This window comes from Neoarius graeffei, chromosome 18 (genome assembly GCF_027579695.1).
Source record: "Neoarius graeffei isolate fNeoGra1 chromosome 18, fNeoGra1.pri, whole genome shotgun sequence".
NCBI classification, from domain to species: Eukaryota; Metazoa; Chordata; class Actinopteri; order Siluriformes; family Ariidae; genus Neoarius; species Neoarius graeffei.
Window position 1 is genome coordinate 65,861,721 of NC_083586.1, and position 53,168 is coordinate 65,914,888.

The window sequence follows — 53,168 nt, forward strand, 5'->3', positions numbered from 1 at the left end:
CACACAACAATGGCATGTTAATATGGTAAAAAATATATCATGACCTGCTCTGGCTGTATGCTTGATTGGGTGATGGGAGCACACTCCTCAGCAATGATGAGATGCAGATGGGACCCTTAGGGCTGGCCAAGACAATTCAGTTACATTTCACCGGGTCTGGGACATGCGACAGAAAGTCTGACGGCTGATTCCCTGCAGGCGACGATAGCCAGTCGAGGTCTCCACCCTCTCCACCAAAAGATTTCCTGTTGACTCCAGACAGATTTGGGGTGGGAGGGGGAGGGAAAGAAAACACAGGTTGTTAGGTATGCCCAATGTCCCCTGAATAAGTAGGAGCAGTATACATGTTGCACCAAGTACAAGCAGGGACTCAGGCAACTAACTATGACAGCATAACTAAAAGGAGAGAGCCAGAAGGCAACACAGGCATGAGGGAGCCCCGGGACATAAAGCAGCCAGCCACTACACCGTCAACAAACTCGAGTGAGCAAGCGAGTGGGGACTGACAGCATCCATACATCCCAGTTTACCAAAACACTCTGTCTGAGGACCCTCCAGATCTACACCTTTACCTCATAAACACCATTAACAAAAGGCTTGACTAAACAGATATGTTTTCAGCCTAGACTTAAATGCTGAGACTGTGTCTGATTCCCGAACATTACTTGGAAGGCTGTTCCATAACAGTGGGGCTTTGTAAGAAAAGGCTCTGCCCCCTGATGTAGCCTTCACTATACGAGGTACCAGCAGATAGCCTGCACCTTTTGATCTAAGTAGGCGTGGCGGGTCATAGAGGAGCAGAAGTTCACTCAGGTACTGTGGTGCGAGACCATTTAGTGCTTTAAAGGTCAATAGTAGTATTTTATAATCAATACAAAATTTGATTGGGAGCCAATGCAGTGTGGATAAGACAGGCGTGATGTGGCCATATTTTCTAGTTCTAGTAAGGACTCTTGCTGCTGCATTTTGAACTAACTGGAGCTTATTTATGCACTTATTGGAACATCCAGACAGTAAGGCATTACAATAATCCAACCTGGAGGGAACGAAAGCATGGACTAGTTTTTCTGCGTCACGCAATGACATTAAATTTCTTATCTTTGCAATATTTCTGAGATGAAAGAAAGCTATCTGGGTGATGTTATCAATGTGAGTTTCGAATGAAAGACTGGGGTCAATAATCACTCTGAGGTCTTTTACTGCTGGACGTGAAAGGCCATCCAGAGTCACTGTGTAATCAGAAAACTTACTTCTAGCTGTATGTGGTCCTAGTACAAGTACTCCAGTCTTGTCAGAGTTAAGCAGAAGGAAATTAATAAGCATCCAGTGTCTAATGTCCTTTACACATTCCTCAATTCTATTAAGCTGGTGTCTCTCATCAGGTTTTGCAGAGACATACAACTGTGTGTCATCAGCATAACAGTGGAAACTAATACAATGTTTACGAATAATATCACCCAGAGGTAACATATATAGAGAAAAAAGCAGTGGACCCAAGACAGAACCTTGTGGAACACCAAACTTTACCTCGGTACGTCTAGAAATATCACCATTTATATCAACATACTGATAACGATCAGTTAGATAAGACCTGAGCCAGGAGAGGGCCATTCCCTTAACTCCCACAACATTTTCTAGTCTATCCAGAAGAATGGAATGATCAATGGTATCAAATGCTGCACTAAGGTCAAGCAACACAAGTCGCGAGACACAACCCTGATCAGACGCCAACAGTAGGTCGTTTACTACTTTAACCAGTGCTGTCTCTGTGCTATGATGAGGTCTAAATCCTGACTGATACATTTCATGGATGTTATTCCTATGTAAATATGAGCATAACTGCTGTGCCACAGCTTTTTCAAGGATCTTGGAGATAAAGGGGAGGTTTGATATCGGCCGATAATTGGACAGCTGACAGGGATCAAGGTCAGGTTTTTTAATCAGGGGTTTGATAACTGCTAGTTTAAAGGATTTGGGTACATAGCCAATCGTAAGAGAAGAATTTATTATTTTTAGAAGCGGTTCAATTACTCCAGGCATTATCTGTTTGAATAGATGTGTAGGTAAGGGATCTAGTACGCAAGTTGAGGCTTTTGATGTAGAGATTAATGAAAGTAATTCAGTTTCTTTAAGGGGAGTAAAACATTCTAACTGATGATCTGATACAGTTATATAGTTAACTACAAGGTCACTTTCATTGTCTGACCTTAAATTAGTAGTTTGAATTTTTTGTCGGATATTCTCAATTTTGTCATTAAAAAAATTCATGAAGTCGTTGCTACTCCATACTGCAGGTGTGCATGTGTCGATAGTGGACTTATTCCTGGTTAATTTTGCTACAGTATTAAATAGGAATCTAGGATTATTTTTGTTACCTTCTATTAGGGAGGAGAGATATGTTGATCTCGCAGCACTAAGAGCTTTTCTATACTTCAGGAAGCTCTCCTTCCACGCTAATTTGAACACTACCAATTTTGTTTGACGCCATTTACGTTCCAATTTTCGAGTGGTCTGTTTTAATGTGCGAGTGTCATCATTATACCAGGGTGCTAATTTTTTGTCTCTGACCATTTTCCTTTTTAGAGGAGCTACATTATCTAAAGTATGGCGGAATGTTGACTCTAAGCATTCAGTTGCCTGATGAAGTTCTGCAGGGGCTGACAGTGACCCAATCAAAGTTGACAACTCTGGGAGATCATTTATAAAGCTCTGTGCAATAGTTGACATGAAAGTACGTTTAATACAGTAGCGTGGTGAGGTGCATATATTATTACTCAGACATAGTTTGAATGAGATGAGATAATGATCTGAGATAACTTCAGACTGTGGAAGTATGACTATATTGTCTACGTTTAATCTGAATGTTAGTATTAGATCAAGGGTGTGACCACCATTATGGGTCGGTCCTATGACATTCTGCTTAATCCCAACTGAATCTAAGATGGACACAAACGCTGTTTTTAAAGGGTCTTCTGGGTTATCGAAGTGAATATTAAAATCTCCGACAACTAAAGCTTTGTCTAAGGAAATAACCAGATCTGAGATAAAATCTGCAAATTCAGAAAGAAACTCAGAATATGGCCCCGGGGGCCTGTAAATAATAAGCAATGGAATTAACTGGGTAGACTTATTTTTCGAGGCTACATATATTATATGAGTATGAAGAACTTAAAATGTATTAAATTTATAACCAGGTTTTTGTGTTACACCTAGATAATTGTTATAAATAACCGCAACGCCTCCTCCTCTGCCAGTTAGACGAGGCTGGTGTATATAACTGTATCCAGGAGGACTCGCTTCATTTAATGCTATATATACTCATCTCATTATCTGTAGCCGCTTTATCCTGTTCTACAGGGTCGCAGGCAAGCTGGAGCCTATCCCAGCTGACTACGGGCAAAAGGCCGGGTACACCCTGGACAAGTCGCCAGGTCATCACAGGGCTGACACATAGACACAGACAACCATTCACACTCACATTCACACCTATGGTCAATTTAGAGTCACCAGTTAACCTAACCTGCATGTCTTTGGACTGTGGGGGAAACCGGAGCACCCGGAGGAAACCCACACGGACACGGAGAGAACATGCAAACTCCACACAGACAGGCCCTCGCCGGCCACGGGGCTCGAACCCAGACCTTCTTGCTATGAGGCGACAGCGCTAACCACTACACCACCGTGCCGCCTGCTATATATTCATTTGGCTTAATCCATGTTTCAGTTAAACAAAGTACATTAAACTCCTGATCAGTAATGAGTTCATTAACCATTAGCGATTTAGATGTAAGAGATCTAATATTTAATAGCCCCACCTTTAGATCAAAGGTGCTGGCAGCAGCTGTACAGTCAGTATGATATAATTTTATATTGATTAGGTTACTGGAACAAACTCTCTGAAAATTTCTACCTTTTTGTTGAGCTCGGGGAACAGACACAGTCTCGATGTAGTGGACCCTGAGTGTCGACTCTGTGCAGCTAGCAGACAGTCAGTTTAGCCTGTTCGTCTGCTCCCTGGCCTTGGCTCTGGATTGTCAGAAATTAACTAGATCTGTTCTGAGACTATGACCTATGCTGCAGGAAATGAGAGCAGCACCTTCCCGAGTGGGATGGATACCGTCCCGCCCTAACAGGCCAGCAGTGCCCTCAAAATTAGCCCCATTATCTATAAAGCCCACACTGTTTTCAGAGCACCATCTGGACAGCCAGCAGTTCAGCGACCATAACCTGCTGTAAGCTACATCGCCACGCTGCATTGGGATGGGGCCAGAGCATACTACAGCATCGGACATCGCCTTCGCTAATTTAAACACCTCTACAAAGTTACTCTTAGTAACCTCAGACTGACGAAGGCGTATATCATTAGCTCCTGCATGGATAACTATCTTTGAGAACCTGTGCTTGCCTAGGACCCTAAGATTACCTGCTATGTCCGGCGCCCTGGCTCCCGGTATACACCTGACTAAAGCTGCTGGTGCCCCTAAAGGCTGAGCTAATTTCACATGCCGTATGATAGAGTCCCCTATAACCAGAGCTCTTTCAGGTTTCTCAGCGGGTGCATCACTAAGGAGAGCAAACCTGTTCGGCACGTGACGCGGAGAGGAGTGGTGCTCCCGTGGGCGAGCCTCAGCGGTAGCTTTGGCTCTACGCTTATGCTGCCGAGCCGTCACCCATTTGCCCCGCTGTAAGGGCTCTAATGCCGGAGTTGGGGGATTACTAACTCCACCTAGGGCATCCAGACTTTCCCCTACAGAAACTACACTGTTCTCATGCTCACTAACCTGCTCTAAAGCCTGGACACGCACTTCTAGCACTGTAATCTTCTCCATCAGAGAGCTAACTAATCTGCACTTATCACAAATAAAGCTAATAAAGCTATTGCTAGCGATGGAGGAAGAATGACTAAACATCCTGCACTCAGCACACTGAACAGGCAGAAGGTGTGCCATGATGAAAAGATTCACGTACCTTAAACGAAGATCTGTTGATATTAAAGCAGATCCGATGTGGATGGCCTCCACTTGTGGTCTTTACACAGGAGGAGAGAAAAAAAAAGCACTAATCACCAAATCATCAGCACTAATCACCAAATACCTACAGAATCCCAACAGTACATTACAGGTAAAATATGTCTGGAATTATGTCACCACTATCTGATATTATACTGCCATTGGTGTCTGATAATGATGATAAACAACTTTTTTTTTTTTGCAACACATTCATCTCTTCCATTCCAGATTTTAAATACATCTTTATTTACTGATGGATCACATGCAGTACAGTTGAAACTCATCAAACTCTGTACAGCAGCTTGACCAGAAATGAGTGCCTGTGTGTTCAATAGTTTTCTTGTAACTGAAAACCCTTTCTGGGCGCCACGGTGGTGTAGTGGTTAGTGCTGTCGCCTCACAGCAAGAAGGTCCGGGTTCGAGCCCCGTGGCCGGCGAGGGCCTTTCTGTGTGGAGTTTGCATGTTCTCCCCGTGTCCGTGTGGGTTTCCTCCGGGTGCTCCGGTTTCCCCCACAGTCCAAAGACATGCAGGTTAGGTTAACTGGTGACTCTAAATTGAGTGTAGGTGTGAATGTGAGTGTGAATGGTTGTCTGTGTCTATGTGTCAGCCCTGTGATGACCTGGCGACTTGTCCAGGGTGTACCCCGCCTTTCGCCCGTAGTCAGCTGGGATAGGCTCCAGCTTGCCTGCGACCCTGTAGAACAGGATAAAGCGGCTAGAGATAATGAGATGAGATGAGATGAGATGAGATGAAAACCCTTTCTCTCAAGAATTATCACATGATCAAGTATATTAAACTTTCCCCCCCCTCCCATGGACACACACACAAACCCCACTTCCACTCCTCGTGTGATAAAAATGTTCATGTATTCTGTATGTACAGTACACATATCCCTGCACAGATGAAAAGCACAAATTAATACAGGTTATACATGTAAAAAAAAAAAAAAATAATAAATAAATAAATAAATAAATAAAAAAAAGCATGGACATTGCACAAGCCATGGGTCAGATTCTGACAAACACAATTGTCAGTTAAATTATTAATGATTTTGTAGGAAGATGTAAATTGATTCTTGAGTTCATTGATGGTTTTGTTTGTTACTGCAGGACTTTCAGTATCTGGCGAACAAATTACTGAACAAAAGCTGAAAAAAAAGTCAAGTTACATGCAGTGGCACGCTTACCCAGTGAGACAAACCCATTGCTGTGATATCTGCTGAAATGTGAAGGTGAAGAGATGTACAGTCTTTGTGAGAGGGTCACGCATCCAGACAAACGGTTCTACAGTTAGAAGGAAAAGCGTTTATTTTTGTCACATACATTCAAGCACAGTGGAACTCCTCCTCTGCATTTAACCTATCTGAAGCCATGAACACACACATGCACATACAAGTGAGCAATGAGCACACACACATCCCCAGGGCAGTGGGCAGCTCTGCTACAGTGCCCAGGGAGCAGTTGGGGGTTTGGCGCCTTGCTCAAGCTGTGAAAGTGCTTTTCATTCACTCAACTCCCGTCACATTTTTCCTGCTGGTCCCAGGAATCAAACTGGTGACGCTTTGGACGCAAGGCTGCTTCTCTAACCTTCAGGCCATGGCTGACTTCTTGGCTGACCTCCTGGTTGCCTTCTACATTTGCTTAAGTCCCTGATACAAATGTTTGCATTATGTCATAACGTTCCTTTGGCTAATTAATTTAAAGGTCCCCTTGCATCATTTTTTCATTAATTGTGCAGTGGTCTCTAGTATGAATGAATGCCCTGTGAGCCGTTTTTGGTGAAAAAAATGCTGTGGTTCTCCTGTTTCAGGCTGTTCTAGTTTGCCGGAGGAGTGGGTTTCAGCTCTTGCTCATTAATATTCATGACATGTAAACGTGTTACCTCTGATTGGCTAACAGCAATCAGTAAACGTGTTACCTCTGATTGGCTAACAGCACTGTGACGCTACCTCCAGTGGGTAAGAACAAGTGGATGTGGGTGTCTTTGTAAAAACTGTTTCGATTGGCTATTATGGTCTCGACATCGATGTTTTGACCAAAAACAATGTAGATGTGGCAGCGGGGGCGTGGCCAAGCATCGGTCTGTGAATGCATACATGTCAACCCCTTTGGGCGTCCACCTGTAGTATCGGAGGAAGAAATCCGTAAAATCAAAATAAAATCCTTATAGCCTTCGAATTGCACCAAACTTTTATTTTGATGTACATTTGTACAATACACATTTACTGCTATCCTATTGTTCATAGGGTAGGCTGCTCCCACTCCAAAGGAAAATACTTTTTATAGACTCGGGGAAAACACTCAAACTCCACTGTCTGTGCACTGTCAGTCAAAGTGTAGGCTGCTCCCATTTCAGTGGGATACTTTCACAGAGACCATTTTTGTCCACAGTCAACTTTTCATATAGCCAGAGAAAGCACTCAAACTTCACCATTTTTGTCCCCAGTCAGTCATGTTTGCATATGATCTTGATTATAATCACTGGCAGCCTTCTTTGCCAGCTGTAACTGCCTTTCTGTGGGGGTGATGTCACAACAGAAGTCTGTGTTCAGTTTGCATTGCAGTAGTGCAGTAAGGGTGTCTGTGCCCAGGTTCTTTCTGCAGTCAGTGTGGATTTTCCTGACCTGTGAGAATACCCTCTCACAGTCAGCATTGCTGTGAGGTAGACACAGCAATGCCGCCATAGTTTTTCTCAGGTTTGGAAATCTCTCCTGTCCCATGGGTGTAACCATCTTCAGGATGGAGCTCCACACCACATCAATCCTGATGGGCTTCTCATCTGCATCCAGGAGCTTTATATCTGTATCCTCCAGGAGCTGGTATTCCTCAAACTCCTCTTTGAGTTCCTCCTGGTTCACCAAGGGAGTGAACTTGTTGGCAAGGGAGACAACTGCAAAAGTAAATGAAACATGTTATTGGGTATGTGCAAATCTGTACAAAAAAAGCATAAAACTTGTATGTTTAATGTTAGCCTGCTCATATCAAAATACCACTGTAGAAGGTGTAACATGCTATTCTAACAGCAAATTTTCTAATTAATCAGCAATAAAAATGTACTCAAAATTGTATCATGTGGTTTCCTCTTTTTTGTACTTCAGTTAAAAAGATGGACAGTGCTTACTCTTGGTGTAATCCAGGTCTGCTCTTTTTGCAGGGTCAATGTCTCCTTCCATTCAGGAAGATACCGCCCGCTGTATCTCATTTTCTTTCTCGGTGTTCCCATTCTTTCACTCAGCAGACGCTATTCAAAATCTCTCAGGTGTAAACAATGTCGCTCTGCACAATGAGAAAATCGTTCGAACAATGACCGTTTGGCGTGTTTAAATGCAGATAGTGCGCATGACCGGAACGAGCGAAGTCTCGCAGTCGCGATACTGCATGAGGCTTGAGGAATAAACATCCGGTTTCACATAGTCTGGGTTATCTGCCCCTGCATACACGCTGTTCTTTGTCTATAAATAGAGCTTTTGTATGTTTTTGCGACGATCAGCTGACGATGTTCAAGTAAGATACACAAAATAAATTTAGGTCAGAAAATACTGAAAATCCATAAGACTTTGTTTATATGCCCGTACGCCCTTGAAATGAGCTAAAATCCGTATAATTTCCGGACAATCCGTATAGGTTGACATGTATGTGAATGGAGGGCGGAGTCAGGGAAGGTAAGTTGCAGAATCACTGCACCTGATGGGAATTAACGTGTGTTTGTGTGTCTTCCTCAGTGACCGCGCCCTATAAGAGGAGAGGGAGAGCAGAGGAAGGGAGCTCTCTCCCCAACCAGAACGCTTGTGTGTGTGTGTGTGTGTGTGTGTGTGTGTGTGTGTGTGTGTGTGTGTGCGCGCGCGCGCACGTGTGTGACTGGGAGCGTGTTAAGTAAAAACTGAAAAGCTAAAATAAAAAGAGTTTTTGAGAACTCAGTTCTGGCCTGCCGTGCTTCTGTGCTCCACCCACCCCAGAGTCTTCCTACAGTAGATAACACGAATTTTACATCACATTCAACGAGATTTAAACGAGACTAAAGATGGTGACTTACAAATAATGTGTAAACATCGTTGGAGTTAATAAAGTTTGAACAGCATGAAGGAACATACCCCAACCCCCCAAAATTAATAAAAAAAATTCTCAACGGATTTGGCATAATATAAAAAGGTCGGTTTTTTACTCAGAAAAAGCGGAAAACTCTCATCCCTGCCGAGCTTGTGACCATGTCATGCATGCTAACGTGGAGAATATGAACATGCTATTTTGTAACAAAAACCTTCGAACAAAAAAATCATGTTTTACTTACAGCTTGTGAGCTGGTGGTCGACAGATCCAGGGATTAAAAACAGCCTCGAAGCAAAACCACTACTGAAGGCACCAAAGTTTGAAAAGTCATTGTGGTTGAAATGATCAGAACACAGTACTAACGCTGCATTATACTTCCCTGGTGGTGTCTCATCTCATTATCTCTAGCCGCTTTACCCTTCTACAGGGTCGCAGGCAAGCTGGAGCCTATCCCAGCTGACTACGGGTGAAAGGCGGGGTTCACCCTGGACAAGTCGCCAGGTCATCACAGGGCTGACACATAGACACAGACAACCATTCACACTCACATTCACACCTACGGTCAATTTAGAGTCACCAGTTAACCTAACCTGCATGTCTTTGGACTGTGGGGGAAACCGGAGCACCCGGAGGAAACCCACGCAGACACGGGGAGAACATGCAAACTCCACACAGAAAGGCCCTCGCCGGCCCCGGGGCTCGAACCCAGGACCTTCTTGCTGTGAGGCGACAGCGCTAACCACTACACCACCGTGCCGCCCGCTGGTGGTGTTCCAAAGATAAATTTCAACCATGTTCAGACATGTTTTCAGCTTGCTGTTAGGTGCTCTTCATTAAATAACACAGGCACGAACTTGTTCAGACATGTTTTCAACTTGCTGTTACGTACCATCTCAGTCTCATCTCTCTTAGCTTAATTCCCAAGCTCTCCACATGTGCTGTCCCTCTGATGTGCTCATTCCTTATCCTGTCCAACCTCGTCACTCCCATTGCAAACCTTAACATCCTCAACTCCGCCACCTCCAACTTTGCCTCCTGTCTCTTCGTTAAGGGTACGGTCTCCAATCCATACATCACAGCTGGTCTCACTACTGTCTTATACATCTTACCTTTCACTTTTGCTGGGACTTTCCTATCACAAATGACTCCCAAAATCCTTTTCCAACTGCTCCACCCTGCCTGCACTCGCTTTCTCACCTCACTATCACTGCCCCCATTTTCCTGCACAGTTGACCCCAGGTACTTGAATTCACCAACTTTCTTTACGTCTACTCCTTGCATCTTCACTACACTCTCATCCCCATTCTCATTGATGCACATGTATTCTGTTTTGCTCCTGCTCGCCTTCATTCCTCTTCGTTCCAATGCATCCCTCCATCACTCCAAACCCAGCTCAACCTCCTTTCTACTTTCACCACATATCACAATATCATCCACAAACATCATGTTCCATGGTGACTCTTGCCTCACTTCGTCCGTCAAGCTGTCCATCACTATGGCAAACAAGAACGGACTCAAAGCAGATCCTTGATGGAGTCCCACCTTCACCTTGAACCATTCAGTCGTTCCAACTGCACACCTCACTGCTGTTTCACTGTTCTCATACATGTCTTGCACCACTCTAATATACTTCTCATTCACTCCACACTTTCTCATACAATACCATAACTCATCTCTCAGCACTCTATCATATGCCTTCTCCAGGTCTACAAACACACAATGTAGCTTTCTCTGGCCTTCCCTGTACTTCTCCATTAACATTCTTAAAGCAAAATTGCATCCGACGTGTTCTTCCTTGGCATAAACCTGTACTGCTGTTCACAGATTGCTACCTCTCTTCTTAATCTCGCCTCCAATACCCTTTCCCATAGCTTCATGGTGTGGCTCATCAATTTTATTCCTCCGTAATTACTGCAGCTCTGTACATCTCCCTTATTCTTGTATACTGAGACTAGCACACTCTTTCTCCATTCATTTGGCATTTTCTCATTCTCTAGGATCTTATTAAACAATCTTGTTAGGAACTCCACAGCCGTCTCACCCAAACATCTCCAAGCCTCAATCAGAATACCAATTTAAAGAGTTAAAAATAATCTAATTATAATTATCTGAATACGATAAATGATTAACCCACAACTTTGCTAATGAGAAGGTGATTGCTCATTCAAACTAGTCAGAGAAACACAGATTTGGGCTGTGAGATGATGATTAATAACCACTTTTATCTTCAGTATTTGTGAACTTTATTGCCTGCTGATTGGGTTCTGAAATGATATTTGAAATGGGGTCTGAAATGGATATTTTCATTGTGGCCCCAGGTCAGGAATTTTAAGGCTAATCATGTAGCAGTTCATTAAACTGAAGAAGGTGATTTCCTGCAGTGCCCAAATAGAAAAGAACAGATTAAGATCTAAATTCAGATGTGAATTATGAATTAGGCTGGCCTGTAAAAAAGGTAAGGGATTTATTTATCTATCAATCAGTCAATCAATCAATTTTGTTTGCAATGGTGCCCTACCTATTCAAGTTGTACTGCCATGAAATCAGTAGGAAATAGCAGGACTGTGCACATAGTAAGAAAAAGGCATGATTTACATGAACCCAGTCAACAGCGCAACAACAACTAATAATAATAATAATAATAATAATAACACCAGCCAACATATTATAAGAACACCAACAAACAATTCCAAACCATCAGTCAACTTTAAGATTAAAGCATGTTCCCAACTTTTGAACATGGTGGAGAGACATCCTTGACATGGATTACAGAGATGCCAACATACACGATTTGGGCGTAGCAGCTACGGATTTGAAGCACAGTTGTGTTGCTACATATAGACCTAAAAATAATGCGTTTTTCAACCAGTTTTGCCCGTGTATCGATTGAATCAACATATTTTCGGTGTTCAGACTATTCACGTCATTGTTTACGTTGATTCAGATAATTCTAGGAATTTCCGTATCCTTATGTTAGCTGTGTTGTGATTGGCCAAGAGGTGACCTGATTCATGCTCTTGGCCAGTCACAGTGTGTGTTAAAGACAGTGCTCAGAAATGTGCAGCATTGATGCGTAGTCATCTTACTGGAAGCAAATGGTCTTCATCAATCATGTTCCAGAACTGAAACTTTCGATTTCTCTCACAAACTAGTGTCAGGTGCGAAGTGATGACAGCCATACAACAGAAGTATGCTGGAGAAAGTAAAGTCAGCTACATATAACAAATTATCTAAGTAACTTCAGCATGCTCAGTTTAATCAAATGTTGTATGGATGGGCAGCTTTCAGTATTGATTTCATTAAGTTAAGTCGAGTATTAGACTGGTGCACAGTTCAGGAAGTAAATACAGTATTAGTTTTGTTGTTCTTGAAAGACCTATACATTTTTTTTTGTCTTTTATGATGGCTTTTGTTGATCATGATGAAACTACTGAAACACTGTATTATAGTACAAGCTCAGTTATCTGAACCCCTTTTATCTGAACATCCTCTGAGTTAGCCAAACGTTTTCCCCAGAGAGTTTGGATAATTGAGCTTATGCTGTACAGTAAACCCTGCATTTATTTTCCTCAAAAAGTAGCTCAAAATGGCCTCAATCGCGTTTCTGAGCTTCCCTGAAATTTGGTTTCGAGGGGCCTTGGTGACCCCCAGACCCCCAGCCTAATAGGAAGCCTCACTTCACTTGGGTTCACCTCGCTGCACTCAGAGATGCTACTCTTTCATTTGTTAATGTTGGCATCTCTGGGATTATCAACAGTGACTCCAGTAGCAGCAGCTGATTTCTTTTTGTTCAAACCAGTTCCCTGCAATTTGTTCCAAGCCAAACAATTTTTTTAATCCTTTAAAATAACACTACCTGTAAACATTTGCTTTATTTTGTCATAACTTATTATTTAGTAAGGCTATGTTTACTCACACTACAGCTTGTGATGCTTTGCGATGGGTTATTGATGAAAATGAGGCTTTTTGGTGGCGATGTGTACTTCAGACAGGTGAGGTAAAAGCTGTGGTCACACAGCAGGCAAACACTTGGCCCTTTTCTTTTGAGGAGACCTGACATTTTTTTTCGAAGAGGCATGCTTGAGGGTTTTGCATGTATTGGGATCTGGCAGGAGAATGATCGCTGATGCCTTGCTCAATAGATTTCAACAATGTGTGACATCAGCGCCAACCAATCAGTGATGATCAAAAATGTGTCACCTGACTATTGCCAAACATTTGCTGAATATTCAATAACCCTTTCGCCCAACCAATTACGGACCTCGGTGAAGGATCAGAAAATGTAAATGCAGTTTTCAAGTCTCGCCGACGGTTAGGCTATGCTGAGCTGCTGTGTCACTGAGGCCCCTGCGAGCATTAGGGATATAGATTCGAGACAAATACATCAGAAGAGGATTGGCAAAGGTTCCCTGAGCTTCAGTATTCTTAAAGACATCTCCAAGTATTCGCTGCTTCGTTTGCCAACAAAAACTTCGCCACTAAATTTTAATGCATGCATTGAAAATTTTGCGATGTTTTTGGACACACACAAGGTGGAAACACACCAAAAAACAACTCGCGAAGCTCGGAGAACATTCACCATGCATCGCACGATTGGTGGCGATGCTACCAATTTTTCATCGCCAAGTATTCGCAAACCCATTGCGAGCTGTAGTGTGACCAGGGCCTAAAATATCACACGGGTCTAAATGGGCTTATTCACATGTGACTGAGAAGAAATTAGATTTAATGGTGTTTGTTGAATATATGGTATATACTGTACGCCCAAAAGACACAGAAACAGCATCACTCTAGTCAGTGACCGTTACAATTATTGACATGGAAGATCACTTTTAGGACACGTTTTTCATTTTGTTATTTGACAATTTGCATAAATGTAGGTTGTGACAGGCTAAATATAGAAAATGAGGTGTTAAATACTGCAGTGTGAATTTTACTTTCATAACTGCACAAAACTTCCACACTTCTCTCTCCACACAGAAAAGATGCTTCTGCGTTAGAAACATACAGGAAATTAAAGGTTGGATTTAATGACGTGTGTAAGAGTTAATGCAAAAAGAGAATGCTCTTCAAGTAATTTACAGTGGATACAATTTAGTTTTAATTGACTGAGTTCAAAAAGAAGCTAAATCCATTTTAAAAAACAGAGTGCAGTAGACTATTGAAAGATGATGAAAATAAATCTGCAAAAAATACTACTACATGGTTCTAAAATGCACATTTTTTAAGAGGAGCATAAAAGATTCATTATGTATGTTAAAAAAGCAAAAAAAGTTCATACAGATGCTACACATGAATAGTCGGCTTTATATCCAAACACATTTCACAATTAAAATGCACAATATCGCTCAGCAGGAAACTTGTTACAAAATGTGTTATCAAGCGATCTCCTATCTAATTCATGTTGCTGCCACAGCCATCGGTGGCCAGACTTTCAGGAGAACAGAACTGGCTGTGCTGTGTGAGTGGGAGGGATGGTGTTACTCCCTTCTCTGACAGGTTGACTCTGACCAGTTGTGTGTATCTTTGTGTTCAGGGATATATGAGCTGTTCAGCTGCTCTGTGATGGAGCATGAGCAGGGGCTGGAAAAGGTGCAGTGGCTTCACATGTCCTGGAGGAAGCACAAGGTCACCTTCACCATTCAGAGTTGGTCGCTGTTGTGTGATGGGGAAGAGCTAGCTAGTGGGGGAGTTGGTAAATGACCAGTGGGAGGAAATCTACAATAAAATATGTAATTGGTTTCGTGTTCTATGAAAGTGCGTCAGTGATGGGCCTGAAAACCATAACACTGATCTATTCTTGGTTAAGGAAACGATGAGTCGAATATAAAAATCCACTTCAAGATTTTCCCATAAACTGCATTAGTAAAGCAGATATATTGCTTTGACTCATTTCCTGTCTTCTCATGTCTTAGTACAGTATATTATACAGACTGTGTACTCACTACCCAGTTTCGAAAAAAAAAGTGAATAAATGCACAAGAAATATGCTTTGAAAATGAGTTATCTTTGGACAGCTAGTATCTGGGCTGAATGGCTGGTGAATACAAAATTCAGAGCCAACCGAGTTGAATTCACGTCCTTGGATCTGTGCTGAACATGTGCACAGATTTTGATTGTAACTGGATACCAAGGTTTACGTAGCTGCCATTTTCTGTCTTAATTGTTAAAAGTTTTTGTGAATGTGAATTATTTTTACTGAGTTCTCATTCAGATTATCAGCATATGAAGCTTTGCAGAAAGAGGGCTACAATTAGAGTGGACTGAATCTAATGAACTGGAAATCAGTTTCAGTTGCAATAAACTGAGTCCAGTTGTCTGGGCTCTACTAAACTTGATCATATTTGTTGGTTTTGGAAGTTAGGCACTGGGAGATTGAATATGTTGAGTTGGTGTTGGGGCCTACACTCTGGTAGATTGAATCTGACTGATGGTGGGATTTAGGGTCTGGTAGACTGAATTTGATTGCTTGGTGTTAGGGTCTAGGGTCTGGTAGACTGAATCTGATTGATTGGTGTTGGGGTTTAGGGTCTGATATACTGAATCTGATTGGTTGGTGTTGGGGTCGAGGGTCTGATAGACTGAATCTGATTGGTTGGGGTCTAGGTTCAGGTAGACTGAATCTGCCTGGTTGGTGTTGGGGTTTAGGGTCTGATAGACTGAATCTGATTGGTTGGTGTTGGGGTCGAGGGTCTGGTAGACTGAATCTGATTGATTGGTGTTGGGGTTTAGGTTTTGGTAGTCCAGATGCATTATGCTGTTCTGACTCTGAGGTGGATCATTTTCACAATCAGCAGTCTGAAATAGAGATGAGCAGATCATAAAACAATCATTCCAACATAAAAATTAAAGCAGTCAATGATACACTGCAACCAAGCTATAACAAACTCCTTGGGGGACGTCCAAGTAGTTGGTTATACCAAAAAGTCTGTAATACTGAAATGGACCGACTTGTCACACCAAACACTCACTCTTACATAAAACAAGACCATGTTTAATTTATATATGTGCTGAATTTATTTACAAAGTAAAGGAAATAAGTCACTCTTTACAACATCATAAAAAACAATGTGAAGATTGTAAACTTTCAGACAATAAAAGAATGTGTGGCAGCGAGGGCGTGGTTGAGCATCAGCTATGAATGATGAGGAATCGGGTTTAACCAGCAGGTAATGTGACGAGTTACGCTTGTGTCTATTTACTGGCTGTCTATTAATATGTCTCTGTGTGTCTTTCAGATAGCCAATAACAAGAGAGACCTGTGTTCTCCTGTGTGTGTGTGTGTGTGTGTGTGTGTGTGTGTGTGTGTGTGTGTGTGTGTGTGTGTGTGAAACCTAAAGTCACTGAAAAGTGAAAGTAAAGTTTTTTTTAAAAAATGCACTTTCACCTGTTGCACCTGTCTCCCAGTTGCTCATTGCCCCAGCATACAAGCTGTTGCAGTATGATCCTACAACCCCAATTCCAAAAAAGTTGGGACAAAGTACAAATTGTAAATAAAAACGGAATGCAATAATGTACAAATCTCAAAAACTGATATTGTATTCACAGTAGAACATAGACAACATATCAAATGTCGAAAGTGAGACATTTTGAAATTTCATGCCAAATATTGGCTCATTTGAAATTTCATGACAGCAACACATCTCAAAAAAGTTGGGACAGGGGCAATAAGAGGCTGGAAAAGTTAAAGGTACAAAAAAGGAACAGCTGGAGGAACAAATTGCAACTCATTAGGTCAATTGGCAATAGGTCATTAACATGACTGGGTATAAAAAGAGCATCTTGGAGTGGCAGCGGCTCTCAGAAGTAAAGATGGGTAGAGGATCACCAATCCCCCTAATTCTGCGCCGACAAATAGTGGAGCAATATCAGAAAGGAGTTCGACAGTGTAAAATTGCAAAGAGTTTGAACATATCATCATCTACAGTGCATAATATCATCAAAAGATTCAGAGAATCTGGAAGAATCTCTGTGCGTAAGGGTCAAGGCCGAAAAACCATACTGGGTGCCCGTGATCTTCGGGCCCTTAGACGGCACTGCATCACATACAGGCATGCTTCTGTATTGGAAATCACAAAATGGGCTCAGGAATATTTCCAGAGAACATTATCTGTGAACACAATTCACCGTGCCATCTGCCGTTGCCAGCTAAAACTCTATAGTTCAAAGAAGAAGCAGTATCTAAACATGATCCAGAAGCGCAGACGTCTTCTCTGGGCCAAGGCTCATTTAAAATGGACTGTGGCAAAGTGGAAAACTGTTCTGTGGTCAGACGAATCAAAATTTGAAGTTCTTTATGGAAATCAGGGATGCCGTGTCATCCAGATTAAAGAGGAGAAGGACGACCCAAGTTGTTATCAGCGCTCAGTTCAGAAGCCTGCATCTCTGATGGTATGGGGTTGCATTAGTGCGTGTGGCATGGGCAGCTTACACATCTGGAAAGACACCATCAATGCTGAAAGGTATATCCAGGTTCTAGGGCAACATATGCTCCCATCCAGACGATGTCTCTTTCAGGGAAGACCTTGCATTTTCCAACATGACAATGCCAAACCACATACTGCATCAATTACAGCATCATGGCTGTGTAGAAGAAGGGTCCGGGTACTGAACTGGCCAGCCTGCAGTCCAGATCTTTCACCCATAGAAAACATTTGGCGCATCATAAAACGGAAGATACGACAAAAAAGACCTAAGACAGTTGAGCAACTAGAATCCTACATTAGACAAGAATGGGTTAACATTCCTATCCCTAAACTTGAGCAACTTGTCTCCTCAGTCCCCAGACGTTTACAGACTGTTGTAAAGAGAAAAGGGGATGTCTCACAGTGGGAAACATGGCCTTGTCCCAACTTTTTTGAGATGTGTTGTTGTCATGAAATTTAAAATCACCTAATTTTTCTCTTTAAATGATACATTTTCTCAGTTTAAACATTTGATATGTCATCTATGTTCTATTCTGAATAAAATATGGAATTTTGAAACTTCCACATCATTGCATTCCGTTTTTATTTACAATTTGTACTTTGTCCCAACTTTTTTGGAATCGTGGTTGTACAATAATGTCCCATCAGGTTTATGTGCCGAAGAAACTTGTAATCCTGGACTGCTTTTTCTTTGATGACTGAAATGTCCAAGTCATTTTCGCAGCTCATGGATCAAGTTAAAGGATCACAGACAGAGGTGCTGATTTCTTCGTCTGTTATGGAAATGACAGAGGTTACCGGTGTATCATTGTCAATGTCCACCCACTGACTCACTGTGTTTTCTGAATCTTCATCATTCAATTCATTCATCTGTTGCAAATGTGATGTCAATAGTCATTTTGTCTTTTTATCAATCTTTGATTACTGTTCTTGATAATTGTTAGTGATTGACACCTAAGCGAGGCTCATTAGGCCTTTGTTTTATGGCATTAATGCGTGTTAACTTGACTGTGGACTTGATTACTCTGTTTGTCTTTTGGGGAAGAGGAGTGTATGGCTCAGGGTTTTTTTAAAGACTGACTCATTGTCAATAGAGGTGGGGTACACGAACTTGGATTGTTATATGCAAAAGTTCAGTCAAAGAGTTTGTTATAGCAGGGTTGCAGTGTATTTTGAAGTAAAACTGACACACATCTAATAATGGATAAATGACATATTGTCTGTGATCATGGTGCAACCCCAAAAATATGGCATACATTTTTGAGTATGTTTGTGGCTCTCAGCACAGGCGGTAATCTAATGAAATGCAGCATAGTTATAAAAATATTGAGTCTGAACAAGTACATTATCAGTGTCATGACTAGGAGGGTACAAGTGCAAATAAGACCCAAAGAGCAGATATGAAAGGCACAGATTAGACTGAGGTGCACCTGATGAGTAGAGCAGTGTGGTGCACAGGCAGGAAGCAGATGCAGCAGCACAGTCAGAAATATCCTGGCTAAATCCAAGGACAGCATCACAGACACAGTGAACAGTCACAGTAATCCCAGGAGAAATCCGAGAACTGCCAGCAATCAATAGCCAGGGAGAAACAGTGTCCAGAGTCAGTCACGTTCAGAAAGTCCCAAAAACAGCAGGCAAAAATGGTATACCAAAAAATGCAATCCAAGTCAGAAAACCAGGGAAAGGCAGCAGAGAAAAACCAAACATGAGCGTGAACTTGACATAGTGTAATGGCAAGTATTTTTCCATATCTTAATTCTTCCCATCATGTTTATATACAGTGACTGAAAGCAAATGCATAGCAGGTGTGCTAGCACAGCGTGGGGAGAATGGGGGGAAATGCAGATAGAACATAAAGGTGCAGATGAGGACTTGGAATTTCCAGGTTGGATCACGGCAGTAAACTCCCCCCACCCCTACCTTACCAGACGCCTCTGTGCATCCCAGACAGAGCTTCCAGATTCTTATGGTGGAAGTCCCTGATGAGTGTAGGGTCAAGAATGAAATGCGCTGGCACCCAACACCTCTCATCTGGGTTGTAACCCTTCCAGGTGACCAGATACTGTTACCTCTGACCTTGGTGACGGACCTTTAGTAGTTTCCTGACTGTCTAGGCCTCACCCCCATCGATGATCCTGGGAGGGGGAGGCACTTTGGAAAAGGAGGAGAAGGTGCTGGATACCAGGGGTCTCAGTTGGGAAACATGAAAGCATGGGTGGATGCATAGCATAGGCATGGGAAATGCCAATCTCTCAATTGTGGGCTGAATGACTTTAGAAATGCGATAGGACCAGCAAACCTGGGAGCCAGCTTACGAGAGGGGACCTTGCAGGGGTGGACCACATGACCCTTTGTCCCACCCAGTAAACAGCAGCCAGCCTGTGGTGTCGATCTGCCATCCTCATGTCTGTGTGATTGGAGCTTAAAAGGTGATGTCTGGTACACACCCAAACTCTGCGACAGTGTCAGATAAAGGTTTGGGCCAGAGGGACAGATGCCTCCTCCTCATGTTTGTGGAAAAAGAGGGGCCTAGTAACCAATGCAACACTGGAAAAGGGTCAGCTCATTGGATGATGAAGGAAGGCTGTTATGGGCATATTCAATCCAAGGAAGCACCTGGCTCCAGGAGGAAGAATCACCTAATGTCAGGCATCATAAGGTGACCTCTAACTTCTGATTGGTACATTTTGTCTGCCCATTAGTCTGTGAGTGGTAACTTGAGGAGAGGCTGAGAGTGGCCCTAATGATTTTGCAGAATTCCTTCCCAAAGTGAGCAGAGAACTGAGGGCCTCTGTCAGATACAGTGTCTGTAAGCAGACCGTGAACACAGAACACATGGTTGATAAACTGTTCTGCCATCTCCTTAGCTGAAGACAGCTTAGGGAGGGGAATTAAGTGAGCAGCCAGGTCCTAACATCCTGCCGCATGGTAGGCCACCAGAAGTATTGCCTGAGGACAGCAAGGGTCCGGGCTGCCCCAGGGTGACTGACGGGGGGGAGCTGTGTCCCCATTGAAGCACTTGGGAGCGCACACAAGGAGGCACATAAAGGCAGTTGGGTGAGCCATTACCTAGTCCTGGATCACTGGACAGGGCATTTTGGACAGCAGTTGTTGAGCCAGGTGGCAGCCATGAGAAAATGAGTAGGGAGAATGGGCTCGACAGTGCTTTGCTGAGAGTCTGGAGAAAATTGCCTGGAGAGAGCATCTGGCTTGACATTTTTAAACCCTGGTCTAAAGGAGAGCACAAAGTTAAAGCGGGATAAAAATAATGACCATCTGGCTTGATACGCATTGAGGCATTTAGCAGACCTGAGATACTCGAGATTCGTATGATCTGTCCATATGACAAATGGAATCTCAGTCCCTTCCAACCAATGCCTCCACTCTTCTAGGGCCAGATTTATAGCTAGTAGTTCTTGATTCCCAGTGCCATAGTTGCATTCAGCTGGTGTCAAGCAATGAGAAAAGAATGTGCAGGGGTGTACCTTATTTTCCTTGGCTGACCTCTGGGACAAGACAGCCCCAGCACCTGTGTCGGCGGCGTCTACTTCAAGAATGAGCTGAACAGCAGGGTCAGGAATGATGACAGAGGGCACCATGGAGAATCTCCTCTTAAGAGAAGAGGCAGTTTCAACATGGTTGGTCCATGAGAAGGGGTGCTTGGAAGACTGGAGTTCAGTCAGGGGAACAGCAATGTTGCTATAGTTCCTGATAAACCTCTGTTAGAAGTTGGTAAACCCCAAAAAGCACTGCAGTTTCTTACAGGAAACTTACAGGCCACTCGGACACCACCTTGACCTTGTCTGTGTCGATTTGGACCACCCCAGGGGATATTACAAAGCCCAAGAAGGACACGGTGTGCTTGTAAAACTGGCACCTCTCTGCTTTGGTGAAAAGTAGGAGCCATTGCAGGACTCTAGGAGCCATTGCAGGACCAGTCTGATGTGGAACCGATGGGCCTCCAATGTGAAGGAGAAGATGAGAATATCGTTGAGATATACAAAGGTGAACTGGTTAATAAAAATCTCATAAGACGTCACTGATCAGGGCTTGGCAGACAGATGCGGTGTTTGTGAGCTCAAACAGAAGACCAAAGTATTCGTAGTGGCCATTCGGAGTGTTGAATTCTGTCTTCCACTCATCTCTTCCTCTTATTCGTACCAGGTGGTAGGCATTGTGGAAGTCCAGTGTAACGGTTCTAACGAAGGGTGGAGCACAGAGAACAGCAGGACAGAGATCAGGTTCGTAAACTGGGGTTTTTATTGCCACACTTTTCAGTGAACAACTAGTAACTAACACAGACACACACAACCCGGCGTCTGGTTCGGGGATGAGCTCCTCTGCTCTCGCTCTCCCTCCTTAAGTAGGGCACGGTCACTGGGAAGACACACAAACACAGGTTAATTGACATCAGGTGTAGTGATTCTGCCACTTACCTTCCCTGACTCCGCCCTCCTGTCACAGACCGGCGCTTGACCACGCCCCCGCTGCCACATACCCCCACCGCCCGACTCAGGCCGGGCGGCCATCCGGCCTGCAGCCGACTCCCCCCCCCCTTGACGGGAGAGGAAGTCCGCCACGACCATCTGCGCCCCTGGCCTGTGGACCACCTTGAAATTAAAGGGTTGGAGTGCCAGATACCAACGGGTGATCTGCGCGTTGGCATCCTTCATGCGGTGGAGCCACTGGAGGGGTGCGTGGTCTGAACAGAGGGTGAAAGGGCGCCCCAGCAGGTAGTAACGGAGGGCAAGGACCACCAACTTGATTGCCAAGCACTCTTTTTTGATTGTGCTGTAGCGCCCCTCACGCACCGACAGCTTCCTACTGACGTACAAGACTGGGCGGTCCTCCCCTTCCACCTCCTGGGACAAAACAGCCCCCAGCCCTCTGTCCGACGCATCCGTCTGTAACATAAAGGGGAGAGAAAAGTCAGGGGAGTGTAAAAGTGGCCCCCCCACACAGTGCGGCCTTTACTTCAGAGAAAGCCCGCTGGCATTGCTCCATCCACTGGACCGGGTCTGGTGCCCCCTTTTTAGTGAGATCAGTCAGCGGGCTGATGATGTCCGAATAATTAGGTATAAACCTACGATAATAGCCAGCCAGCCCCAGGAACTGTCTCACCCCCTTTTTGGTCTTGGGCCTCGGGCAGGCCGCAATTGCTGTGGTCTTGTTAATTTGGGGACGCACCTGCCCGTTGCCCAAGTGGAAGCCCAGATACCGTGCTTCCACCCGCCCAATTGCACACTTCTTCGGGTTGGCTGTGAGACCCGCTCGCCTCAGCGACCTAAGGATGGCCCTCAGATGTTCGAGGTGCCTCGGCCAGTCATTACTATAGATGATAATGTCATCGAGGTAGGCGGCCGCATAGGTGGCCTGGGGGCGGAGGACCCTGTCCATCAGCCGCTGAAACGTAGTGGGCGCCCCAAACAGCCCAAAAGGGAGTGTGACGAATTGGTGTAAACCGAACGGTGTGGAAATTGCTGGTTTTTTTGGGATAGTGGTGTCAAGGGGATCTGCCAATATCCCTTCGTTAAATCCAGTATCGAATAAAAGCGAGCAGTGCCTAGTCGATCGAGCAACTCATCAATATGAGGCATTGGGTACGCGTCGAATTTAGACACCGCGTTGACTTTTCTATAGTCCACACAGAACTGGACCGACCCGTCGGCCTTGGGTACCAAGACCACCAGGCTGCTCCAGCCACTGTGGGACTCCTCGACGACGCCCATTTCGAGCATGGCCTCGAGTTCTTCCCGAACCACTTTTTTCTTGTGTTCGGGTAGCCTGTAAGGGCGGCTGCGCACTACCACCCCCGGGGGTGTCTCAATGTGATGCTCTATGAGGTTGGTGCGGCCGGGCAGGGGCGAGAACACGTACGAAAACTCAGTCTGCAACTGGGCAACCTCCGCGAGTTGGGTCAGGGAGAGGTGGTCTCCACAGGGGACTGGAGAGGTATGCGATGCCAATGCGCCCTTTTGAACCTCCAGCCCCAGCTCCGCCTTCTCCGGAACCACCGACACCAATGCTACGGGGACCTCGTTCCAGAGTTTGAGTAGATTGAGGTGGTAAATCTGTAGCGCCCCACCCCTGTCCGTTTGCCTCACCTCATAGTCGACGTCCCCGACTCGCCGTGTGACCTCAAAGGGTCCTTGCCACTTGGCGATCAATTTGGAGCTCGATGTGGGCAACAGTATGAGTACTTTATCTCCCGGTGCGAACTCCCTAAGGTGCGTACCCTTGTTGTACAGGCGGGTTTGTCGTTCTTGGGCCTGCCGCAAATTCTCCTGGGTTAGGTGGGTGAGTGTGTGGAGTTTTGCGCACAGGTCCATAACGTATTGAATTTCATTTTTACTTTGTGAAGGTCCCTCCTCCCAATTTTCTCGCAGCACATCTAGGATGCCACGCGGTTTACGCCCATATAATAATTCGAATGGGGAGAACCCCATGGAGGCTTGGGGGACATCTCACACTGAAAACAACAAGGGCTTGAGCCACTTATCCCAATTACGTGCGTCCTCACTTACGAATTTTTTAATTATATTCTTGAGGGTGTGATTGAACCATTCAACTAAACCGTCCGTTTGTGGGTGATACACACTGGTGCGGATCGGCTTAATCCCTAATAACCTATACAGTTCGTTCAGTGTCCGTGACATAAATGTGGTGCCTTGATCAGTCAGAATCTCTTTCTGGATTCCAACTCGGGAGATGACGCGGAACAGCGCCTCCGCAATACTGCGTGCTGAGATATTGCGGAGAGGCACTGCTTCCGGGTATCACATTGCATAGTCTACCAGAACTAATATAAAGCGGTACCCTCGTGTTGACCGATCTAATGGCCCAACAAGATCCATCCCAATTCTTTCGAACAGGGTCTTGATTAATGGTAGAGGGCACAAAGGCGCTTTTGGAATGGCTGCTGGATTTACTAACTGGCATTTGCGGCACGCCGTACACCACCTACGGACATCGCCGTGAATCCCCGGCCAATAGAATCGGGCCATTATTCGGGCTAGTGTCTTATCCTGCCCTAAGTGTACAGCCATGGGATTAAAATGAGCCGCCTGGAATACCAATTCCCGGCGGCTTTTTGGAATCAAAAGCTGTGTGATTTGCTCTTTCGTTTGAGTGTCCTGCGTCACTCAGTATAATCTATCCTTCATAATAGAAAAATAGGTGAAGGACAGGGTGGCGTTCGGTGGGAGCGTTTGACCATCGATTACTCTCACTTGGTTAAACGCATGCCGCAGAGTCTCGTCTCGCAACTGCTCTAACGGGAAATCCGCCAGGGATTCCCCGAGAGAGGGAGGAGGAGCCTGTGGCTCCTCACTCTGACGCGTAGATGACGTAGACGGCTCTGTGACAGCTGCTCCCGCCAAGGCGACACCGGGACCTCCCCCTACTGAAGTATGGCAGGACCCACTCTCCACTAAATGGCTCATCAACTCCCCGAATCCCGGCCAATCAGTCCCCAAAATTATCGAGTGGGTGAGGCGAGGATTAACCGCCGCATTTACGATAAATTTTTCCCCTCGGAAAAAAATGTGGACAGACACCAAAAGGTAGCTGTGAACATCCCCATGCACACACAAAACCTTCATCCCCTGTGCTCCCCCCAATGCCTCGTCTTGCACCAGGCTTTGGTGAATTGAGGTCTGATTACAACCAGAATCCACCAACGCCTGATATGTATCCCCTTGAATACTCACCGGTATGCGATACGCTCCAGCCCGATTGAGGGTGGCTCCTGGCGCATCGGGGATCCGAACAGCCGCGCCCACCTCCATTACCGTGCACTGTTGTTGGAGGTGGCCTGGCTCCCCGCAGCGCCAGCAAACCGGCCCGGGCTTCCTCTCTGCAACGGTGTTCTGGGGCTCACTCACCTGAGGGCGGGAGAGACAAACATAGACGGGAGAAACGGGAGGGCACCGTGGGTGCGGCGGGCCGGCACGGGTGGCGCCGGCCCCCGCCTCCGCGGTGGGGGAATGGGGCGAGGACGAGACACAGGAGGAGAGGGAGAGAGAAGAGGAGAGGAGAGAAGAGGCTGTCTGCTGTTCTGCCGCCGGGACAGCCGCCAAATGGTCCTCCGCCAGCTCGATTGCCTGATCCAGCAACGCCGGGAGCTGGCACTGGACCCACTCCACAGTTCCTGCTGGCAAGCGTGCGACGAATTGTTCCAGTACCACCTGGTCGATGATCCCCTCGGCGTCACGGTTGTCGGCCCTCAACCACCGCCAGCAGGCGTCCTGGAGTTGCTGGCCAAACGCGAACGGCCGGCCGACTTCCTCCAAGCGCAAAGTGCGGAAGCGCTGATGCTGCTGCTCAGGGGTGCGCCCCACACGCTGGAGGACAGCCCGGCGAAGGTCCACGTAGGCCAGCCGGCGGTCAGCGGGGAGCTGTAGCGCGGCCAGCTGCACCTCTCCCATTAGCAGGGGGAGGAGGCGCGCCGCGCGCTGTTCCATCGGCCACCCCAAGGTCTCCGCGACTTGCTCGAAGAGCGTCATGAATGCCTCAGGGTTATCCTGCGGGCCCATCTTTGTTAGGGTGAGGGGGGACGGGCCCGCGGTGGGAGCATTGGTGGACCCCGTCGACGCGAGGAGGTGCCGGAACGCCTAACGATCTTGCTGGGCCAGCACCAGGGCCTCGAACTGCTGTTCCTGCTCCTTTCGGAGGGTGACTAGTGCCTGGTGCTGGCTTTGCTGGGCCGTGGCGAGGGCGTGGACCAGATCGGCGAATGGGGAGGACTCCACGGGGCTGTTCGGCTTCTGCACTCCAGATCCCGGGTTTCAGCACCACTGTAACGGTTCTAATGAAGGGCGGAGCACAGAGGACAGCAGGACAGAGATCAGGTTCATAAACTGGGGTTTTTATTGCCACACTTTACAGTGAACAACTAGTAACTAACACAGACACACACAACCCGACGTCTGGTTCGGGGATGAGCTCCTCTGCTCTCGCTCTCCCTCCTTAAGTAGGGCGCGGTCACTGGGAAGACACACAAACACAGGTTAATTGACATCAGGTGTAGTGATTCTGCCACTTACCTTCCCTGACTCCGCCCTCCTGTCACAGACCGGTGCTTGACCATGCCCCCGCTGCCACATCCAACTTAGCAAAAATTGAGCCCCCTGAAGAAACTTGAAGGCAGTGGACATGAGTGGTAGGGGATAACCATCCTTAACACTAATAGAATTTAGTCCCTAATAGTCAATGCAGGGCCTGAGGGACTTGTCTTCCTTCTCCACAAAAAAGAACCCCGTTTCTGCTGGGGAGGAAGATGGACAGATGATGCCAGCTGCTAGTAACTCTGAGATGTATTTGTCCATGGCTTCCCACTTCAGTGGAGAAAGAGAATGAATATGACCACTGGGAGGTGTGGTTCCAGGTAAAAGCTCTGTGGTGCAATCTTAGGGCCAGTTGGGGGGGGGGGGGGCAGTGGCATGAGCCTTACTGCAGACCAAACAAAGGTCCTGATATATATATATATATATATATATATATATATATATATATATATATATATATATATAAAATGGGGTTTTTTTTGGGGGGGACACATGGGGAAGGATTCATTGTCTCATCACAGATGGCAACAAGAGGGGCCAGAGGAGTCTGAGCAGAAGACGGACAGGCAGTGAGCACTCCAGGAGAGTATGGTCCCATCACTCCAGTTATTGTGGGAGTTTTGGAGGTGTAACCCCAGAAGACCAAGCAGAATAAGCTCAAGGTCATCATTTATGGCATAGAATGAAATTGATTTGATGTGAGTAAGTCAAGTTTATTTGTATAGTGCTTTTTACAGACATTTTCACAAAGCAGATTTATTAAAAAAAATCAAAGACTTTAAACATGATCTAATTTTATTCCAATTTTTTTTTTTTACTTGAAACCTTCAAAGTAACTTGGTCTGTGATGTGGGAAATAGGACTGAGTTCATCCCCATTCAGATCATTGGTCATGGGGGGACAAACTAACTTCCACAAAAGGATGCCAAGTTCCTCAGCCCAGGAAGTCATAATAAAGCTTTGGTCAGCACCAGAATCAATGATGGTTTGGACAGATTGGATCTTATTCTGAAATGACATTTCTAGCATTTTGCAAATGCTTTTATCCAGAGTGATGTACAACATACCCAGAGCAGCCTGGGGTTAGGTGCCTTGCTCAAGGGCACTTCAAACATTCCTGCTGGTCCAGCAAATTGAACCAGTGACCTTTTGGTCCCAAAGCTGCTTCTCTAACTATTTAAGCCCTGGCTTCCCCAAAATATAATCTCAACAGTCAATGTTGATCTATAAGCAGGGGAAGTATGTGTTGAGACACCTACCTGTATCCCTGCATTTACTGATGCACAGACCTTTTTAACAGGCAGTGGGAGATGAACTGTCCAGACTGTCCACAGTAAAAACAGAAGCTAGTTTTTCAATGGCATCTTTTTTCTTCTGGAGTTACCTGGGTCCTGCCTGATTGTATGGGCTCTGATTCATCGGGGGTGGCACCCTCCAACAGAAGAATGATGGTCCTAGGTTCGACCCTTCAGCTCCACCTCCGATCTCTATTTACGTAGTTATTGGCGAGCGTCTGCCCGACTGGCCAGGTCTACCAAGCCATCCGGGCTGTCAGAAGGTCATGAGGTGCAATCTCATCCAAGATGGCATAATTTAGTCCATGAAAGGTGTCATAGAAGGTGCTCATTTTCCAGTCGACTGCTACGGCAATAGTCCAGAATTTGATGGGATAATCGTGAACTGACCGAGCACCTTCCTTCTGCCCCTTAACTGTCCCACCATCTCCTTGCCCTTGGGGGAATGGTTAAAAGCCTTCTGCATCTCCTTGGTGAATTCCCTGAAACTTGAACAGCAGGGCATCCTGATGTCCCAAACAGCTGTCCCCCACTCTTGTGCCTTTCCTGTTAAACATGCGATGACCTAAGCTACAGTACATGTGAGTTCTCAGAAGGCAAGGTAGATGCCTGAAGCTCCATGGCTATGGAGTACTGTGAGAGGAATGAACAGCAGGTCCCAGGTGCACTGTGATATGGCTGTGGAGCAGGGAGATGAAGCTCATGGGGGGGGTGTTAGGGTGAAAGGTATGGGTGATGGAGGATGTGTTCTGGTGAACTGCTATGATCTCTTGCTGATGAGATCTGAAAATTGAGCCCTGTTTTTCCAATACAGTTTTGAGGGAATCATAGTCTGCTGTGTCCATCGTGTGGCTGAAAAATATCAGAACGGGGAGGTTGCGTGTGCAGATAGCACCCAAAGAGCAGATAAGAAAGTCACAGATTAGACTGTAGTGTACCTGATGAGTAGAGTGGTGAGGTGTACGAGCCGGAAACAGATGCAGCAGTGCAGTCAGAAATATCCTGGCTAGATCCAGGAATGGCAGAGCAGACACAGAGTAAAGTCACAATAAACGCAGGAGAAATCCGAGTGCTGCCGGCAATCGATAGTCTGGGAGAAACTGTGTCCAGAGTCAGTCATGGTCAAAAAGTCCCAAAAACAGCAGGCAAAAATGGTATACCAATAAACATAATCCAAGTCAGAAAACCAAGAAAGGGCAGCAGAGAAAAAAAAACAACATGAACATGAACTTCATCTCATCTCATTATCTCTAGCCGCTTTATCCTGTTCTCCAGGGTCGCAGGCACGCTGAAGCCTATCCCAGCTGACTACAGGCGAAAGGCGGGGTACACCCTTGACAAGTCGCCAGGTCATCACAGGGCTGACACATAGACACAGACAACCATTCACACTCACACCTACAGTCAATTTAGAGTCACCAGTTAGCCTAACCTGCATGTCTTTGGACTGTGGGGGAAACCGGAGCACCCGGAGGAAACCCATGCGGACAACATGCAAACTCCGCACAGAAAGGCCCTCGCCACCCACGGGGCTCAAACCCGGACCTTCTTGCTGTGAGGCGACAGCGCTAACCACTACACCACCGTGCCACCCGAGCGTGAACTTGACATAGCATAATGGCAAGTATTTTTCCATGTCACCCCATCATGTTTATAGAGAGTGACTAAAAGCAAATGCATAGCAGGTGTGCTAGCACAGTGCGGGGAGAATGGTGAAAACATGGAGTGGTGCACAAAGGCACAGGTCAGGATTTGGAAGTTCCAAGCTGGATTGTGACAATCGGGAGGTGTGGATTCCAATTAAGAATGGTGTTTGCATTTTTGTAATGACGATAGATTTCAGTTTCAGGTTTCACAAATTTGGTGGTAGTAATAAACCACTAGTCAGTATCTTGTCTTCTTTCTCATATTATTATTATTATTATTGGTTCATATTTGTGGCATTGTCAATCCAACCACTGTGGTGCACAAGCCAGTGCATTCTCTAGCACCAGTCCCAAGCTCAGATAAATGGGGAGGGTTATATCAAGAAGGGCATCCGGTGTAAAACTCAGGCCAAATCAACTATGTGGATGATGAAGAGGACTTTCATACCAGATCGGTTGAGGCCTGGGTTAACAACCACCGCCAATGAAACTGTTTCCCAGTGAGGTACGGCATCAGGCTAGAGGCCCCATTGACAATGATGTTTGCAGATGATATTGTGATCTGGAGTGAGAACAGGAAGCAAGTGGAAGAAAACCTAGAGACATGAAGGTATGCACTAGAGAGAAGGGGAATGAAAGTCAGTAGGAGCAAGATGGCATGCATGTGTATGAATGAGTGTGAGGGCAGTGGAATGGTCCAGCTGCAAGGAATATTAGGTGTCCAAAGTAGAGGAGTTCAAACATCTGGGGTCGACTGTATGAAGTAATGGCAAGTGCAGAAGAGCAGTGAAGAAGAGCATGCAAGCAGGTTGGAATGGATGGAGGATAGTGTCAGGAGTGATTCGTGTCAGAAGGATACCAGCAAGAGTGAAAGGGAAAGTTTACCAGACAGTAGTAAGACCAGCTATGTTGTATGGTTTGGAGACAGAGGCATTGCAAAAAGATGAGAGGCTCAACTGGAGGTAGCAGAGCTGAAGATGCTGAGATTTTCATTGGGAGTGACAAAGTTGGATGGGATGAGAAACAAGAATATTAGAGGGACAGCACATGTAGGATGGCTTGGAGACAAAGTGAGAGAGCTGAAATTGAGATGGTTTGGACATGTACAGAGGAGAGATCCAGGGTATATTGGGAAAAGAATGTTGGAAATTTAGGTGTCAGGTTGGGGGAAAAAAGATGCGATGAAGGAGGACATGAGAACGGTTGGTGCTAGAGAAAATGATACAGAGGACAGGAGGAGATGGAAGGACATAGTCCACTGTGGCGACCCCTAATAGGAACAGCCGAAAGATGATTTTTAGTGGCACTGTCACAAATAGAGATACAGCACATTTAACTGGGCTCCAAGGTTATTGCTAATGTTTGTTTGTGGAGATTAAATTGCTGTATATTTGATTCTTTGTACCTAATAGCAATGGGTGTATCCAAAACAAGTAATTAGGAGTAACCATATACTGTACTTTTAGCCATGTACTAAAATCACTGCAACATTGGACTGTAACGGACACAGCCGCTGTTGTGCAGTATGACTGTAATGGACGCAGCCTTTTTGCAGTATGAAAATGGGGCCCACAATAGATAATGACTCAGTGAAAAGGGATATGCAAAGATTGTTGCTGCACATTTAGTTTCGATGGTGCTTTTTACTGCACAACTTGAGTCCCCACTGTTCTGTAGAGTTTCAAGTTTTACCTCCAGCTAATTAGCTCATCATCAGTCCCTTCAGAGGTTAGGTCAGGTATGTTTTTAGTGGGGGGGGCATTCAGAGCAATGGGACTGGAGGACTGTCACCTTTGTTGTGAACTCTACGATATAAACTGACACTGCCTAGAAGCCCTGGTTCCTTCCCTCATCTAACATGCCTTTCCTTCTGTGAAGGGAAATGAAGAATTTCTTGAGTTCAATAATATGAAAAAAAAATCTATCCATGTGTTTTGACTACAATTAGACAAACATAGTTTTAATGATATTTAATTCCATGTATAAGGGATTCCACTGAAAATATTTTAGCTAAAATTGGTCGAAAAAGTTGCTTTCAGTTTTTGTCCATAAAAGAAAAAATTGATGAAAAAAATTGATTTTATAAAGACTAAATGTGCTTGCAACAAAGTTCGAAATCAAACTACAAATAACGTTAATGGTCATGAAAATGAGAAAGTGGTTTAAATTTGCTGTTTTTCCTGCATCGGTCAGTATGTAGTCATATTCAAACATGTTGAGCAGCAGAACGCCTTCATCACTATTTTAAATCAGCAAATTGTGAGCAGTGAAAAAAAAGTCAATATTGCACAAGCCAAATGGAAACAGTTGGAAATGTCTGCATGCGAGTAATGAATAGATTACATTTTCACACTTTATCTGTATTCTTATTTTAATGCAGCAGATTAATGGCCACCCACCATGGTATTTGTTTCTGTCTGCTGACTTACAAATGTAGAATCTGCAAAAAAAGGGAGATTTTAGCATGAAAATTTTGGCAGAGGGGTGTGTGTGTGTGTGTGTGTGTGTGTGTGTGTGTGTGTGTGTTTGCAGGCTGGTGCTTTGTGTTTATAAAGAAACAGTACCTTGTGTCTTGTTGCTTCTCAACTGGCAGACGAGTAAAAATCCTCCCATCAGTAGCACAGTCACACACACACTGATGATGAAGATGAGTACGGGAGCTTGTGCTAAACCTGCATTTGTGTACAATATTCACCTTAAAGCAAACATGTGTTGCAAGACCAGTGCATTAATAGTGTTTCAGATCTTTTATGGCTTTTTCCAACCACAATCAGTGGCGAAAGCACAACCCATCCTGTCCTAGAGCAGGTTAACTTGAAGTGTCTTGCTTACAATTGCAGATGCATTCTAGTGCACTTTGCGAGCGAAGGCATTGTTGTTGAGAGAGTGCTGCTGCGTTAACTAAAGGACGTGCTACTGTGAAAGTCACACGTTCGGCCAAGCTTTATGTTTAGCTGCCATTTAAAGTTCATTGAAATTTAACATTGATCTAATTTGCCATTTGAAATATGATTCATTACTAGTGGTGTAAGATTATTTTATACCTCAAACTTGCTGTTTAGAGCATCAGACTGTGTGAGGATTCCTGTCTCTGTGGCCAGTTATTTACCTTATCTCAGGGCCAGGCTCCATTGTACAAGGGCCAGACTGTGGAATGGACTTTTTGTTAGGTCAGGCTGTGCTACACACAGTGGCGCCCTCAGAAATTTTGGGCCCCATGAAAGCTTAGAATTTTGGGCCCCCCAACTTTGCCCACCCTCGTCACAATTGCACTATTGTCGTTATTTGACTTTTGATAGCCCATGGACCGTTATTAGCAACACTTTAATCTAGCAAACTGTATATGGTGCTCGCTCATTAAAAACTTCAATCCTAACACATTTATGGGTTGTATGGCTGCTTACCTCCTTCTCCAAAGAGGGGTTCAGTGGTTTGGTAGGGCGAAGGTCCCCCTGAGGCTGAATCTGTGCATATTTAGGGCACCCCATTAGTTATGAAACTGGTTATTAGCACTAGTTATTAGCACCAGCATAACGTAATATTTCATCTTATCACACAAGTCAGTTCAGTTATTAAAATGGAAAAAATGTCACTGTACAAACTGTAAAAGTGTTCTCTTGATAGGCTAATCCAACCACGTTCATACTGTTAATTTACCATTCGCTAATATTTTGAACACACATGTGAGCGATAGCTACCTTTCTTTGGGAAAAACTGAGTGACCAGTTGCCTGCCTCTCCGGTCCCTCTCAGCTTTCAGCTGCCTTTCTTTACGTTTTTGACAGCCACTCTTCATATTTAGCGATCATAGACTGTACGCACTCCACTGCTGGCTGGCTGGCTGCTGCACCGCGACACAGCAGCAAGTAGCGTTGCACTGATCAGCACACAGATTTAATGCATCGCGCTTCTACCAGAACTGGACCGTACCATTTCACAAAAGGGGGAGGGTTAAATGACAATATGTTGAAGAACTCAAGAAATAGACAACCTTGTTCAATTAGCTCATTTTACCAGATGGAATATTGCATTGTTGTTATATCAAAAGTCATTAAAATCATTAAAATCATATTATCAGCCCCTTAAAGGGCCCCATGGCAGTGCTGGGCCCCTAGAATTGTTCTAACCTTTCCCCCCCTGGCGGCGCCCATGGCTACACACACACACACACACACACACACGGTGAAATCAAAAGCTGAGCTGAGGAACAATGAGTTTAAATTTTTTAGAGGATTGTGTGTGTGTGTGTGTGTGTGTGTGTGTGTGTGTGTGTGTGTGTGTGTGTGTGTGAGAGAGAGAGAGAGAGAGAGAGAGAGAGAGAGACCATATTGTGGTCCTCACCACTGATTATCATTCTAAGGACATTTCGCATGACAAACACAGACTTGTTATTTATTCAGTAGTAAAACCCTTAAAATGTCATATGGTAAGAAATACGAGCAGGTCTGTTTTTCTTTTGTTTGTCAATCTTTCACAATGATTTTAATAGGAGCCGCCATTTTGTTTTGGGGTGGTACTAAGGTTGGTCTCTCAGGGGGCCTTTAAAACGAGTAAGCGGAAGTTTAGAAGCTGGTGTGTTCTGGACTCGCTTGGCATCGAGAATGTTTGTTTGTTTCAAGGTAACTTCTTTTGTATAAGTCTATTTTTGGCTGCGCCTGATGTTCAGATTTCCATGACAGTGGCAGAATGAATCACTTTGTACAGGTGCAGAGGATAAGATAATTCTGGAAGATAGTTCTGGTTCTGCTGAGTTCTCTGCAACAGGATCGCGGTCCTTTTTATCCTGGGTGGCAACCGAGCCAGGATGATTTCTCTTTTTAGGATTCTTCATTGAAATAAGGAGGTGTGAATCCAGGAGTAGGACGTATCCAGATACCAGGTTTGGATCACTCTTAGTTTTCTTCCTTGCCTTCCGCTGGTCCAGCATGATTGAATCTTGTCTGGCTTCACCTTCATGGTCTTTTGGGGTATTTAAGCCACTACATGACAGCATCATGGTGATCCAGTGCAATGCAATGATGCACTACAGTCTGCCCTTGTCCTTGGCAGTGGCAGCAGCATACCAGACGGTGATGGAGGAGGTGAAGATGGACTCGATGGCATTGTAAAAGTGCCCCATCATTGTCTTTGACAGATCAAACTTCAATTGCCACAGGAAGTACATCCTCTGCTGTGCTTTCTTGGTCAGAGAGCACACATTAATCTCCCACGTGAGGTCCTGGGTAATTATAGTGTCCAGGCAGTAGAAATACTCCACAGAGGTTACTGCAGAGTTAAACAAAGTGATGAGGGAGAGTGTGGCAGAGCTCCTCCTGAAGTCTACAATCTTCTCCACTGTCTTTAGAACATTGAGCTCCAAGTTGTTCTGCCTGAACCAGGACATCAGATCACCCACCTGTAGGCAGACTCCTAATCAGAGATGAGTCCAATGAGGGTGGTGTCATTTGTGAACTTCAGGAGCTTGACAAACTGATGACTGGAGGTGCAGCTGTTGGTGTACAGGGAGAAGAGTACAGGAAAGAGAACACACCCATGGGGGGTCCGGAATTGATGGTTCAGGAGTCAGAGACACGTTTCCCCAGCTTCATGTTCTGCCTCCTGTTAGACAGGAAGTCAGTGATCCACCTGCAGGCGGAGTTAGGCATGCTCAGTTGTGAGATTTTGTCTTGCAGAAAAGCCAGGATGATGGTGTTGAAAGCAGAACTGAAATTCACAGACAGGATCCTAGCATTGGTTCCTGGGGAGTCCAGGTGCTGGAGGATGAAATGCAGAACCATGTTAACAGCATCATCTGCAGATCTGTTGGGTCTGTAGGCAAACTGCATGAGGTCCTGGAGCAGGTCAATGATGGCTTTAAGGTGGTGATTCACAAGGTGCTCAAAGGATTTTATAACTACAGAAGTCACGATGATGGGTCTCGTCTTTTAATCCTATAATGTTTCGCTTTTTGGGGAACAGGATAATGGTGGAGGCCTTGAAGCAGACTGGCACATGGCATGTCTCCAGTAAGCTGTTGAAGATGTCTGTGAACACTGGAGATAGCTGATCAGCACAATGCTTCAGGGTAAATGGTGAGACAGAGTTGGGACCTGCTGCTTTGCGGGGTTCAGCTTCTTAAAGAGCTTTTTGATGATGATGATGATGATGATGATGATGATGCCTTTATTGTCACTAGTCACAAGTACCAGTGAAAATTAGCCATCAACCCGTCCATACATATACACATACATACAATTAACACAGGGGGAGTTGACAGGACAGGAAGACAGGGATGAAAAATACAGTAGTAACATGAGGGGAGGGGAGGAGAAAAAAGTAACCCCTACACTATGCTCCTGGAGGAGTACAGTGTGGGAACATTAAAAAAAACTCAGCACATAAGCACAAAACAACACAAGTACACTTTACAACATGAAAACTCAGGACTTGGGGGGGAAGCGGGGCGGGGAGGGGGGGCGATCAGGGGTGGGGGTAAAAAGGGGGGGGGAGGGTAGGGGGGAGGGGAGGAGGTAGAGGTAACCCAGTGCAAGCAAGCAGCCATCCGCTCCTGCAGCCATGATGGCACTGGGCTGGTCACGCACCTGCTTGTCACACTGGGGGTGAAACAGTGACTGCGGGAAAAGGGGGGAGGAATATGACAGAGTCTAACAGCAGTGTTCTCCAGGGGAATTGTTGTCTCAGCAACGGCCTTGGCCAAGGCCAGTGCTGGCTCGGGAGCCGAAAGTAGATAAGATTGGAATTTGTTTGGTCTTGGCGAGCAGACGCAATTTGTTTTGCACAACTATTCTGAATGTCCATTCTGTCCATGTTGGTCTCCAAATCAATCCAATTTCCATTGCAAAGCCGAAAGCTTCTCCATGATGTTATCCATGTTGCGGTTCAAGTTCTGAATAGCCACAGTCTGAGTGCCAACAGCTCTGCCCACCACTTCAATCATGTCGGGCAGCTTTATGGGGCTTTGAACAGCTGTCACCGTTTTCTGATTTCCTCGATAAACCAGAGCAATGCCTAATCCAATCAGCAAAAGTCCTGTAATCATAGTTCTGAATAGGTAGATGTCTTCAATGTCCTCCACAGAAAGAACTGCCAGGCACACAACCTGCCACCTCTCTCACACATCCATCGTGTAGCCAGCTGTGAACATTCCGCCAGGACAGGCTAGTTCCCCCGAACCCAGGCTTCTCGTCGAGAAGATTGTGTCAGTTGCGCGAAGAGACCAGTTTATCAATTCCATGGTTTTAGTTCAGAGAGCAGTGTGGAGAGAGTCTCTCAAAAGTATAGACACTAGACAGATGAGACAGCAGAAGCAGGAAAGATAAGGGAAGGGAGAGGGAGAAAATGCGACCACCTTCTGCGAGACCACGGAACTTGTCTCCATCTCCAGAATGGAGACAAGTTGCTAAACTTGTTCTGAGACTTTAAACCTGTCCCCACTTATGTATGCTTCTATCTTTTGCAACTTTAGCTGGCTGAGCTTATCTGTGAACAAGTGTTTATCATGATTTGTAGTTCACTCTGGTATGTGATGGAACGCTACAGTCCTCAGAGAAGCTGACATAGGACGTCACAGCCTCTGTGTACTCATTCAGACTATTGGTAGTGGTCCTGAACACATTCCAGTTTGTACAGTCCAAGCACGCCTGAAAGTTCTCTCCATAGTCTTATTGCTCCACTTCTTTGATGTCCTAACTGCAGCCTTCCTCAGCTTTAATTTCTGCCTGTATGCAGGAATCAGGTGGACAATGATGTGGTCAGAGTGGCCCAGTGCAGCGCGGGGGACGGCGTGATGGGCATTGTTGACTTTAGTGTAGCAGTGATCCAAAATATTCTCCCTAGTCGGGCATTTAATAAACTCCTTGTATTTGGGTAGTTTGTGGCTGAGGTTACCTTTGTTAAAGTGCTAGTCTAATGAAAATTACATCATAAAATCCCGGGTTTTCCATGTGTGATATGCTCAAATAGGTTGTAAAGTTCATTGATAAATAAAAATTTGGTTTGAAAAATAATGTTTTTGTGTCTGAATTCTGTTCCAAAAATCATTAAACGCTTGTCTGCCATTATTAGATTACAGTGATTTAGAGGTCAGCGGCACTGCGCCACTGCCTTCTTTTGTGTCCACACAGACTCTATGCTATTCTCTGCAATTACATGTGTTCTTGATACTGATTCTTTTGAAAAAGATGACAGAAGTTCTTTAAATTTATCCTCAATCTTTCACTGGTTGTCTGAGGACGATTTAGAACCTATAGCCATGGAGAAAGAGGCTGATGAATACACGAGCAAGTTGGCTTGTGAAGAAGAGCAGCAACTGCTCCTGTGGTTTTCTGGAACCCAGGAAGTTACTACATGGTACAAATTGTAGTTTGCTTATCCATTTTTTTTTCTGATTTGGTGTTCAACTTTCACAGGTATGATAAAACAGTGTCTCTTTGTAATTGTCATCTTTGTAACCTCACTTTGTATGTACAAGACTAAATAATGGTAATAAACAGACACTTTCAGTGCTGCAGCCGGGTTCACCTCCAAAACTAAGTTGCTCATAAAACTACGTTTTCTAGTTCTAACAGTAACAATTAGGGCCATGTAGACCCTTTCTATTTTGTGCATGTGTGTGTGTGTGTGGGGGGGGGGGGGGGGGTGTCAGCACACAATTACCCCTATTTATTTTTTACTAAAACCACCGTATCTCTGTCACCATAAAAGATTTTTTTTTTCAAAATTCCAAAACCGGGCGGCACGGTGGTGTAGTGGTTAGCACTGTCGCCTCACAGCAAGAAGGTCCGGGTTCGAGCCCCGTGGCCAGCGAGGGCCTTTCTGTGTGGAGTCTGCATGTTCTCCCCGTGTCCACGTGGGTTTCCTCCGGGTGCTCTGGTTTCCCCCACAGTCCAAAGACATGCAGGTTAGGTTAACTGGTGACTCTAAATTGACCGTAGGTGTGAATGTGAGTGTGAATGGTTGTCTGTGTCTATGTGTCAGCCCTGTGATGACCTGGCAACTTGTCCAGGGTGTACCCCGCCTTTCACCCGTAGTCAGCTGGGATAGGCTCCAGCTTGCCTGCGACCCTGTAGAACAGGATAAAGCAGCTACAGATAATGAGATGAGATGAGATGAGATGATTTTAAGATGAATTTAATCTGTTTGAAATTTTAAGGTAAAGCTCCAACAATAATCGTGGAATTGGCGCGAAAGATAAGGTCATTGTAAGATTAATTTATAATCACTCTGTGATAAACTTCCCTGTGTATTTCTGAATCTTGTCATTGCCTTTTTGTCCACTGAAACACATGTGGCATTTTATTGCATCTAAAACCATGATTTCAATATCAAAGTAATGGACATGCCATCCTGTTATATCTCTCTCAACTATCTCGGGTTTTTTTTTTTTTTTGTATTTATAGGCTCTGAAAGAGATTCTCTCACAACATAAGCAAAATGTCTGCTATTCAATTAATCCTGTATCTTCAGGTACAAGTAATACGTTATATCCATCTTCCGTCAAATACTACCTGTAAACAAAATAAACTGTCTAAACAACCACTCTCTCTTCCTTTTGCTATTTCATCCAAGTGTGCTATAGCCAAAACAGCTAAAGCATCTGTGTCTACTGTTGTACAAATAGCAGCTTCTCCTTTTTCAAATACTGCATCATCCGCAAAAAAAGGAAACAGACTTTATTGTTTCAGTAATTCAGTGCAGTATGATGGGAAAAAATTTTCTCACCAGTAACTTGGAGCTGAATTTCTGTGAAGAGCGAGTGATAACGGACTGCAGTCCCTTCAATACGAAATGCACAGGAATAAACTCCTCCATCATCTTCTCTCACATCACTGATGATCACACTGAAAACGCTACTCCTCCCGTCATCAGAAATGGAGAATCTGCCGTTCTGATACGCTTCTTTTGCCCTGATGAAGATCACTTCAGTTCCAGCGTAATCATCCAATTTGAAAAAGGACTTGACATTTGTTTCAAACTCTGTTGGATAGGAGCAGCTGATCATCACACTCTCTCCCAGATATCCGGTTACTGATTTTGTCTCACTACAGCATGGATCTGTCAATCACACAAACTGAATTAGTGTTGAATTATTTATCTCCCAGCTGGCATGAGTTCAGCTTTTACTGAAATGTAGGTTTATGTGCTTAATGTGATTCTACTCTTGAAGCAAAATTAACAGGGTTGAATTTGAAATTTCCATCCATCCATCCATTATCTGTAAAAGCTTATCCTGTACAGAGTTACAGGCGGGCTGGAGCCTATCCCAGCTGACTACGGGCGAAAGGCGGGGTTCACCCTGGACAAGTCGCCAGGTCATCACAGGGCTGACACATAGACACAGACAACCATTCACACTCACATTCACACCTACGGTCAATTTAGAGTCACCAGTTAACCTAACCTGCATGTCTTTGGACTGTGGGGGAAACCGGAGCACCCGGAGGAAACCCACGCGGACACGCACAGAAAGGCCCTCGCCGGCCACGGGGCTCGAACCCAGAACCTTCTTGCTGTGAGGCGACAGCGCTAACCACTACACCACCGTGCCACCGAATTGAAATTTTATTTCACTTTATTTTATCTCATCTCATCTCATTATCTCTAGCCGCTTTATCCTTCTACAGGGTCGCAGGCAAGCTGGATCTTATCCCAGCTGACTACGGGCGAAAGGCGGGGTACACCCTGGACAAGTCGCCAGGTCATCACAGGGCTGACACATAGACACAGACAACCATTCACACTCACATTCACACCTACGGTCAATTTAGAATCACCAGTTAACCTAACCTGCATGTCTTTGGACTGTGGGGGAAACCGGAGCACCCGGAGGAAACCCACGCGGACACGGGGAGAACATGCAAACTCCGCACAGAAAGGCCCTCGCCGGCCACGGGGCTCGAACCCAGAACCTTCTTGCTGTGAGGCGACAGCGCTAACCACTACACCACTGTGCCACCGAATTGAAATTTTATTTCACTTTATTTTATATTTCTGTTTTTTGTTTTGTTTTGGGTTTTTTTTCAGCCAAAATATCTGCATATAAATCAAGATGACATTAGTTTCTAGGTATGAGATCAGCTGTACCTCGTGCATTTATACTGGATTACACAAAAGAAAAACTAACAGCTAAATCTATCAGATGTCAAAGATTCTAAAATTTCTCACCACTTTTCACTTTCAGGTCAATGTTTTCACTCCACACTCCAATCTCTCCATACCGATACAGTCCTGTATCCTGTAAACTCAGACTTCTGAATATCAGTGTAATGAATCCATCAGTCTTAAACAGAGTAAATCTGTCCTTATGAAGCACGCTGACTGTGGCCCGAGCTGTTATTAAATCTTCACACACTGTTTTCATTTTGCAAAAATACACAGTCGACCTGGGATTGACTGCCTTTTTGAAGTCAATTTTGACACGACCTCCAGGGTAACCGATCACATCATCACAGTGCACTGGACCTGCCAATCAAAATGGAAGCATTTCAGTCATTTCTCTGATGATAAACATCTCCAAATTCTCTCACTACTACAGTTCAGCATTCAAATAACTGCAGCACAAACTCATAATGGTTCCTCCTTCTCCACTCTGGAGTTCATTATTGAAAGTAGAAGAACTGACCTGACATCAGGTAGAAGGTGATGATGAGGAGGGTCTTCATTCTGAACTGAAGTCGAGCTTCACTGATGTTCACAAACAACACAATCCATGATTAAGAATATTTTGGTCAGTTCCTCTTTGTGCAATATGTGTCTATGTGACTCCATCTCACAGTACGTCCCACTGACATGATGAAACTCCGCTATCTCTCAGCTAATCAATGAAGAAATAAACAATTGTACAATGTCATACAAAACACTGGAAACACACCCTCCACCCCTGCCCCTGTTTTGGGGTTGTTTTGGAAAAGTTGCTCAAAACCTGACAGTTTTGTGGCCTTTGACTGGTGATGAAATACTTCTTTTTTTTTGTCATTTCCTCTTTCATGCATACACTGATGTGAGTTTGCCATCTATTTCTCTGATGTATTTGTGTATATGATCTTCCCATCAGCACTAATGTCCAAATACCTACAGAATCCCAACAGTACATTACAGGTAAAATATGTCTGGAATTATGTCACCACTATCTGATATTATACTGCCATTGGTGTCTGATAATGATGATGATGATAAATGACTTTCATCTGTTACATTCCAGATTTTAAATAAATCTTTACTCATGGATCACATGAAATGCAGTTGAAACTCATCAAACTCTGTACAGCAGCTTGACCAGAAATGAGTGCCTGTGTGGTCAGTAGTTTTCTTGTAACTGAAAACCGTTTCTCTCAAGAATTCTGTCACATGATTACAGGTATAGTGATGCTTGAAAGTTTGTGAACCCTTTAGAATGTTCTATATTTCTGCATAAATATGATCTAAAAAATCATCAGATTTTCACACAAGTCCTAAAAGTAGATAAAGAGAACCCAGTTAAACAAATGAGACAAAAATATTATACCTGGTCATTTATTTATTGAGGAAAATGATCCAATATTACATATCTGTGAGTGGCAAAAGTATGTGAACCTTTGCTTTCAGTATCTGGTGTGACCCCCTTGTGCAGCAGTAACTGCAACTAAATGTTTGCGGTCACTGTTGATCAGTCCTGCACACCGGCTTGGAGGAATTTTAGCCCGTTCCTCCGTACAGAACAGCTTCAACTCTGGGATGTTGGTGGGTTTCCTCACATGAACTGCTCGCTTCAGGTCCTTCCACAACATTTCCATTGGATTAAAGTCAGGACTTTGACTTGGCCATTCCAAAACATTCACTTTATTCTTCTTTAACCATTCTTTGGTAGAACGACTTGTGTGCTTAGGGTCGTTGTCTTGCTGCATGACCCACCTTATAATAATAATAATAATAATAATAATAATAATAATAATAATAATAAGTTGAATTTATATAGCGCCTTTCAAAAAACCCAAGGACGCTTTACAATTATAGACAAAGAAAAAAATAAAAAATAAAGGGGAAAAAAAATAATAAAAAATAAAAAGTAAAAAGTCCACCAAGTAGGGGTCAGGATGTAATTCCCATGGTGTAGCAGCCACAGTCCCACCAAAAAGTGCATGAAAACGAGTCCCACATCTCCAGCACAGCCACCGTGACGCCGTCAGCAACATCACTCAAACACCACGCCTTGGATCCACAAAGCGAGCAGAGAAGCACCGCCACGCAGAGCGCTGGTGTGTCCCAAACCACCTGCACAGCCGCTGTGACGCCACCGAGCAACATCACTCGGAACATCACACCAAGCGTTAAAGTGCAGAGCGCTGGACAACCACGATGTTAAAATGAGCAACGAGCTCACTGCAGTCCACAGCTGGGAGCACAGGCATCGCCCACAGCGAACCAAGGCCTGGAGGGAAACCAATGCCCAAAACTGGGTCTGGAGCTACACCACAACCGGCGGACAAAACACTCAAACAAACATCAAACTACACAAACACACAGAAAAGAAAGAAAACTAGACAGGGACACTCTAACGAATGCAAACCCCGCCTTTTCCCTATTAAAATACATTGGGCGAAAATTTCGAAGTTCTGCCATGACCTTGACCTTTGACCTTTGACCTCCAAAATTTAATGGTTTCCTTCCTGGGTGATTGGCAACACATCTACAAAATTTGGTCCAAATCGATCCATTGGTTCTTGAGATATCTTGCAGACACACAGACAGACAGACAGACAGACAGATACACACACACACAGACTGACGCAGGTGAAAATAATAACCCCTCCGACTACTGTCGGCAGGGTTAATAAAAATAAAATTAAAAAAGCTCTGGTGAGAAGCAGCAGCCAGAATGCGCACGACGTACTCTCAACCTTCTCTTGAGATTCAGTTTATGGACAGATGTCCTGACATTTTCCTTTAGAATTCGCTGGTATAATTCAGAATTCATTGTTCCATCACTGATGGCAAGACGTCCTGGCCCAGCTGCAGCAAAACAGGCCCAAACCATGATGCTACCACCACCATGTTTCACAGATGGGATAAGGTTCTTATGCTGGAATGCATTATTTTCCTTTCTCCAAACATAATGCTTCTCATTTAAACCAAAAAGTCCTATTTTGGTCTCATCCGTCCACAAAACATTTTTCCAATAGCCTTCTGGCTTGTCCACGTGATCTTTACCAAACTGTATAAGAGCAGCAATGTTCTTTTTGGAGAGCAGTGGCTTTCTCCTTGCAACCCTGCCATGCACACCACCATTGTTCAGTGTTCTCCTGATGGTGGACTCATGAACATTAACATTAGCCAATGTGAGAGAGGCCTTCAGTTGCTTAGAAGTTACCCTGGGGTCCTTTGTGACCTCACTGACTATTACACGCCTTGCACTTGGAGGGATCTTTTTTGGTCAACCACTCCTGGGGAGGGTAACAATGGTCTTGAATTTCCTCCATTTGGACACAATCTGTCTGACTGTGGATTGGTGGAGTCCAAACTCTTTAGAGATGGTTTTGTAACCTTTTCCAGCCTGATGAGCATCAACAACGCTTTTTCTGAGGTTCTCAGAAATCTCCTTTGTTCGTGCCATGATACACTTCCACAAACATGTGTTGTGAAGATCAGACATTGATAGATCCCTGTTCTTTAAATAAAACAGGGTGCCCACTCACACCTGATTGTCATCTCATTGATTGAAAACACCTGACTCTAATTTCACCTTCAAATGAACTGCTAATCCTAGAGGTTCACATACTTTTGCCACTCACAAATATGTAATATTGGATCATTTCCCTCAATAAATAAATGACCAAGTGTAATTTTTGTCTCATTTGTTTAACGGGGTGCTCTTTATCTACTTCTTGGACTTGTGTGAAAATCTGATGATGTTTTAGGTCATATTTATGTAGACATATATAACATTCTAAAGGGTTCACAAACTTTCAAGCACCACTGAATCTTTAAAAAAAAAGGTACCCCCCCCCCACACACACACACCCATAACCCCCATCTCCAGTCCTCATGTGATAAAAAGCTAATCCATCCATTATCTGTAACCACTTATCCTGTACAGGGTCACGGACAAGCTGGAGCCTATCCCAGCTGACTATGGGTGAGAGGCAGGATATACACCCTGGACAAGTCATCAGATCATCACAGGGCTAACACATAGAGACACACAACCATTCACCACCCCCAGTCTGTCAGAATGGGAGAATTGACATCCTCTACTCTCATCCTGAACACTGGTGTCCCCCAGGGTTGTGTTTTGAGTCCCATTCTGTATACTCTCTTCACACACAATTGTTATTCTGTTCATACAACAAACACCATTCTGAAATTTGCAGACAGCACAACTATCACTGGTCTGATCATGAACAATGACGAGTCAGTATACAGGGACAAGGTGAAAAACCTGACACAGTGGTGTTCCACCAACAATCTCATCATAAATAATAAAAAGACAAAATAGATCATCATGGATTTCAGGAAGAAGAGGAAAACCGCTCATCAGCCAGTGCTCAGCGGAGGCGAAGCAGTGGAAAGGGTCTTAAGTTTTAAATTCCACGGAGTGAATATCACTGAGGACCTCTCCTGAGACGTTCATACATCCATCATCGTCGGGAGGGCGCAACAGCATCACTTGTTCATGAGGAAGCTGAGGAGAGCTGGTATGCCACAGAACCTTCTGGTCAACTTCTACAGGTGCACTGTAGAGTATCATCACATACGGCATTACAGTGTGGTTTACCAGCTGCACTAAGAAGGACTGGAGGTCTCTACAAAAGCTTATCAAGGCAGCACAGAACATCATAGGGTCCCAGCTCCCTGAACTTGACAACATCTACCAGGCCCGCTGTCATAGTAGGGCCACAAATATTATCCACGACCCAACACACCCTGGCCAGCATTATTTTCAATTACTCCCATCCAGCAGGTGATACAGGACTATCTCTTCACATACCACAAGACTGAAAAACAGCTTCTTCCCTCAAGCTGTGAAACTGATGAATATGCCCCTGGTTCCATACCCCTTCCTTGATCTACTCATTTATATACATCAGCACACACACTTAACTGTTGATGTTTATTTACTGTTTATGTTTACATACTCTTGCTGCCTGGCTCACTGCACTTTATTTATTGATTTATCTATTTATTTATTTTAATTACACATAGCACCTTGTGAATTTGTGCTATTTGAATCTCATTATATTGTTGTCTGACAACAATATAATATAATGTAATATAATGTAATGTAATGGTCGGCACCATCAGTCACGGGTGATCATGGTCTGTTCCTGGAGTAGTGGCGCTGGTGCAGCTCCTGTTATGGCTATACAGGCCGATATGGGACAAACATACTCTGCCACAGTTACTGCACTTGTAGACAGGGTCAGTAGATACAGTTTGTTTGTTCTTTTGGCATTCTCTTTTGGCTTCTGCCTCAAGATGGAATCTCTCCTCATCCCTTCTTAGGCAGCAGTTGAGTTCTTGTGTCCAGTGGCAGCGATCCTGGGAAGGCTCTCCCATCCATCAATGTTCAGATTGAAGACCTTCATGTCTCTTTTACAGACATCCCTGAAGCAGAGCTGAGGGCTGCCTCGAGCTCTCTTGCCTGTTGCAAGCTCTCCATACAGTAAGTCCTTGGGGATCCTGCAGTCTTGCATTCTGCAGACATGCCCTAGCCATCGAAGGTGACATTGCCACAGCAGAGTGTAGATGCTGGGTGTGGCAGCACACCTGAGGACCTCGTTGTTTGTTATATGGTTGGACCATTTGATACCCAGAATCCACCTTAGGCTGCGCATGTGGAAAGTGTTTAGCATCCTTTCTTGCCTGGAGTACAGGGTCCATGACTTGCTGCCGTGAAGGAGGGCGCTGAGGACACAAGCTCTGTAGACAGTCATCTTTGTCTTCAGGGTCAGCTTGGCGTTGTTCCAAACCCATTTTGTGAGCCTGGCAAATGTTGAAGCTGCTCGGCCAATCCGTATGTAATATTATATTAATGCAATAACAATAAAACTATCTGAATTCACATCTACAGTCAATTTAGAGCCACCAGTTAACCTAACCTGCATGTCTTTTGACTGTGGGGGAAACCTGGAGGAAATCTGGGTAAACATGGTGAGAACATGCAAACTCCACACAGAAAGGCCCCCGTTGGCCACTGGGCTTGAACCCAGAACCTTCTTGCTGTGAGGTGACAGCCACTACACCACCGTGCTGCCCATAAAAAGTGAATGTATATTGTATACACATATCTATGCACAGATTTAGAGATGAAAAGCACAAATTAATGAAGGCTATACCTGTTTAAAAAATACACATGGACACTGCACAAGCCATGGGTCAGTTTCTGACAAATACAATTGTCAGTTAAAGTATTAATAACTTTGAAGGAATATGTAAATTGCTTCTTGATTTCACTTCTGGTTTTGTTTGTTACTGCAGGACTTCAGTGTCTGGTGAAGAAATTACTGAAAAAACCCCATCAGATCTGTTCACTGACACAAAGATTTAAAATATTGTTCAGACATGATATAGCCATGTTTCTAATTTTGCTCTCTGGTAAATGACAGATTGAGGGAAAAGTGAATAGAAATGAAAATATCGATGATGTAATGCAGCAATGACAGACCAGATGCTCGCGGATTAAGAACAAACTCAGGGTTTTAATAGACACAGTGAGAGAAGGCAATGTACAAAGTCAATACCAGGAAATCCAACTGAGTAATGAGGGCTAGACAAATCGTGGTCATGAAACGGGCGAGAGTCCAAGAACCGGAAATCAGGAAAATACAGGCAGAATAAACACAAGGGCTAGGCAAATCGGAGTTGAGAAACAGGCAGAGATCAAGAAACCGTGAAGCGAGAAAAATGAGCAAACAAACAGAAGGGCTAGGCAAAACGGGAAGAAGCCAGAAGGCAAAAAGGGTCATACACAGAAACACAAACAGATACAAACGCTCAGTAGGCTCACGAAAAATGTGGAGGCAATACTGTGCAAAGAACTAAACAAACAGAGGGGTATAAATACAGACATAAATAAAAAGGTACAGGTGATAACAATTAGAACTCGGGGGAGCCACTCCTGGGAAGTGGCTCCGGATTGGTGGATTGAGTGCATGTGGTAGTGTCAGGTGTGTGAGTGGGATTGTGGGAAGTGGAGTCCAGAGTGTTAGGTGAGCCAGGGAGCATGACAGTATCCCCCCCCCCAAATAGTCCAAGGAGGCCACAGTGCTGGACAGAGGGTCATCATTGCAGATGACCCTGGGACCACTGCTGCACAGACCAATGGGAGGGCTGGACCCATGGCACCTGGGATGGCCCCTAGGCTGAGGAACAGGCTTCTCTGGATGATGCTGATGGAACTCCTCCACCAACCCTGGATCCAGGATATCTTGTGCGGGAACCCAGCTACGCTCCTCAGGCCCATAGCCCTCCCAGTCCACAAGGTACTGCAGAATCCCACCTCTCCTTCTGGAGTCCAGCAACTGGTAGATCACATACACTGGGGTACCTTTGACATCCACCGGCGGTGGGGATGTGACATCAGGTGTGGCCTCATCCAATGGACCTGGGACAACAGGTTTCAAGAGGGACAAATGAAAAGAGTTAGAAACACAGTAATGTACAAGCAGATCCAAATTATATGTAACTTCATTAATTCTCTGGAGAATTTTGAATGGTCCTATGTATTTGGGTAATAACTTTCTACCTCCCTCAGGAAACCTGAAGTCCTGGGTCGACAGCGACACTCGATCCCCTGGGAGGTAGGTAGGGGTGTCCCCTCCATGATGATCTGCCTTCCTCTTGTGTCAGTGGAGGGCGTTCTCAACCTGCTGGTGGGTCTGCTCCCAGACCTGCTCGCTCCATTGCATCCAACTGTCCATGGCTGGGTTGTCAGAGGGTGTGGCCAACCATGGCATTAAGGGAGGTTGGTAGCCCAGCATGTATTGAAAGGGGGTGAGGCCAGTAGCAGAACTGATTAATGAGTTTTGGGCTATTTCAGCCCAGGGCAAATAGTTCGACCAATCAGCTGGGTTCTCATGACAGTAAAGCCTCAAAAACTTTCCCAGTTCCTGGTTAACCCTCTCACATTAACCATTAGACTGGGGGTGGTAACCGGAAGTGATGCTGATGTTAACCCCCAGTCTCTCAAAGAAGACTGACCAGATATGTGAGGTGAATTGGGGCCCTCGATTGGACATTATATCTTCTGGGATACCAAATAGACAAAACACATGATTAAAAAGGGTCTCAGCTGTTTGAAAGGCAGTGGGTAGGCTAACGAAAGGAACAAATCTAACCCCAGGTGAGAACCTATCCACAATGGTTAGAATGACCGCGTAATTCAGCGAGGGGTAAAGGTCAGTGACAAAGTCTACTGCTACATGGGACCATGGGTGAGAAGGGACAGGCAAGGGCATGAGTTTACCAGCAGGAAGAGTTTTGGGTGTTTTACATTTGGAACAGGGGGTGCACGAGGAAACAAACTTATGGATATTGGATAACATGTTCTCCCACCAATATCTGCCAGCTAATAACTGGTGCATACGGGTCTCACCTGGATGGCCAAATGACAGAGAGGAATGGGCCCATGTAATTAACTTACCTCTGCATTGAGTGGGTACATATTTACTTCCGACGGGACAAGACTCTGGGACAGGAGTGACAGATAGTTCTCGGTCAATCTCTTCATCTACTTCCCATCTAATGAGGGCAACCACAATGGATGGGGGTAGTACATTGACTGCCTCCAAGGAGGCTTCAGGACTAGAATATATGTGGGACAGGGCGTCGGCTTTTGTGTTATGGGAACCAGGGCGATAAGAAATGGAAAAATTGAACTGGAAAAAGAAGAGGGACCACTGGGCCTGACTAGGGTTGAGCCGTTTAGCTGACCATAAATATTCTAGGTTCTTGTGATTGGTTAATACGAGGAAGGGATGTGTCACTCCCTCTAGCCAATGGCACCATTCTTCAAAGGCTAGTTTCATAGCCAGCAGTTCTTGATCCCTGATACTGTCATTACGTTCGGCAGGGGTCAGTTTATGACAGTAGAATGCGATGGGATATAGTTTACAGGGGTCACCTATGCGCTGGGACAGCACCGCCCCAGTGCCCACCTCAGAGGCATCTACCTCAACCATGAAAGGCCGAGTGGGATCAGGATGTTTCAGGATAGGGGCAGTGATGAAGGTGACTTTGAGGGCTTTGAACACCTCCTGTGCCCGGGGTTCCACAAGAGGTGCTTGGTACTGCCCTTCAATAATGTGGTAAAGGGAGCTGCGAGACTACTGAAGTTATGAATGAATTGACGGTAGAAATTAGCAAACCCAAGGAAGCGTTGGAGCTCTTTTATGGACGTAGGGATGGGCCAATTAGTTACGGCTCTCACTTTCTCATCATCCATAATGACACCTTCTGGACTGATGACATCACCTAAGAAGGAGGTAGAGGGGAGGTGAAACTCACACTTCTCTCCTTTGACAAACAACTGATTCTCAAGCAGATGCATGAGGATGGAACAGATATGATGAATATGGGTTTCAAGATTCGGGGAGTAGATCAAAATTCTGTTGATGTATGCAATGACATATTTGCCAAACATGTCCTGGAGTATGTCATTTACGAATACCTGAAAGACGGACGGGGCATTGCGTAACCCAAAGGGCATCACCAAATACTCATAGTGCCCCCTGGTGGTGAGGAATGCTGTTTTCCATTCGTCACCCTCCCTTATTCGGACTAGGTTGTAAGCGCTTCTTAAATCAAGCTTTGTAAAGATTTGGGCTCCACGAAGTTGTTCTAGCGCTGCGGGAATGGGTAGGAATACAGTTTCGTGATTTGGTTTAACCCACGATAGTCAATGCAGGGCCTAAGTCCTCCATCTTTCTTGTTGACAAAAAAGAACCCTGCAGCGGCGGGGGAAGTAGAAGGACGGATGAAACCCTGTTGTAAGGCCTCCTGAATATACTCCTCCATAGCTTTCTCCTCTGCCTGAGTAAGTGGGTATACCCTAGATTTAGGTGGGACCAAACCATCTAGTAACTCAATAGAACAGTCATATTCTCTATGAGGGGGAAGCTTGGTAGCATTCTTTTTACTAAATACTTCTAGCAAATCACTATATTCGGGGGGTACGGAAACTATAGCATTGTCATTGGGGCTTTTGATAGTGGTAGACGATGCCAGGGCTGTGGGAAGCATGAGACAATGATCATAACAGTAACTAGACCATGAGAGTATTTCCTTATCAGACCAGGATATGACAGGGTTATGTTTTTTGAGCCAAGACAAACCTAAAATAATAGCATACTTACAAGTGTTTAACACAAAAAAACTAAATCTGTCCAGAGTGCAAAGCATTGACAGTCGTCTTGATGGGTTTCGTGACCCGGGTAACAAGTCGTTCTCCAACTGGATCCCCATCGACAGCCGTAAGTCTCAGTGGTGACTCCAGTGGCTCCATGGGAATCTGGAGTTGCTCCACCAGCTCGGCGTGGATGAAATCCCCCTCAGCTCTGGAATCAATTAATGCTGGAAACACACAGACAGACTGAGGGCAGTAAACGGTCACATGCAGGAGGAAGGACTTGCACTTTCCCAGGGTTGATGCCAAAGTGCTGCATCAACGGAGTTGACAGTCACTTAGGAGGTGACCTGCCACTCCGCAATAAAGATACAGCCCTTGATGGAGATGTCGTTGCCTCTCCTCTGCAGACAAATGGAAGGAGTCACACTGCATGGGCTCGGGGGTTTCTGGTTCTTTAGGAGTCCAGGTCAGCGGTGGACATGGGCGACGAGGAGCCAGTGTAGCAGCTGGGGCTGTAGGGGATCTACACTGACCTCTCCCGTACTTCAGTTGGTCCAGGCGAATAGCGAGAGAAATTAGCCTCTCCAGGGAAAGACCATTGTCCTTACATGCCATCTCTGCTAGTATATCAGGGTTCAGACCATTGAAAAATGTTACTAATAACGCCGGCTCATTCCAACCACTACCAGCTGCCAGAGTGTGGAATTCCAAGGCGTAGTCCAATACTGAGCGATTACCCTGATGTAAACAGGTGAGCAATTCCCCTTGAGAGCGACCCTCATTGGCATGATTGAAAACAGCATTAAATTCTTTCATGAAGTTGTCGTAAGTGTCACACTGGACAATGTGCCAAACTGCGGTAGCCCAGTTTAAAGCCTTGTCCGTAAGGCGAGAAATAACAAAAGAGATGCGAGCCTTGTCTGAACTCTGGGGAGAATTTGCAAAAAATATAGAACATTGTATCAAAAACCCCTTACACTGATTCGGTGAGCCATCAAATTTATCCGGCTTGCTGACAACAAACGAACAGGTACCTGCCATGGGGGAAGCAGCCTGGTTAGTGACCCGGGGCGCGCTGGGGAGGCTGAGTCATTGGAGTTGAGTTGTGATTTCTTTCATGCTTTCGGTGATCTGTACTAGCTGTTTTTGCTGCTCACCCTGCTGCTGAGTAAGATTCTGGATGGACTGGGTCATGGAGTCAAAATGCTGGTGACGTTGTCCAAGCATCTGTCCTTGACTGCTAAGCGCCACCTGGAGCTCTGTGTAATCCGCCATCTGCATGTTGGCACAGTATTCTGTAACGCGGCAATGACAGACCAGACACTCACGGATTAAGAACAACTTCAGGGTTTTAATAGTCACAGTGAGAGAAGGTAATGTACAATAACCAGGCCAGGTCAATACCAGGAAATCCAACTGAGTAATGAGGGCTAGACAAATCATGGTCATGAAATGGGTGAGAGTCCAAGAACCGGAAATCAGGAAAACACAGGCAGAATAAACACAAGGGCTAGGCAAATCAGAGTTGAGAAACAGGCAGAGATCGAGAAACCGGGAAGCAAGAGAAAAGACCAAACAAACAGAAGGGCTATGCAAAACGGGAATAAACCAGAAGGCAAAAAGGGTCATACATGGAAATGCAATCAGATACAAACACTCAGTAGGCTCACGAAAAATGTGGAGGCAATACTGTGCAAAGAACTAAACAACCAGAGGGGTACACATACAGACACAAACAAAAAGGTAAACTTTGCGACAATGTTTATTGTTAAAAGCGCTGTACAAATAAACTTGATTTGATTTGATTTGATTTGAAAAAGGTACAGGTGATAACAATTAGAACTCGGGGGAGCCACTCCTGGGAAGTGGCTCCGGATTGGTGGCTTGAGTGCACATGGTAGTGTCAGGTGTGTGAGTGGGATTGTGGGACGTGGAGTCCAGAGTGTTAGGTGAGCCCAGGAGCGTGACAGATGAGGATATCTATTATGGTACTCAACATTAAATTCTCCCTGTAGATGTGTCTGAATGTACAGTGGGGCAAAAAAGTATTTAGTCAGCCACCAATTGTGCAAGTTCTCCCACTTAAAAAGATGAGAGAGGCCTGTAATTTTCATCATAGGTACATTTCAACTATGAGAGACAGAATGGGAGGAAAGAATCCAGGAAATCACATTGTAGGATTTTTAATGAATTAATTGGTAAATTCCTCGGTAAAATAAGTATTTGGTCACCTACAAACAAGCAAGATTTCTGGCTCTCACAGACCTGTAACAACTTCTTTAAGAGGCTCCTCTGTCCTCCACTCGTTACCTGTATTAATGGCACCGGTTTGAACTCGTTATCAGTATAAAAGACACCT

At 44.9% G+C, this 53,168-nt stretch overlaps 2 protein-coding genes across 3 annotated transcripts; both read right to left on the reverse strand.

Moving 5' to 3' along the window:
* Nucleotides 1–14,312: 14,312 nt before the first annotated feature.
* LOC132866836 (uncharacterized) lies at nt 14,313–41,207 on the reverse strand. 2 transcript variants are annotated; one of them, XM_060899611.1, is made up of 7 exons: nt 41,111–41,207; nt 40,654–40,950; nt 39,211–39,543; nt 32,896–32,955; nt 32,056–32,163; nt 31,891–31,931; nt 14,313–15,854 (listed from the first exon to the last, which is right to left on the reverse strand). In XM_060899611.1, the coding sequence occupies exons 1-7, from the start codon at nt 41,148–41,150 to the stop codon at nt 15,459–15,461; spliced, it is 1,275 nt and encodes a 424-aa protein (XP_060755594.1). In that variant the 5' UTR covers nt 41,151–41,207; the 3' UTR covers nt 14,313–15,458. The 2 variants fall into 2 exon arrangements, with proteins under 2 accessions (XP_060755594.1, XP_060755595.1); XM_060899612.1 differs by lacking the exon at nt 32,896–32,955.
* Nucleotides 41,208–47,142: 5,935 nt separating this feature from the next.
* LOC132865825 (uncharacterized) lies at nt 47,143–48,443 on the reverse strand. Its single transcript, XM_060898322.1, has 3 exons — nt 48,354–48,443; nt 48,209–48,302; nt 47,143–48,067 (listed from the first exon to the last, which is right to left on the reverse strand). Exons 1-3 carry the CDS (start codon nt 48,441–48,443, stop codon nt 47,502–47,504), a joined length of 750 nt encoding a protein of 249 aa, XP_060754305.1. The 3' UTR covers nt 47,143–47,501.
* Nucleotides 48,444–53,168: the final 4,725 nt, after the last annotated feature.

Bases quoted from the DNA above. Each gene is read 5' to 3' on its own strand.
- LOC132866836 (XM_060899611.1), bottom strand. From the start codon at position 41,150: ATGAAGACCCTCCTCATCATCACCTTCTACCTGATGTCAG. The intron at 39,544-40,653 runs GTGAGAAATTTT...TGTGATTGACAG, and splicing joins TGACCTGAAAGTGAAAAGTG to ATCCATGCTGTAGTGAGACA. The intron at 32,164-32,895 runs GTAAGCAGCCAT...ACACAAATGCAG, and splicing joins ACCCCTCTTTGGAGAAGGAG to GTTTAGCACAAGCTCCCGTA.
- LOC132865825 (XM_060898322.1), bottom strand. From the start codon at position 48,443: ATGCTGGGCTACCAACCTCCCTTAATGCCATGGTTGGCCACACCCTCT. The intron at 48,303-48,353 runs GTCTGGGAGCAG...CACTGACACAAG, and splicing joins GGATGCAATGGAGCGAGCAG to AGGAAGGCAGATCATCATGG. The intron at 48,068-48,208 runs GTAGAAAGTTAT...CTGTTGTCCCAG, and splicing joins CTTCAGGTTTCCTGAGGGAG to GTCCATTGGATGAGGCCACA.